Source organism: Chanos chanos, chromosome 6, assembly GCF_902362185.1.
Source record: "Chanos chanos chromosome 6, fChaCha1.1, whole genome shotgun sequence".
Lineage (NCBI taxonomy): Eukaryota > Metazoa > Chordata > Actinopteri > Gonorynchiformes > Chanidae > Chanos > Chanos chanos.
In genome coordinates this window covers 28857958-28920744 of record NC_044500.1, presented here as the reverse complement: position 1 = coordinate 28920744, position 62787 = coordinate 28857958, and the positions used below count along the sequence as shown (strand labels likewise).

At 40.0% G+C, this 62787-nt stretch overlaps 3 protein-coding genes across 4 annotated transcripts; 1 reads left to right on the top strand and 2 right to left on the bottom strand.

Moving 5' to 3' along the window:
* Nucleotides 1–7042: 7042 nt before the first annotated feature.
* On the bottom strand, nucleotides 7043–26852 carry gdf11 (growth differentiation factor 11). The gene is made up of 3 exons (XM_030776389.1): nucleotides 26435–26852; nucleotides 8609–8982; nucleotides 7043–7423 (listed from the first exon to the last, which is right to left on the bottom strand). Exons 1-3 carry the CDS (start codon nucleotides 26850–26852, stop codon nucleotides 7043–7045), a joined length of 1173 nt encoding a protein of 390 aa, XP_030632249.1.
* Nucleotides 26853–31934: 5082 nt separating this feature from the next.
* On the top strand, nucleotides 31935–40178 carry si:ch1073-456m8.1 (uncharacterized). 2 transcript variants are annotated; one of them, XM_030777821.1, is made up of 6 exons: nucleotides 31935–32122; nucleotides 33543–33623; nucleotides 34003–34038; nucleotides 34491–34652; nucleotides 35177–35260; nucleotides 37694–40178. In XM_030777821.1, the coding sequence occupies exons 1-6, from the start codon at nucleotides 32024–32026 to the stop codon at nucleotides 38384–38386; spliced, it is 1155 nt and encodes a 384-aa protein (XP_030633681.1). In that variant the 5' UTR covers nucleotides 31935–32023; the 3' UTR covers nucleotides 38387–40178. The 2 variants fall into 2 exon arrangements, with proteins under 2 accessions (XP_030633681.1, XP_030633680.1); XM_030777820.1 differs by having other exon boundaries at nucleotides 34000–34038.
* Nucleotides 40179–41955: 1777 nt separating this feature from the next.
* LOC115813809 (ras-related protein Rab-5B) lies at nucleotides 41956–46813 on the bottom strand. The gene is made up of 6 exons (XM_030776442.1): nucleotides 46731–46813; nucleotides 45615–45948; nucleotides 44941–45092; nucleotides 44202–44324; nucleotides 43823–43916; nucleotides 41956–42111 (listed from the first exon to the last, which is right to left on the bottom strand). The coding sequence occupies exons 2-6, from the start codon at nucleotides 45772–45774 to the stop codon at nucleotides 41984–41986; spliced, it is 657 nt and encodes a 218-aa protein (XP_030632302.1). The 5' UTR covers nucleotides 45775–45948; nucleotides 46731–46813; the 3' UTR covers nucleotides 41956–41983.
* Between the last annotated feature and the right edge of the window lie 15974 nt (nucleotides 46814–62787).

Genomic DNA, 62787 nt, shown 5'->3' with positions numbered 1-62787 from the left:
GTGCTCTGACAGAGTCCTGACCGATCCTTTATTGAGCCTTGTGGTGAGGTCAGATGTCAGCCGTCCTTGTCAGTAAAACCAGATGTGGTGCATCATTGGTGAAAACACTTAGAACTCTGTGACAGGTGTCACTCACATATTTCAGCCCTGACTGCAGGGCCCACTCAACAGCCACATCCTTGCGAACAGGTCTGATGTTAGGAGTACAAGTCTACTAACCACAACATTGCTGGTTCAAGCCAAATAAGGCGCGAAAAAAAAGTGAATTGGTGAGCAGAGGGCGGTAAGTTTGAGATTTCTGATCATTAGCTGTGACACTGGTTCCTGTTGAAGTCTTCAACCTCGGAATGCTCCAGTAGGCTCGCGACAGATGTAGGCACCTCTCTCTCCAACAACAAAACATTGTACTCGTACAATTACTGATACTTCCTGAAGTAATTTATTATTCAAATCTATGAAGTCCATGTAATGTATCAGTAGTACTTGCCAGTAGTATTAAGATACAGTGGATTGCATCTCTTAATATATTTTAAGTCTGAGTGTAAAACATTTAAAAAAGACTTAAACTTAGAATGGGAGAAACATGTAAAATATTCAGGACAAACCAGTTTGTGTTGGTGTGTTGTCCATGTCTCCATTAAAACGTTATAGGTTGGTTGGACAGTTCAAGTTGTGCTAAGGGAGCCAAATTCACCACGTCTCTGTGTATAACATGCTGTACCTGACCAACACATCTGGAGTGGTGTCCTGACTCTGCAGGTGAAACATCAACATTGGCTTTGCAGTTTCTCAAATTTTTTTATTGAATGTCAGTAAATGAAGGAGATCTGTCTTTTCACAGAGGAACTCTGTTCTGTTCAAAATCAGAGCAGGTCGTTAAGTTTTATTGGAGTTTGTATGTTTTTGCCTTTCCAGAAACTTCACAAAAGCCTTTAGATGGTTCTGTTTGTAAGAGTGCAGCCTGTTTTCAGTAATGAGTTAAAACTGAGTTGAAACTAAGATGATCCTGCTGTGTGCAGGTTTCATCTTAATGGTATTTTAAAGAGCAACTTTCCTGGGAGAAGAAGGACAAGGTTTAAGAGCAAAACAGCACATCTAGGCTAATGTTAAAAGCAAATGACCAACTATAAGATGGATTATCCCTTACAGTGAGCAAGAGGAACAAGTTAAAACAACATTGAGAATTATTGCTTTAATATATAATGAAATTGTTGGAGACATTAAGAGACACAATTCACATTCTCACTGCTGATATTTTGAGTTGTTTAACATTTTTATTTCATGGTTTCACAAGGAAGCTATATATTCTACTTAGATTTAGAATGATGAATTTCAGCTGGTGAAACTTTGTGGCCTGTTTAGTGAATTAATGTAACCTAACCAGATTTGGATCTAATTATGTTTTGGGACACCATGTGTATAAAAATTTGCCTTCATTGTTTAGGAGAGCAATGATGTATCTGTGTTGTCCTTTTTGGATGGGTGTGTATGCTTTGTATCTCTTTTGGGACATTTGGAAATGTGTTTTTGTAGAGAGAGTAGCATGGATAAAAACTGACAGTCAATTAGAATAGAGAGGTGTGTGTGTGTGTTACAGTGGGCATTATGCTGTCTTCAGAGTTTCATTTGTGTGTTGTAAAGTTTATGTCATCACTGGCGTCAGTGGTCTCTGTTCTGTTGGGTGGTCTCTGTTCTTTTGCATTGGTAAAGAGCGAGCTCGTTCTCTCTCTCTACTCATTTGTCCTCCATTGATTCCCTAAATTAGGTTGGTGAGAGGCCCTCCTATCAGGCGACATGTTAATTGGGTCATTTGGCAGCCCATACGTGATTAAAACAAGGGCTGCCCAACAGGAAACACTCACTGGACCTGGTTTCTCTCCTGTACCAATTAGCTTGCAGCATTAATCACTTTCCTGTGTTGGTATAACTTGATCTGAATTGCATATCTAGAGTCAGTTCTCAGAAGACTGCATGATAAGTCCTACATTATAAAGAAAAAATTGGGTTATTGGAATCTGAGATGTGCTCAGCACAAAAGTCACCATTAGTTTCAATGTCTGGTGCGTTTCCTGCAATTGTGTACAAAAGCCACTTCACTGAAAGCACAAGTAACCAAACAAGCTGTAAGTTGAGGCAGGGAGTGTTTTACAGTATATGACTTAACCTCCAGAGGAACATATAAATTTTAATAAACCATTAAGAGAGAGAGAGAGAGTAATTTTGTAGGCTAAATAAATGATTTATTGTAGAAAAGAAAAAATACAACAAACAAGAAAAGGAAAAAATGAGAATAATGAAACAGTTATTCATATGCACAACCATCAAACTACAAATTTGGAATGCAGTCAACTACACAACATAAGGAAGGAATGGACAGAAAAAACATGAAAATTCTTCGAAGCGGAGAACCTGTCTAAACAATGTAAAAATGTTAACATTCAGGTGTTTATTCACAATGATATTTTTCCCTCGTGGATATATTCATATATGACTTTATTTTCCAAAAATACTGGTATACACAGTTTTCTAATGATAAATTTTGATATGACATACACTAGCATTTAGCAATGGCCTTGAATATGATTATGTATGCTGCTGTTAATATCTCCTCCAGTAATTTGATCCAGTCATATTCAGCAAGCCCTCCTATATCTTTTATTTCTCTTCAAAACCTGAGTAGCGTGCCTTTGTTGTTATTTAAAAAAGTTTTGGATGGTTATAGATATATAATATATATTTTCATTTATTTATTTATATATTTACCTATGTGAATATTATGACTTTTCATACAATTTTATTTAGAAAACAACCACTACAAATGTAGCACAATGCATTTTTATCAGCACAAAGAATATTTTGCAACAGGGCAAATGCTTTGAGTGAAATGGTGGGCTGTTCCTAAAACCGCTGTTTGCTTCCCTTACTGCTTTAGTTTTACTTCTTTGTGCTCTGAAGCACAAAAGAATTTGAAAAAACTGGATGAAAGGAAACTGTAATGGCTAGTATTTTGAATAGCCCAAGTAAACATTACCTTCACCTGTGGAATTGGTATCATTCTTCTGTCTAATAATGAATCTCTCATGTCAATTAATTATGTGATTATGTTTCAGAATGTTTCAGAATACTTCTGTGAGGTAGATTTAACTTTGATATTGATTTGTTGTCCATTAAGTAATTAATCGGTCGATTTCTTCCATCTAATGGCCCACGTAGCCATCTGTGCTCTACACATGGGGTTAAACATGAACAAAAAGCTTACAGCTACATTAGTTACAGTACACAATATATCCTCCACTTTGGCTGACAAAACCTGGATTCCCTTCACACTCATAGTATAGCATAGCCACTTTTACTCATATGTAACCCAAAAAAAAAGGAACAAAACAACAATCTTCCAGTCAAGACCAATCACTCAACTTCACAGAGACAGAATGTAACACAGTCAATCTCAGTGGCTTCATATTGGAGGAAGCTGGTTGAAGAGAATAACACCTTTGGATTGTATTGTCCTGCATTCTTCTGTGTAATTCCATCCACATGTCTTCCAGGCAGGATGACATGTTTGCTCTCAGGTGCTGAATGTTTTTTGTTTTTTTTTGAGGAGAGGCTTGGCAACAGGCCTCCGCTTCAGAAGAAAAAGGGAGGTCAAAAAAAGTCTTATGGTATAGACCCAGCGGGCATGCAGTGTTGTCCTGCTGTCTTTTCTGAGTTGAGTTTGAGTTGTGACGTCACATCACCAAAATACGACCAGTTCAAAGTCATTTTACAACATTCAAAATGACATGGTGACGTCCCTGACGTAACAGATTTAAACTTGTATCAGGTGACATAAATAGGGTAATTGTGAGTAATAAAATTATAGTGTGCTACAACCAGCGACTGCTATGTTTGTTGCGATTGAGAATGTTTCTAGGAAGTTTTATGTATGTGTTTTGGCTTATCTGAGCTTGTTGGTGTTAATCAACTAACATTGTGAAAATGTCATCTGGCTAGACAGCTAACACTCCAGGGGGTTCTCTGTACTGTCTGTATGACCATTTCAGGTACATTTCTTCATTAAACATTGCCGACTAATGCATTATGTTAAACACAGCCCTGTGCTTTTCTTGGTTCTGATTAGCTAAGCTAGCATGAGCTCTATCACTGAGCAGGTGGCTAAAAGAGTAATGGTAGTTTGCCTTGTTTGGTTACTGCAAGTTTGTGCAGGCAAATCATTGGTTGCATTGTGGTTTGAAAGCTATCTAGACAGACAATAGGGGTTCCTCTAATGGTGATTTCTCCTTCTCTGAATGACGTACTGATGGTAATGCAGAATGAGGTTAATGAATACAGGGTTGGGGGATAAGGAAACGACAATGTGCACTGGTCATATTTTGGTCATTTATCATAAGTACAGGTGTATATTTGTAACTATGAATACCAAAAGGCTGCACAAAGGTCATAAAACAATGACTCTGTCAGGTCACCAAGATGTCCAAAAACAAAACAAAACAAAACAAAACAAAACAAAACAAAACAAAACAAAACAAAACAAAACAAAAAACCTTTAACATACAACCACAACGTGACCCCACGATGTCAGAAACTGACGCCCACCTGACATCTTTTGCCCGCTGGGGAGAGGGATGATGGACTTTTAAGTATCCACATGATGCATCACCATAAGCTTGGACAGTCTTTTTTTTTTCTTTTTCTTCGATCAATCATTAAAATCCACACACAAGCTCTTGTGCTCGATAAGGTTAAGTACAAACACAGACAACATGACTCCTCTCGCCAATGACTTCCCATAGTGCAAAATTTATTGTTGGTAAGGTAGAGTGCCCAGAAAGGATCTTTTGTACCCCTTTAAAAAAAATATTTACATATATTATTTATACACAATGTCAGAAGGCTCCTCTTTTATCCAACAGCATAGTGCTTTTGTTTCCAACAAAGGGATATCTTCTTTGCTTGGACATCTGGCAAGGACAGGACAGACTTCAAGCTTTCTAATCGACTATCTATTTTTTCTCAAGCACTTCCAATATTCTCCGTACCATACAGGGTTGGGATTGGGGCATAAAAACAGAAAAAAAAAGTAAAAAAAAAAAAAAAAGTTGAACAAAATATTTTTCTACAGTCCTTGAATGGTGATTAAATTTTTTTTTTCTTATCTGCAATGCTGTAGTGACCTACAGTGGAGCATGTGTTTCCGTTTGTTTATTTGTAAATGAGCATCAGTCATGTTTTATTCATCTTTCATCATTATTCAGCATCTTTTAGCCAAAATAAAAACAAGAAACTATTTAAGAGACAATTTAAGGCTCCTGTTTGTATCCATGGGGACAATCAAAAAAATATTCTTCAAATTTGATATTAAGTGATACTTGGTTGTGTGAGAGTTTTATTGCAAATACAGTGTGTCTTGACAGGGGAGAATACTGCATTTCCTCAGTAAGGCTTTGATTCTGTCTGAGATTTTTGTGACCAGTAAGATTCCTCATGAAATGTTAAAAATGTATGTTCCATGTTTTTTTCACAGGATGGAAAAGAGAGAGAAATAAGTTGGAAAGGTAATGCCCTTTTCCCAGTTCCCAACTGACCACATTAAAAGAAATAAAGATTTAGTGGCAGATAACCAGTGCATACAGTAGTAGTACAAATTGAATATCAAAAATTACAAACTTTTAATGTCGATGAGTCACATTCTATATGCTTAGGTTACCTGCTGTGTGTATTTATCTATTTGCACTTTTGTGTTCTTGTGTGTCTAACCTGCACCACATTCTATATTCAATACAACAGGTATAAAGGGGCATTTTGTATCTGTTCCATATGAGATTCAGCTTTGGGAGTTTGAGAGAACGAAGTGAACAACAATGTCCTTATACCATTACTTGGTATGCGCCTCATTATGGAAACTGATTAAGTGAAGGTCCACACCAGTATTACATGCCCTTGTTTTCAGTGCTCCCTTCAGATCTGTTGTCCTTGTGCTGTTTGCAGGGTAAAGCTGTGACTATCTGAGGGATCGCAGTGGGTATGTAAGTGGATGGCGAGGTTACACGAACTGTCGTAATTTGCTACCTTGAGATAACCCTTTTCCTGTTCCCTTTTAAAGGTACTGAGATACACTCTTTTCTTTCTCTCCTTTCTTCTTTTTTCTTTTTGTCTTTTACAAGATCATGAGTAAAAAGAAGATCAAAGTGGCTGTGAAAGGGTGCCTTGAGACTTGGGAATGTCACACTGAGGTGCTAGCTGCATCTGAAGAGGGGAGGAGTTGGCTTTTTTCTTCTCAACACTTTGTCTTAGCTTATAATTTTTTTAAATCTGTTAAGGATTTGGATGAGTGTAATTCATAAAAAGATCATCTTTGTAGACATAAATCTTGAGTAAATTCAGTAATGAAAACACCGGGGACATTTATCTGTTTTTGCAGCTCTTATGGGATGTGGTACAGTTAATACTGTGTATTGTAGGCTCTACATATGTGGAGTGAAACCCAAATCAGTGCTTGGCAAATTGTGTCTTATACTCTGTATCGAGTTTCAGAATGTCTCCCAACAGTTTAAGAAAGAAAAAACCAAACTGATAGATTTTCCAAAACAATTTCAAATGATAAAAAAAATGTCTACAGACATACAAACACTAAAAATGTCTCTTTTTCCACTAGTTTTATCTTACTGTGCTTTTGTCTCTCCAACATTTGCTCAAACACATGCCCTTTTGAAAAAACAGAAATGATAAATTCTCTGCCATGTGGCTTCAGTTTTTGTTGTTTTACAAGTAATTCTTCTTTTAACCGGTGAATTAAAGTTACATTAAAAAAAAGTGTATTTGTATACTGTGTACCACTAGCTTCCGAGAGTAAGAGGCAGAGAGACTGAGATAGACGATAAGATCCTTGGGGAGTGTTGGAGGTGGAAGAGACATACAGTGCACAGAACATAATTTGGGATGCAGGGGAGAGCTCAGCCAGCACAAACTAGTGGCACAAATGTATGAGTGTGGATGCATATGTATGTGTTTGGTGCCCCATCCCCACGCCTACATACTTTGTCTAAGAGCAGCCACAGCGGTCGACAACCATACCAGGTATCTTTCCGTGGATGATCTGTTGTTTATCATTAAAGTAGAGCATGTTGATGGGGGACATCTTGGTTGGGGTGCAGCATGGTCCGGCGGAGCCGCGGGGATTAGCATGCTGCACCAGGTGGGTGTGAGGGTACTTCTGCATGAACATGTACTCGCACTGGCCTGAGCAGTAGTTGGCCTTGTAGCGTTTGGGTGCTATGATCCAGTCCCAGCCAAAGGCTTCAAAGTCAACAGTGAGTGGGTAGCGGCAGCAGCGGGACTCGGTGGAGTGCTCGTCGCAGTCCAGGCCAAGGTTTCGTCGAGAGCGTTTGGTTGTCTCAAGAACCTTCACCTCCAGGAACGGCTGCTGGAGGTCAGGGGGAAAAGGGGAAGGGGAGGGAGGGCACAAACAGAGGGGTGAAACAGTGAGGACAAGCAAGAATAATCTTCCACTCAAAGATGATGTTGATGAACAACTGTCCAGTTCTTAATATTTTGTGTCAGTGGCTAAATGACATTGTCGATAACAATGCATAAGTTACACTGCGTCTTAAAACCTGTTAATTTTAGGTTAAGCTAAGACAGAAGCTCTTTGTTGCTGTGCTCAAGAAGACGAGGGAGAAGGAGAGTTTTGGTACTCAAACTGCCTGAATAAGCCATTTCTAGAACACTGAATGCAAGAGCTTTGTCTTCAAGTAGATAAAGATACCCTGAGAACATTACAGGTAACAAAGTCCATAGGACTTTCAGAGTTGCAAGGGTCATCCTCAGACTCTGAAAAGCTGACATTCTATAGGCAATACTTGACCTCTGACCTCACATTTTTGTCAGCGTAACCTTGACCCCTAAAATCCTCGTGAATGAGGGAGATTTTAATGCCGAGTGTCTTAACATTTTGTATTCAACGTAAAACTGACTTCTTTTTCCAGAGCAGCTGGATGTGAGAGCAAGTCTGCTAATGCTCTCCAGCACGGGAAACAAACTGGGAGGTTACTGAGGTCAAATCCTGTCAGCTTGGGCTCTGCTCTCTTTGTTTGGTGGAAAAAAGGAGATAAACCCCAGAGGACCAGGAGGGAGTTTGATTGTTTTTTTGCTGTTTTTAGGTTGTTTTTGTTCTTTGACTAAAAAGTCTCTGATCTTTTTTTCCATCAACTCTTTGAAAACAGAACTTTAATGTAGGGAGACCAGTGAGTTCTTTAGATTCCCAATACAACAGAAGCTAATTTTTGACAACACATCATAATCAACACTAGTGGTTCTAATCTCCAGTCCTGGGGGCCCACTGTCCTGCATGTCTTTGTTTTAACTGTCCTGAGGTCTGGACTGACACACCTGATTCCACTGATCAGTTAATTATCAAGCCCCTGATTAGCTCAATTAACTGTGAAAACAAAGATGTGCAGGCCCTCAGGACTAAAGCTGAGAACCACTGATTCACACCGTCATTTAAAAAAGCTGAAAAGTTGATTCATGACACCAATCACAATAGTGACAAGAGTGATGAACTACAATTTATCACTGATCCAGCTCTGGTAGGTCTAAGGGTCCTTACCAGCCCCTCCTCCCCAGGCCGCAGGGATGTCACTGCCAGGTCATTACCGCTCTCATCAAAGGCATTTATGTCGATGCCCCAGTTGGTGTGAGGCTGCTTGAACCAGTTCTGCAGCACATGTTTGAAGTCGATGCTCTGCCAGTGTCCCGAACGTGAGTTGAGCTCAATCTTGAGCGAGCGAATGCGGATGTGCCTACTGCCCTGTTCGGTGACAGGCTTCAGCCGCAGAATCTGCAGGTAAACTGTGGAGGTCTGCTGCAGTGGCCGCAGGTAAACCCACAGCTGGGCTTTCAGCACCTTTGTGAACATCAGCTTCGGGCTAAACTTAAAGAAGCAGCAGCTGGGTTTCCCATCCACCTGCACCAGGGGCTCCGCTGTTGGCAACACAAAGAGGATGCACATTTAATGCCATAGCAATGCCCTGAAATGCCTTGGTCTTGAATCTCTTTAAGAACTTGACACAACTAAAAAGGAGTGTGATCATAGCAAGCATGAGAATGTACAGAAACCTCTATTTTGTACAGATGACAGACATCAAAACGTTTACCACCTAAGGTAATCTTTACAACTGTCAAGTGAGTGAGTTGAATTTGCAAGCATTACACAGTGTTGTACATATCTGATTACACTGTTCAGCTCTAGTAGATACACAGGCTTATGCATATCTACAAAAAAGGGCAGATACTGAGTCCACAAATACACAGAAAAAACATCCAATCTGACCCCAGGGTTTCCATGGTAATCACTGTGCTGCTGAGCCACTGGATCACAGCAGCTACTGTTTTATTGAACTGAGATAGAGCTTATCAACTTGGGGAGAATCCTTAGTGGATATGAAAGCGAGCTCAATCCTAGCTCCAGATTCTTTTACCATCTTATTCATCATATGTACTCATGTTTACTGGTGTCACTCCACACACTAAGGCAAACCTTGACTTCTGTCCTTGTAATGGTTACTATGTCTAGCAGCTGAATGTTTTTAAGACCTATGCTAATTAACATAGTAATGGCAAATCCCTGTATCAAAAGATGATTACAACTCAGTACCAAATACAGTCCAGTGTCTTCAGCACCACGGACAGTGCCTCATCTGAGGCTCCACCTAAATGATTGAATATGCCTAAGAAGTTGGATTCAATGCCAGACCACACCCCAGTATGTCAAACAAATGGACAGAGTATGTATAGATATGCAATACAGACTTTGAAGGAGTTTAAAGAGAATAAGAAGCATTGTGATATGTGACAGCCTGAAAATATTTGGTTTTGTGCACCTGTCCCGAACTCCAGTTCTTTTGCCTGACTCATCAGTTTTGGTTGCTGTAAATTTCTCTCTTTGTAAATGAATTTTCATAAGGGTTGTTCACATCCAGCAATTGGTAGAACAGGCAATATGATACCTTAAGTTATTTTTATAAGTTCAAATATCATATTTCTTTGTGCTTTCAAAGGCCTTTCAACATCATTTTGTTATTCATTTCAATAACTCTTTTTAATATAATGTCCTATTAGGTTAAACTTAATGGGAAGATGCTTAAGTTCAATCACCTCCATCTGATACATTTGACAGAGGTGACTCAAAAGGTCAAATTAAGACTACCGAGGCAACTTGGGAAACCATACCTTTGCTATAACTTGCTGTAACTATCACAAGTTTAATGTATGTCTGTTACTGACACAAAAGGGCTTTGTTCACTTTGTTTGTCTTAAACAAATACCTTGTTCTTCTAAAAAGATTCTTATAAAAGATTCTTTCAAGTAAAATCATACAAAATTCAATATGGATTAAGATTTCAACTTTTTTTTTGGTGCTCAGGGGCTTTATAAAGACCATCCAAGACTTCCTATAGTGCTTCATAAAAGTAAAATCCATTGCCATCACCAGAGAAACACAAAGTACTCAAAAATTAATGTTGATCCTCATCTGTCATCTACTGGGTTCAAAACATACCACAATCCACTAATAGGAGAGTTATCAACCACTTCCATATCAAAGGGCTATTTTAAAGGGCAGACATTTCAAAAAGTCTTTACAGAGAGTAACTAACAAATGTAAGAGCCTGGGGTTTCATAAACAGCACTGGCACTTGAACTGGAAACAGGTACTCTGGCATGAAAATAGAGATCTTTGGCCATTTACTCCAGTGGAGGGTTTAGACAATGCATAAAGACCCTCATACTTCTGATAAAATATAGTGGTGGATCCTTGATGTTCTGGGGCTGTTTTGCCTTAACTAGTTCTTGGCCTTTTGCTAAGGCCAATAGCATAAATGAACCATACGAAGAACCGGGATATTTTAGAAAACAAAGAAATATTTTTTTGACCATATTTTGCCATGGACCTCTGCACCATGGATACCTCAGGATACTATTATCCTGTTCCTTACAACAAACTTTTCAACGGAGGAGGGCAGTCAATGAGCCCAGCTTGAAAACTATCAAGGGCCCGGGTAAATTTCTTCCAATATCTTCATTACTGTAAAACACTGCCAAAATAAGGGCTCAGTGTCAGTCTTTGTGCAAGGGGAAGTTGCACAAAGTACTGCCAACATGAATGGTGTCAGAGTTAGATATTAATGCCCCCAAAAGTTACAAAAATGCCCCAGAAATTTAAAATGCAGGGGCAAAAAATGGCTTTATAATGAACATCCATGTTTTTATTTGTAACATTTGAAGTATTTGGTTGTATTTTTATCTAGTCATTCGGATGAAAAGTGCCTCTGGGATTTTAGTGCCTCTGGGAACACTCTAGTTGCCTGTGGCTGGTAAATTAGTCAACAGTAACATGCAGCATTTTTAATTCTCTCTGGATAGTTCACCTAAGCTAAGGCAAGTGTTCATAGAGTGGGTGAAACAGAATGGTTTCTGATTAAAAACACACACTGAACTGTGCACTGGTAGACAGGACAGGGATAGCTCATTCTATGCATATTCTAGCATAGCGGCCAACTATTTAAAATATATTCCAGCAGAGCGGAATACCTTGTACCAACTCCTATTGTGTGAGGATATCTTGTCATTGCTCACTTACTTTTATATTTCATGATTTAAAAGAAAATAGCCATGACTGTACAGTGTGAGTAATAATTTCATAAACTGATAACACTAGAGTGTTTGTGTTAACTGGATGACATTATCACATGCTGTATGCACTGTCTTTGAATAAGTTTGTAAAAAAAATGCTCCTGAAAATCAAAAATCAGCACTTGACAATAAAGTTAATTTCTGACACAGGGTGGTAATAATTTTTTAGACTTAGTATTTTTGCCTGTAGGATGATCGACCTCTAATCACTTATTTTAATCATATATTATTTTAAACATGGTTTTGTCCTAGATCATTATTCAAATGTAAAAAGAAAATGATAAAGAGGAGTTTTTAGACTAAGCTCTTTTGAATCATATGTGTCAGAACATAGTTTGGCTTATATGTTTATATGTTTGGCTTATATATTTAGATATATTTGTGTCTTTCAATTTTTACCCATGATTCCATGTAAAACATGACAATATGTGAAAATGAGTTTTACATTAGACAAAAACAGCTCTGTCTGAATATCTTTTGATTGTGAAGCAAGCAGATATAGGTGTCAAAACACAGAACCCAGCACCCTCTTCTTCTCATTGTTCTCGGAGGAGGGGAGTGTGGCTCCCTCACTTTACATAAACTATGGGGACCTGTCAATCATTGTTAAATCTGTGGTTGCTTAGGCAACCTGCAAAGGCCTGCTGGGTCAAAAGGTCATTTTAGCACCTAGGTCTAGTTAAGAAATGGGGTCAGGGGTGAAAACTGTCAGCCTTTTACATCCCTGGTGGTGCTGAAGAGGGGGGTCAGTCCTAATAGCCAAATTGAGTTTGAAGGTCAAGGTCAGCCCTATGGCAATGGTAATATATGTTTTTCCCCTGTCCTTCTCCTGAAAGCATACAAGCACCATTTTGACAGGCTGAAGATGCACAACAACAGACTCCAAACTCCAGTTTGTTGTTGTCCTTTGAGTTCCCAGCAGCCACTTGTGAGCTGTTCACAAGCAGGCTTCGACTGACTGAGAGAAAACAGTACAGGCGTTTTTTGGGAGCCCAACATCTCTGAATGTTGTAATCAAATTAACTGGCAAGCACAAGAGGACATGAATTCAATGAGGTAACGAAAGAATATCCATTATTCGACTTCAGTGGAAAGTTGATCAGAAGCCAAGCGAGTAAGAGGCAAGGTCCCTGGGCTTGGATCTGCTGGGCCAGTCATTAGTGAGTGTAAATTATACAGTGTCTCACGCTGGAGAGACAATATAGCAATGTTCCTCTCTGCGGGTTGTTGAGGTCACACCAATTACAGTGGGTGTTGTTGTGTTTATGTGCCAGGACCAAATGCAGGGTGATCCTGCACTTCCCTAGGTTTTCTCACAATTACGAGGGTTGAATTGAGAACTGAACTAAGTGTGTGTGCATGTATGTGTGTGGGGGTGGGTGGGCCAAAAAAGGGTGTTGTGATGCATCTAGTGTGATAGCACAGTAGTTAGTGGGAGGCTGCGAGTCTACTTCCCATTTGCTTGCAACACTCTCACTTACAGGCACTGCTGCTGCCTGGTCTCCATAATGAACAGGGAAATATTTCTATGCTTAAGCTTTTCTTTGCCTGTATACAGCCTCTCCTTAACCAAGACTCATGACAATACCCTAAGCATTTCGATGTCCAGGTCCACACCACCTGGATTCACCCTGTGACGAAAAATAAAGCAAAGGGAGCACACCCTGAGAGAAAAGTAATCTGCTGACACTCCACGTTAGGTTGCCTGGAGTTCTCACAAACTGATGCTCTGTGGATAGTACTTGTTATCTTGGTTTTCTCCTCACCTCTGGAGTCAATCATAGTTTATAATTCCCAGTGCCAATGCAACATGCTTCTTCATGCAGGCCCTGACCTTGCAAACCTGATGGTGTCAGGAACAGGACAGAATGTACCTGAAATCTCTGATCTGACCAGTGCATGTCACCAGGCTACTATTGGTACTTACATTTGTAACTGAGTTCCAGCTGCTATCACCCCAAATGGACAAAGGCCTAGACAGGGTGGTTTAAACACGAATACCTACCTGCTGCCACATCTGTCAGGACATTCCACTGATGTGGTTAAAAAACAAATACTATCCATCCTTTTGGACAACATTCATCATATTCATATAATACATCTGGACTCCACAAGCAGAGATGGAAAACATTAAGGCTGAAAATTCAATCATGCCTGAGGAAACTTCAGAATGATTAGAGGAAGAAAAGACCTGGGCAATCCAGAACTCTGTAGACAGAAGAGATGTACGCAACTTCTTGCTTCAAATCAGATCAGCCAATACCAGACCTCTAATTAAGGACTAACAGCACATGGCTCAGAGATTAGCCGAAGACTTTGAGGTCCTCCCCCACCTAAACCAACACCTCCATCGTAGATGAACAACCACTGTTACTCACAGATGATGGCATCCTTGCAGAGATCCTGCGACAGGAAGGACATTAGGGAAAGCATTAGGTCACTCCATCATCCAGGTATGGGAAAACGATGACATCTCCTAGCATTGGCATGATGCAATAAGTCAATCAGTAGCAGGGGAAAATGGGTCATGACTGTGGCTGGTAAAGTCCCTGTCAAGGCAATGCTATGGAAGCTAATGCAGCGAGTAACTGAAGACCTGCCAGAATCTTTGTATGGCCAGAGCACAATTGGCACATTGATTTTCACGGCCTGTCAAGCATTTGTTAAAATCCTGCATCAGTCTTCTGATGGATGACCCACATAACACCAAGTGTCAAAGTCTGAACACCTCAAGGTATAAACAGCAGTTGTTGTAAAGACCTAAATCAAGATGGGACTCACTGTGAACATCACCAAAAATGAGGAAATATGTCCTTGCCAATTTCTTATTAAGGACAGTCCATTTTCAGTTACTTCATCATTTACACAACTTGTGTAGGATCCTCTTTTTTTTGAAGGGCTGAATATGGTATGAAAAACAGGATCAAGATTGCCTAAGCATTCTTGGTTAGCCTGAAGAAGAGCCTGTTCTCTAATAAAAACCTCAGCTTGCACACCATAACAACGGTATGCCGGGCCCTTAGCATTAATCACAATTTTTACAGCTGTGAGTCACGCACCTTGTAGTACAACTACTTGATACCTGGAGTCTTTCACATTGAATATCTCTAGTGCATTATTGGAATTAATTGGGGGAACATGTGCCTCATTCTGGAACTCCACAAAGGACAAATAGAACAAAAAAAAGTAGAGTCTGTGGTAATATTCTATCAGCTGCATTGAGCTGTTAGCTCTAAACTCTGCATGCTCAAATACACACACACAAGTGCTTCGCCAGGGGATACAAAAGGAAGGCATAAGGACCAAGTCAAAACATCCATAAGGAAAAACATAATTTATCAGGTGAAGCTAGAAATTACTGTGTCTCTATGAAGAGGAGAGGAGAGGAGATACCAGGAAGGGAACCTGGTCATGATTGTTTCACAAACTCAGACTTAAGATGCGACAATTACCCCACAATACAACATGTGGCTCCCTTTTTGGCTTGAGCTCTCACTGAAAAGCATGAATAAGATGGAAGTAGAAGTCATTCCACTGGACACGACTGAAGCAGTATTACACTGGAAAGAATATACAGTACAGTACTTAGCCACTTATTTTGTTTATCAATGCCCCCACAAATCACAGCTTTGAAATCAATAGTTGTTATGTAAGTTAATTATCCTGTTTATTACATTTAAACTTTTGTATGATTCTGGGGGGTCGTTTTGTTGTAATGGATGATTCATCTGGGTCCAAACAGTACTCTACAGTGGCTCATTAAAAACAGTTTTACATAATCAAAGTACATTGTAACAATATGAAACACATGCTCCAAAGAATAACTGCATGTGTTTAAATTAATTATCCATCCATCAGGGTAATGTAATACCAACCATCATGTGTCTACTCCATCATCACTTCAAACATCAGCTCTTAATTAGGTGCAAATGCAAAGAGGCCAATCTGAACATCTCTGCATATGGATTTTTAATGACTGCAGACACAAATTATATGGTCATGTTAACAAGCTAATGTCCAACTAAATAATATCCTGTATTTGAAAAAATATATTAAAAAAGACCTATATGTGAGTATGTGACTGTATATATCTATATCTATATCTATATCTATATCTATATCTATATCTATCTAGATGGATAGATAGACAGATAGACAGACAGACAGACAGACAGACAGACAGACAGACACATATTTAAATATTATAAAATGCTAATGTGTATGCTTTTCACAACCAACTGAAAGGGAGCCGTCCAAATGGTAACATTTCAATTTTGAGGGAAACTGATTTTGTGTTTTGTTTCGTTCTTTTTTTTTTTTTTAGTCTCATAACATCATTTATTCTCAAGCTAGTTAACAAGTTAACCAGCTAACATATTCATACTAATTGCAAATACTCAAAGCAGAGACTTGGCACAACTATATTAGGACTTCACTTAGAGGACTAGGGTTGTGTGGCAGAGACCATAGTATATTTACATGGCTGTGTGTTTAGATTACTAACACACACACACACAAACATACACACAGAGTGCAGGAGCAACCAGCAACCGAGGGGGTTAGTCTTTTAAGACCCCCATCCCATTAAATCCAACTATTTTCTATGTTCTCCCTCTCCGCCCAAGCAGCAGGGAATGCTTTCTTGTGCTGCAATTATGTTCAGTGCACTGTGTTTGGGGTTGTGAATATGCAATTCAGTGACAACATGGAGGTGGTGCTGGTGCCAGTGCCAGCACTGTGCAAAGGATACTGTGCAAAGTATGAAATCAATCGACTGGGGTTTAGGCATATTTAATCTTTCCCTTTCAGTAAAACAGGCAGGCATTAAACCATCGTCTGTGTCCACCCTCTGAAATGCTCCTTTGGCTTTGGTTAGCCTCAGTAGAAGTTTTCATACATTGCAATTGTCTGCACAAGATAATACCTTTCCCTCTTGTTTACAGCTGGGCTGGGGCAGAGCTTGTGATTTTCTAGGACTTCAAAATCTGGCATATTAGGAAACTCTTGAGCTTAGTTAGAACAGTATCCCCCACACTGCAGAATCAAGCCAAGCTTGTTTATCAAAGTCATGTTTCTATTGTTTTGACAGGACATACACAAGCTCTCTGAATATACAGTTGTTGTATAGGGCAGCACAATGTGCACTGTCAATTCACTTGTATGTGTGTTTGTGTGTGTAAATGACTGGTACATACACATGGAAGAGGAATGGATAGCATGGATAGCAGTGAGCCTGAAAAAAGCAAAAAAAAGAGAAAACTGTCATCTGCTGTTAATGTATAAAACGATAGTGCCTGATTGCAGGTACTCTGTCAAAAATGAGAAAGTGGGGTTCCATTTGCATATATATCTATATTTTCTTTTCTTAATGGGAAATGCAAATGTGGTATTTTGAGAAAAGTGTGCGTTGGGGAGCTCGAGTGCTGGATAAATGTGACTCTAGGGTATCCCTGCGCACCTTGGCAAATTAATCATTCTGACACGTTCACGACCCCTCTAATAAGACAGGGGCCACAGTGCACCCCCTTCTACCGTCCCGGCTCAGGCCGCCCCACTCACTCTTTGTTTGGCCCCCAGTCCCAGGAGAACGGAGCAGGAGAGTGGGGGAGGCCACGGGACGGAGGAAGGGTGGGGGTGCAAGCGCCGAGTGAGACCCCTCATTCAGAGCGCTCCCATGGGACACAGCCAGGCACAAGACTCCTATTAGGGCCCCAGCAGAGCAGCCCCCCAGGAGCAACAAAAGCAGGTCCCTTATGCTCCCCCCAATACTCACATGTTCCACACCAGTGAGCCCCTTAACCTGCCAGATAAAGAGTGGAGCCCTAAGACACACAGTCGCAGATGTAAACACAAACACATTCATACAAGCCTCATACCTTGAAATGCATAATCAAACAGACACGTTTTGCATGAATGCGTTCTTCTATATACATACAGTCATTTGCACAGCTGCATCAGACATTCACTCAAGCTCCACACTGTAACACAAACACAGCACACACACATGCGTTCACATCCACATGTATATTTAGAGACACTAGGGCCTCAGGTTGACTCCGGAGACATGCAGAAGGTGGCTTACAATAATATACTGAAGAAAGATACACAGAAATAAGTCAGGCACACTACAGATTCAGCTTTACATTAGACAGAGTGACAGTACTCCAGGGGCAGAAAACTGTAATGATGCCTGACACTGCTTTTTGGAGGGAAGCTCTATTTTTACTGAAAAAGGAAAACTGTTTCAACACATCATTTTACAGATTATATTACATTTTTTCCAACAATAAAGAATGTTTCACCACTTAACAAAATGCATTCATATCTGTATGAAAAACCCTGCAGTTACTTTTCATCAAAGCAATGTTTCTGAGACCTTAATCATAGCTACTACATCACCACAACTCTAGATCGGTAAAAACGTACGGTTGCACACCAGTGATCTCATGCCAAGGATCGGGGGTGTCACTCTTTAGGCTTCTGTCACTGTGTTATTTCTCTTGGTGTTGACATTGACATAGCTTTCAACACAATATCCAGCACTGAGTCCACACCCATTGTTGGATGGATTGAACAAGATCCCCAACAACTCTGTTGGTGTCTTTCCTCTCCCAGCAGATAGACTCGCATGAAAAAGACACATGATACAAAAAAACGATGAAACCCAGTAACCTTGCAGTAGAATTCACAAGGACAATTCCTCACAGTTGTGCATACAGTGTTGTGTGGTTCTTTCCACTGTCATCAATGTATTTTTTACAAATGAGGGGGAAATGTTTCAGGCTTGGTTCTTATTTCTTACAAAAAAAAAGTAGAACCTTTGCTCCTTTCTTATCAACCTGACTGCAGTACTGCACCATAGTTTCATTTAACTGAAAAAAAAATGCATCAAACATATGCATCAAAGCCATGGATAGCACACTTCATTTTTGTCCATTTGTTTCATGGACCATTGTGGTAGTCTGATTCTGAATGGCAATCTGCATCTAAATAAATAATTCATGAAATAAATTAATCTATATTCATGTTTGCTGTCATTAAGTATTTTTTCGGGCACTGAGAAAATGAGATGACTGACAATGAGTGAGGGGGCATCGTCTGACCTCTGTGGTCTATCCCTGTTCCCTTCACCCTCTCTATCTCTATCTCTATCTCCCCCACACACCCTCTGTCATTCCCATGAGTGACAGGGTATATTTTGCAGCCGTTGTTTCATGTTCCATTCTGAAAATTATAATGATCAGGATTAGGACTGAATTGGCCTTAGAGTGAAACATCCAGCATAATTACTTACAGTGGAAATAAAAAGTAATTTTCATCAAATGTGGCACTTGCTTAGTGGCACTTGCTTAGTCATTCCTATTTTCCTTTGTACATTAACAGCATCATGGAACTTGCTCCAAAGTGCTTTTGCAAACTGTCCATAATGAAATTCACATCCTGCGTTCGCTTGCTTCCGTGTGGCAAATGCTAAATGGAAATGGAAACATGTGCTATAGCCCCCCCCCCCCCCCCCCCCCGCCTCCCTTCAATGGGAAGCTATCTCAGAACACTTTAGATCCTTATTAAATTTTCATGTCCATATTCATTGACAGCAGTGTTCCACCCCTTTATTCTCCATCATCTTTCCGGCTTATCCGAACCCTTAATGGCAGTCTAAAATGATCCAGCTGCACTTCCCTTGATTAAGCCCCCCTAAGTTATGATGAATGGACGTCCTCAATAAATGCACTCTGTAGTCAGCAATGTGACTGGCTCGTAATAACATGCTCTGTGATTTTCATTTTATCGTTCTGCCCTCTTCATTCCTTCATTCTGACAAAACGCTTAATTAGTGCTGGGCACTGAGTAATTATTTCCTTTATTAGTGAGACATAACATCTGTCTCAGCTCTTTACCATGGGCCTATAAAAGCATACTGTGATAAAACACTCCATGAGCTTTCAGTCCCTTTAGGAGAGTCCTGGGACGCTTGTTGCTTCAGGCTGACTCATGAAATGTGGTGTGGCAAACAATACGCGCCCCCCCATCCCCCACCACCACACACACACACACACACACAGAGGTACACACAACCTTACAGGGTCTACCTGTGGCTAATCAACAATCACTCACGAGGATTTTGCCTTTCCAACCTTCCTAACAATACAATATACCCACTGTGTGCTACAAAGAAGCCTACACGTTTACCACACATTGCCACCCACTACATTACAAAGCAATACATCAAGTACACTGAATAACATTTTAAACAATTAGGTGAGGGACAGAGTAGTTGCACTGGCAGGACAGTAATCCCGATCTCAAGCTTTCAGTATGTACAATCAGCATGTAATCAAAGTTATTCCCCCCATTGTTGGCATTCCAAAAAGTATTTGTTTCAGATTTGGATTCAAAGCAGCAGTCAATGCTTTTTTCTCTTGTTCTAACATTATTCCTGTTCAGTACCATCTATTTGTAAACATTTTTTCGATATCCAGCATACGCTACCAATAACTGCCCTTATAACTGTCCCAAAATCAGCTATAAAGCACAGGCACTGAAGTACTGCATTTTCTAGCAATCTGGTTCTGCCCAGTGGTAATCACAGCCTTCCAGTAACGGTTACTATTTCTGAAAAAACCCACAACAGGAAAATCACTAAATCACCAAAACATGTGGCCAATAATTGTCTTCTTTAGCAGATTGCATGATTCAGAGAGAATAGGTGAAGAAGCTGAAGACTACCAGACAGTGTAGCTCTGAATCTGGTTCAAGTGAGTTTTTGTTCCTTCTTCCTCTGCAGGCTGAAGATTTTAGCGTATCATTCTAATGATTTGCCTCATAGAATTAGAAAACAGTGCCTATGTGGCTGCTATTACTTTGAATAAAATTATTTGTGATGCACTAGTACTGGAAACATTAGCAAACATGACAAGCAGTAAGCTGCAGAGAGTTTTCTCTTGTTTTTAATGTTACAATTAAACCTTAATAATCTAAAGCATTTTTGACAGAACAGGCTACAGCTGTATCTGCCTTCTGAACACACTGTTGTCACTTACAGTTTAATATGTGCTTTTGCTGCTTGCTATTATAAACTCAGTGCCCTTTTATTCTATTTCTCACAGCAAGCTGGAACACAGTGTCCAAACTCCCTTCAATAGCTGCTGGAAAACGGGCCAAATCCCTACTGGATGTATGCGCACACACACCACACACATATAAGTAGTCATCTAGCTGAATCCACTCACTGACTGTTGATCAAGGATCAAAGACAGGCAGTGTGCAAAAGACGTGTAGGAATGAATGTGTAAATCTTAACTTATGCGTGTAATTAACATACATGTTTTTGTTTATGGTTTATCCCTTGGAATTTGACATATTTACTGTATTGTGACCAGTGATTGGTATACAGAAGGATTAGGGTCTGAGTTGGATGACTGCTGGTCTGATGGAGGGATCTAGTGGAGAGAGGTATGAAGAGTGAGAGAGGGACCGTGGGAAGAAGGGAGAGAGGGAGGAGAGAGTGAGATTCCTGACAGGGCTGGTGAAATTTCGCCCGAGGTATTAATAGACTTTGGTCCCTTTGAAAGTTTATTAGCCATAAAATTGACAGCATGTTGTGCTATTTCTACAGCCCCGCAGTGTCTTCCGTTTTTGTTTTTTTTTTTTTAAAAAAACAAACTAGCAGTGGCCAAGCATCCACTCAGAATTGTTCACAGATTCAGCTCTCCTCCTCTAGGCTACTGTTCTCTTGGCCATGCTCTCACAGAGACAACAATGACTGAGAAAAGGACTTTGGACACAGGCGTAACCATCAAACATGGTTCACTATGGAATTAATATATATGTGTGTGTGTGTGTGTGTGTGTGTGTATATACTATACATATATAAATACTTCACACAGTCATCATCTTCCCGCTACTTCACCCCACTGGTCAGAGGAGCCGGACTACAGTCTTGTCTTTTTTAGAGCTCTCCCTCTTAAGGTTTATGGTTCCTGCACTTTCAGGAAATGACCCTTTTATAGGGTCAACACTATAAAAGACTTGTGGTTTTTTTTTTTTTTTTTTTAGGTGGGAGTGGTTGGTAGATGGGTGTGTGTTTGGGGGTGTGTGTGGAGGGGGAGTGCTGTTTAATCTACTACCGGTTCTTTTTTGCGTCCAAAGAAAGAGACCCGGAGAAGTTAATTGGGTCCTCGTCCAATATATCACATTGCTGTGAACTCTGTGACCCTTTTTGTCAATGGGGGATTTTTCTTTGCTGTGAGTGCGTTGGTTCCTAGTGTGTGCATGTGTGTATGTACATTGATACACACCGTTAGGAAGTGCAAGATTAGACATCCCTTTTGAAGGATGTTTTGAGCTAAATAGCTCCAGGAACCAAAGTCAGAGAATAAAAAGTGTTCTATGACTGCTTCAGATATGAGTTCTGTCATGTTCTGTCATGAGTTCTGTCTGAGATGCGGAGAGGCATGCCTCCATCACCAGGGCAATACGAAAGGCTCTTAGTATAGAGATGGACAGTCTTTAGATGAGAGGAAGACAACAATCCATGTTCAAAGCAATCCATGCTCTGCATGCTCATGTGTGACTTATCAAATGGTATCTAACTGATGCTCAAGCAGAGAGTATATCTCAATCATGAGTGACTGCAGGTGTGAACTTGAATGGTTAAATCTGGATAAGATGGACCAATTACTAAAATGATTCAGAGCAACAATGGGGGAGGAGAAGGACTGACAAATTACCAACAAATGTTTTCAAATGTGCAAGCCTGTGGTTGTTAGAGAAGGGCATTGATGAGAGAGGAAGGTCTGGTTTAAATACTGAGACAGGTGACAAATGAGGGCCTGGTGGGGTCAGATCCCTACTGTGGCCCCATTCACACACACACACACACACACACACACACACACACACACACACACAAAGAAATACCCAGAGCTCCACAAAACTAGCAAACATATCTACATATGTAGCATATCATGCACACAAAAACTATACCTTTTCATTCACGAGACACTGGAGCACAGTTTTGAATAGTGGCGCACATTCACTTGTACTTGACACAGGATAAAAGATGAACGTGTGCCTTTAAGTGACAGACTATACACCATGAAAAGAAGAGTGGAGGTACAGCATGAAGTATACGTACATTTCTACTTGAATTGAATATGAAAATGACACTTCTCAAAGCCTGTATTTATATGCTCCTAACGCTGTTGGACAGCACTGCACTGCAATGCTGTATAGCACTGAAACGACTCATTAATTAGTGAGCAGGGAACACGAACTCTCTCAACCCCCTCTGCAGCACATAGGTATAAAAAACTGATCCCGTTCACATGTTCTGCAGGAAGCCTCAGGCCCCATCAAAGACACGTGTGAGGTTATCTCTGCACAGTGTGGAGGGAATAGTGTTTGAAGTTCTCTCTCTCTCTCTCTCCCTGAGAAATGGAGAGGCGTTTTTTGCTCCTATGGGATCCATTATGATGCCACAGGCAAGAACGATGCGGTCCTTCTCTCTCAGCATGAAAACCAGAAAGGAGAGGAGGGAATGAGGGACAGAGAGAAAGCGGGGGAGGAGTGTGAGGAAGAGGAGAGGTAAAAGAACGAGAGAGAAGAAAAGGAAGGAGGCTGAAGATAGAGAGGAGCCAGGAAGATTAGAAGGAGAGTGAAGGAAAGAAAGGAAAGAGAGAGAGCAAAGTTAAACACTAAGAGAATAAGTAAGAGATGGAAAGGAGAAGATGGTGAGAGGAAACAAATAATTCAAGGTAAAGTAGTTAGAAAGGAGGAAATAGTGAAAAAAGTGGGGTAAAAATGGGGAGAAAGGTGTAGAGAAGAGAAAGTTGGTCGACACAGCAACATTCCAAAAGTCTGTAAGTGTAATAGTTGATGTATTAAAAAACTATTTACTGCTCACTTTTGTTTTAAATATAAAAGTCTAGTATGTTTGCTAACATACAGCTGTGGTCAAAAATAGCACCCAGACTAACTGCACATAATACACATCTGCCTGTTTGAAAGTGTTACCAACGCTGCCCAACAATCACCATTATACAACAAAAGCAAGATCAGGTGTGAGCATGAGTGTAAGCAGGTATAAGCCCTTCTCTTAAAACTTTTCCTGTTGTTGACCAGTGACCGCATGCTTTTGCTTGATCAGAAACACATATACAGCATATACAGAGCTATAGAGCTAAAATACATAATACATTTATGACCTCTTTATACATACTCTCTCCCCACGAAAAACATAGACATTTGTATTTACTTTACAGACGTCAGGCTAATTCATTTCACCTCTATGATAACTTGAATTAGTGGATTGTTGTAACACAGGCAGAAAATCATTCACACAGGCCAAGTGAATTCTGACATGTCTCCTTTCATGTACCAACCAGGAGCAACCCCTGGAACACAAGGTAATTGGAGGCCACAGCTGTGTGCTTTACAAAACACATGTCACTCAGTTACACAGTAAAAAAAAAAAAAAAAAAAAAAAGACAGAGAAACTCGAACATATATCTCCATGCAGAGAGAAAGGGGAGCAAGTTGGGGGTTGCGGGGGGGAGGCTTAGACAGCTGTAACTGCTCAGGCAGTGGTTGACCATTACATGAACACATTGACCTTGCACACATGAGGGAAAAAGATGGGAAATGTGTAGGTCCTCTATAGATAAAGAAAGGAACAGGATATCAGCTTCTATGCACTGTGCTGGTGACTGCACAGCAAGGAGGTTGAGGAGGGTACCTCTTCAAAAGCAGACCGATGCAGTATATTAAAACCACATCTGTGTTAGTCGGGGCTTACAAATAAATAAAAGTAACAGTTACTATGGTCAGCACCTATTGTCTTACTCATCAATAATAATGAAAATGAATAGTCTTTTGAGAAGTTTTTTTTTATGACATGTAGCTCACTAAACATAGCTATATACGCCTTTACAGCTGTGCTTTTAACTCATCGTACTCATGATACTGAAGAAATTGCTTCGTTCAAGTGAACACGCAGATATTTAGTGGGACTGGAGGGATAGCACGGTTATCTCTCGTTTATCTCTCATATTTCCTTAGGGTACCTCATCTGAATATTCACTACGGCACTAAAAAAGTAGCCTGAAGGAGAACTACATGTAAACTGTTATAATTAAATTTTGTGCGCCCTGTTCTCTGGGACTGTTCAGCAGGCTACATTAAACTAATATTAAGTGCAGAAAGAAGCCTCGTTGTGAAAATAATACGTAACGTCCTGCTTTTCACCCACAAATTTCATCGCTCCCAGTATCTCAAGCGGTGGTTATACCGGTAGAGTTCATTATGCTGCCGGGAACAAGCCCGACGTGGGCTGAGTGACAATCGACCAAGAGGTTAGTTAGGGGAACACAAACCTATCTTTGTTCGCTCTTGGTAAAAAAACGGATTATTTGCTCGGCTTTTCGTCCGCCTTGTGCGGAATACATTATGTGTGTAAATGTTGTTGAACCCCGGCGATTCTTAGCGGAAAGGTCACACACTCCCCTCGACCCCAACTGTTCCTTGGGCTTTGTGTCCTCGGTGAAAAAAACGCGAGCTGTGCCTATAAACTTCGCATTTAAAAGGCAAGTGCGGTCGTGAGGGACTGCTGCAAAGGGGAAACAATAGCAGCTTTTTGGACACACTTTTTCTCACTGCGCCTAACAGCAGGGGAGTCGGTTAGAGCCCGTTCATAAAGGACTGGTCCAACACAGCTGCTGGGGCTCTACTGACATTTCTAATTTTTACTGCCATTCTGTTTTTATTTATTTCTTATATTATTGTATATGATTTTGGAAATTTCAGTCAATTTTAGTTAAGGTGTGAATACTCAGAACAGTCTATGTTACTGAAATGTTGAGACTTATGGTCTATGATCTAAAATAACCGTATCTCCCAAGTGCATCTGCCTGCCATGTGTTAAGCTACATTATCATTATTGATTTATGCATCCCAAACGAACATTGACCGTACACTGAAAGCCCTGTCAAACGACCTCTGAAAATGTAAACTAGCGGGGTCTAAAACGACATGCTATTAACGATAACAAACTTTGCAGACTATCTCCATTTATCACATACGTTTAGGGTTATTCTAAAGATATCTTCAGATATCTGGGTTTGATTCACATGAAGTCAGCTATATAATCACATGGCCAACACCTCCTGCATGATGATTTTGACCATATAAAAGTATGCACAAAGCGCACAGTATAATACACAAACCGACTTTGTGGGGGGAAATTCACAATGTCGGCTCAAAATTCGACAAATTATCAGAAGAAACGCGACACCCCTTCTACAGCTGCAACAACGACTCCAGTAATAATAATAGTAATAATAATAATAATAATAATAATAATAATAATAGTGTTAAAACTGAGCTCATTTCACTTTGTTGCCCCCACCTTAAAGTATAGTATGGTTCTTCACTGATTTATTCATTTATCAATACAAATTATATTGCCTTATTTTGACAACCACGGACAACAACTGACATCACTGCAGCTAGCATTAGTTAAGACGTTTGTCAGTGAACTCATGATTCTTCATACTACCACGATAAGTGGCGGAAATTATAACACAATTGAAAATAACATTTTCAAAAGTCTTCGAAAGTCTATGAGGGACGCTTCCCTTCAACGCGATGCGCTAATAATAGCTCAGTAAGAGACCGCAATATCTCAAGCCAGCTGCCGGATTACAAACGACTCATATAAACTACCGCGCCAAAGTTTCAGACTTACGCTCCGATGCCATTGTGATGACAGATTCTGTTGTGGCGTGATACTCGTCTGTTTCCATAAACTCTTCTTGGGAAGAGGCGTCTCCTTGAAAGTCATGATGGTCCAGAAGCTGTTGCAACGGAGGTGCCTTGGGCAGCAGCTGGTTTACCACTTCTCGGCTAATATTAGGCGCCTGTTTTAGCCGCAGTTTGCTGAGAATCTGTGATTTAATAGTCTCCAGTCTTAGAACCTTACTCTGTTCTCGCCAAACGCACGCAGAGCATTCACGAGCACCAGCATCCTCCACTTCGATGAGCGATAACCCGGCGTCCGTGGGCATCTCATTGACCGGTGGCAAGAAAAGGTTCGGTTCGTCGCTTCCGGACAGTCCCAACGAAATAAGAACCATCAAGCACAGCAAAAAGTTGTACCTTGCCATGACGAAGACTGATCAGAAAAGAAGTTTTCTCACTTTTAAGTGGCTTCAATGTTTCGTCGCCTCTACCTTTCCAGTGTAGGCTGCTTATGATGCTCAACTGGTCAAGCGAAGCACAGACTTATTCAAACGGTCTTTAGCTGAGGCAAGAGTTCCATAATAAATTTGCCAGCACGTCGTTTTTATAATACCCTAGTATTACCTATTGCAATTCAGCATGTTCCTTCATCGGATTCTGTTGTGTTGTTTGTTCTATCTGACGACTATCCAGTTCTCGTTGGAGTGAAATTACTTAGATATGTCATTGACAAGTGCACAAATACGTCTAGAAAGCCCCCCTTATATTTCACCGCTGCCCAGTGTCGTAATCCGTCTCTATTGGCTAAGATGGCAACAAAAGGCTCTCAGGTCTGTCACTAAGTCAAGAGAGAGAGAGAGAGAGAGAGTGAGTTTAACTATTAGTTGAAGTAGTTCCATATTGCTCATGTCTTGTACCATCAATCCAAATATTTTTATGGTTGCGTTTTAAAAGCGGATTTCTAAAACGCAGTCTTTGAAATAACAGCAGATAGGAATTAGGTTACTCATTGGATACGGTCTAGTTTGAAATGTTTGAAACCCTTGTAGTGCTAATTTGATTTTTTCCCATATGTGGGAAATACTGTTGTCATCAAGCATATTTCCTCTTTATCTCATAAGAACATACAATGCTGATGCTTGATAACTACTGAGAGGTTAACCGGTCGGACTCTGAAAAAGAAAAGCTCTACCGCCCTGAAAACTAGCGCTGGTGACTTAGATACACAAATACCACAAGTCGCAGATAGGTTACTCAAATTGAGAGCATTGTGTGTTTTACGTGAAAACGAGGATGTGTGTAGCATATATGGCTTTTGACTTCTTGCTTCTCTTATATAAGTTAGTAGGAAAAAAAGTTAATAAAAAAGCACTGAGGTTAGTTTGCCGATTTCAGTATGAGCTGCAGTAGATCTTAGATATCGGGTAAGATATTCGTTAAACCACGCATTAAGACCAACAATGAGAATATCACGTTTGCGTTAACAGGCTATGTACAAACATCTTAATACACGAGAATGCGAAAATATTATTTGTGAACTGTCAAACTAAATTCGAAAATAAAATTTTATAATTAGTGACTCATCTTCAATAAAAACGTGGATTAGTAAATTTTACGACAGATAACGTGACAAGAAAACAGCACAGAACGTCACCAGAACTCCAAAAGAAAAAAACCAACCAAACAAACAAACACACACACAAACAAACACCCCCCCAAAAAACAAAACAAAACAAAACAAAAACGGTGCATTACTGCCATCTACCGATTGGATAAAAAACAAGGATGTGTTCGTTACCAGAAAAGTTTAAAAACGGCGAGCAGTTCAAGGCATATCAAGGTCTAAAAAGTGGACATTATTATCATTTTTTATGGCACAGATCGGACAGCAATAAAAATTCTCAACCTCTGCCTGTACTAAAAAATAATGCAAACCGCCGAAATTAAAATGTGATATTCGGTAAACTTTATCACATGGAATGTTTGTTTGAATCTCTAAGGAAAATACGGACAATGTGAATTTATCAATCACAGACCTATATATGCGTATCACGTTTGATTTATGCTGTGTAGGTATTAGTAGTAATGCGGCGATGTAAGAATCATGAACGTGTGTCAAAAAGCTATGGAAAAAACTGTTTCAGAGTAAAAAGGTAGAGCTCAGTTGACTGATGGTAACTATTCGATTTCGAACGAGTAATTTTTAAGTCACTTCCTCAAAATCTTCTTTTCTATTCTTCCACGCATTAACCCAGGAAAAAAACTGGAAAAATTGTTACCAATAAATTGCATCCAATAAATCATGAGCTACTCTTTTTCTAACAATCCATCCATTCATTCCCTCTCCAGCTTTTCGTGTGTCCACTCTTCCATTTACACTGTTCAAAAGCACTGTACACTGTGTGCTCCACATACTCTTCAAACTGTCAACTTTTTTTCACCATCTCTGACCATTCTTCACCATTTCCTCACCATCTCCCTCCAAATCCTTTAGATCCTTCCTTGCTTAATCATCTTTGAAAGTTCTAAACAGTGTTACTTCTAAGTGCTCTTCTCACTTGCAACTGCAATACCTCATCCTTTTTTTTCTCTTTTCTTCTGTCCTACCCAATCATCTGTCCATCCATCTATACACCCGTCCACGCACGCACACACTCACACAGACATATATATTGTATATATATTGTGTATATATATAGACAGTGGCACCAAAACAGCCCACCTATGACAATATACCAATAAGATTCTCTGCAGTTATACGTGACATCACGTTGTCTCTCTGACAGAGCACTTAGGTATACATGCGACTCATTACATGTCAAACTGACACCTGTTGTCCATCTGGCATATAATGAATTGCGGGTAGACTAGGTGAACGGCGACTGCTGGTCCAGACTGACGTGGGCTGTGTAGGGAGAACATATGGCCTTTGGCCTTTCCAACTGATGAGAAAACATGAGAAAATATTTTCTGTAAAATGATGTATTTTTCGGGGGAAAACCCCACTCGTTATAAGACGAGAACAAAAGCTGACAACCGGACTCCACGGTATGAAAATATGTTTTCATTGTGTCATTAATGTTCTCTGCTGAAATTAATATTATGTGCCTTGTATAAATGTACATGTGACAGTACAGGTGCTATATCCTCAGTTGCTCTTTTTTGTTAGTTAAATGAAGGAAATGGTTTACCTGGGTCATTTAATTCATTTCAACAAGTTAGACCCTTCTCCATTTAAGCCGCCAGTAACATTTAACCAACGATCTACTATCGGCCTACTACCGTACTGTCTGGTCTTCTGCCGCGAACGATTGGTAGTTTACCTCGCAGAATCACAGACAGTGGGTATCAGAGACAGACATGCTAGTTGTACGAAAAACAATATAGTCTGACTGAACAAAAACCAAAATGCCTTTAGCCCTACACTCATCTGCCTCTGCTCAGAAAATTAACTTACCATAGCCTACTATGATGATTTGTAGATAGTTAGCTACAATCGCTAGACAGACAGTTAGTGGACAGATCTTAAACTATGCACTGAATTCGAACTGAATTGTTTACTTATGAAAGTTTAAATAATTTTAGTAATTTACATCGACTTATTAGTGGGATACTTATTTTTTTCAATAACTGTCCTTCGATACTATCCATAACAATTTTACAGCACTTGCCTTTCTTTTCTCACGGAGCCCGGCAACATGGCCGACCCTCAGCAGACATCCGTTGGGAGTTTGAATTCCTGTGCGCGTGCGATTCATGTCTCGAGCTGAATGAGTATTTGAACTCAGTATAGGGTAGGCTATCCATAGAGAGAACTTTTCACGAAAAGGCGATACCTATACATAGTAGAACAGCTTTGAATAAGGAAATTGCTTACTATTGTTCATTTTTTGGTCACTTAATAGCCATTATTTTGGAGGCAAACCTTACTACAGTTTACAGTTCAGTTAGCTGAGATATGGGTTTAATCTGAATTGCCTTCTTTTATTACTGTCAGGGCTATTTTTCTTAGGTTTTTTGTGTACTGTAACATGACAGTCATGCCACATGGAAAGACTTGCTTTGGCAAGTAGCCTAACAGGTCTATTCTTGTCATTTTCAAAATTGCTTGATAACGCCGTGTACTGTAATTTTGAGCGTATTAGGTTGCTATGGGAAAAGAGGGGTTTGAATGAAAAATATGCTGAAATACAAGTGTTTGCTTGACCCAAAAAATGTCTAGAGTAGGTCTACCGAAACCCAAACGCCAAGGTCAGTATTACCCTATAATGAGCCCATATCAAAAGGGCTTAACTTCTTTTTTTATACATGCCAGCGGCGGTGAATGCAGGGCAGAATTGGCCCAGATAGGAATCGGACCGAATCCATAAATCAGCTGGGAATTGGATTTCCGTGCGACGTCCCTAATTGTCCGTAGTGTTACAAGGTAGACTAATATTCTCCTGAATCGGTTCGTCATTTTGAAATTAAATTTGAAGTCGTTCACAGCATGTTGCATAACCAGTCCTCATGGTGTAGTTATGAACCTGAATCGGATGTCCATTAAGAGGAAGTTAAAGTGGAAAATGAGGGAAATTATCTTATCGTTGCAAAAGAGAGAATTGTGAGGAAAACATTTGAAACATATGGCAGTTATGACCGGACACGCGATATTACAAGGAAAACTTGTACAACTCCAGACCAGCCACTGAAAATCGGTGAGTATACCTTATAGAGTAGGAACATCGAAAAACCCTCGACAAGGGAAATTCGCTACCCAGCTGCCAGCGACAATTGATCCCATGGGGTAACGTTCAGGCCAAAAGATATATTTTATGAAACAGCATTACATTTACAAGGTCTCTACTAAAACATGAAAGCGATTTGTTTCTATGTTTACTTTGAAAATATTTTTTTATAACTGGACGCAGGAACTCTAAGGGGGCGTTCGATAGATTAGTGTATTGGGAATAGCAAATATACCGTCCCAACTATTTGCAGTTAACGGTAACACCCACGCACTACACGCTGACCTATCCATTGTGTAAAACCAGAAACAGTTAGAAACCAAAACTGAGAATGATTTTTTCAAATGGAAAACCCCTAAGGAAAGCGCACCAGAACACCGAGTCAGCATTATTTCTGTTTTTTGTTTTGTTCTGTTTTGTTTTGTTTTTAAGGGGACAACCAAGTTTTTTCCCTCTATATTGATACCTTTGCTATCTGTGTGTGACGAAACAAAGCAAGAAAAAAAACAAAAACAAATAAACAAAACTAAAATAAATTCTAAATTTTAATTCTTTTGAATGGACACACGAACGCACTTGCACGCACTCACACTCCTTTCCCCCCTCTCTCTCTCTCTTTCTCTCTCTCTCTTTCTCTCTCTCTCTCACCCACACACACGCTTTAAAGCCTTCTCTCACGGGGCGGACCTTTATTTTGAATTTTGTTTTCCGAATAGCCATCGTTCTACTATGTTCACTACGGCTGTCTTCACATAATCAAACGCCCTTGTTAAACACAACACCTGAACAACGGGGCGAGAGATATCAGGCAATTTTAGCCCCTAAAACCTCGACAAAACGTATCAGAGCCTCTTGTGCGTGATATCAAAATGCATTCGGGAAGCTTGGAGCGGGCAGGGACACCAAGGAAGAGGACCCTTTCACGGGGAATGAGTGAAGAAGAGTCGCTTAGACACATAATAAAAGAGGTGAGAAAACATAACAAAAAAAGAAGTCACGTACTCTTATGTCTGGCAATGTCTGGCAAGGTTCTGTGTACATAATCATACAGCTTTGTGAAGATTCTTCGACTATTTGGTCTTTTTTGTTACATAATGTAGTGAAATGCAGACCCCATTGTTGGCTGATTTTGATGTCAAGTGAGAGTAATCTTCTTTCTGTGTAATTATAGCTGACAGGTTCTCTGTTCCAGCTCTCGAGTCGCAGTGTTGTTTCTTTGGTTTCTCTGGGAGCTCCTGGAGGCAAAACACTACGTTAAAAGTAGTCGTATAGCTGGTTGGAGGTTTGGTCATCGCTAAGCTTCGGTGATTTTGTCGTCGGGCTAAATCACAGTTAATCATCGTACGGATATTAAGTACAATATTAGTTCAAGCGATTCTGAATCACTTTGAACTTTTAATGAATGAAAAATGAACGGATGAACTCTCAAGCTCAGTTACTTCGCTGATGAAACGATGGCTTCCTCACCAAGTCTGGTCCCTAAAGAACCAGTATTGAAGCCATTGCATGAGTAGGCGTTCTCTGACTCAAGGGTTGCTACACTGCAACTAAAGCTTACGATTTCAGCGTCTTTTTAACAGTTTCACCAACCATCCGTTAACAAAACACCGAACACTCTGCTGTTTTTGTACTTAGGGGGAAAAAACATTTCAGTCTTAGTTGTTGAGATATTGGAATATTGTAATGGCAAACGGATTGTTAAATTTATGCACAACTAATTCGGAAATCCCGATCCAACTTTATTTGATATTTTAACAAACCAGATCATAGTAGGTTATGTTCAGATATTGCACTGAAGTTATATGCAGTTATTGGTTATAGTCAGCGATATCCTTAATGAGTGAAAATTTGAACAATCAGGAAATATTTTGTGTTCCCACAGACGTAACTGTTGTCAATGTAGCCTACATTTATGAATTGGTACATGTAAGCTACATTGGCAATATTTCTCAGCAGTAGCTTCTCCCTTATCGCGCTGGCCAGACATACTGGCCAGCCGTGAACTAAACAAGAATGAGGAAAAAGTAATGTGTGTTCTTTTAAGTAGTGATTTCACCTTTCACACTCATTCATAAAATATTTATAAATACAGCATACATAATTATTTCCTGACTCTGTCACTATAAAAATACCTTAGAATGGTAAAGTTATTTCGCTGGAAGCATAAATCAGGGGCGAATGAGAGATTCCCTGTTGCTTGTACTTGCCACGCTTAAAGAGCTCACAAAATTTCAAAACATGACTGGTTTACGCAAATTTACCGTCATTTATTTATGACTGAACAAGACCTAAAAACATTGTCCTCTGTGCTGTTGTGTTTTGGAATTGGTTCAGTCCTGTTTTTTCAGCATTGTGTTTACATGTATCATTCTCTTCTTGGTATGTTAGGCTGAAGAATCATCCAAACGTCTGACGCGCAGTGACAGCAGATATGGCTCTCTCAAGAGGGGGGAACGAGTTGAAATTCAGGTGAGAACAGGGTGGGATTTGGGAATGTAGAAGAATCACGAACATTTGTATACATAGACGTGCAGTTTCACACACAAATCAGTCACTAAAAACTTCAGGTGTAATAGACTGTGATGTGGTGACTTTAGAACAAAGGATAGCTGCCACAAATAACGAATAAAAGTGTATTTAAGTAAATGGATGGGATCTCTACAAAAACAAACAAAGAAGAACCAGTTCAACAAAGCTTGGTGTTTAAGTGTAATATGTCACATTCAAACCGACTGATTTGATTTTTTTTTAAATCACTTTGTTGACCACCAGCTAGCTGTCTTTTTTGTGATTTTTGGCTTGTACGGTGATGATTTTTAAAAGTAATTATTTTAATGATCGCCAGCAGAGTGAAGAGGACCCAGCAGTGGGACTTCCTGATATGGTATTTATTTGACTTCTCAATCAGCAAACAAGTAGTCATCATTATCTCAGAGTATCTCAAGTAGTCATTGTCTCTGTTAAAATGTTTGGTATGTTTGGTTGAGGAAGTAACCCATTAGTCATGATAGAGTCTTGGTGTCTTTGTATGGGTTACACAAATGCAGTTTATAAGCTATCTAGTTTACTGCACAGCAGAAGCTTTTTAATAAGCTTTGTCACTGTGAGAAACATGCCCATGATGGTTAACTGTTTGCTTAGTCTTGCCGATGAGTGACTACTTGTGGAAAACAGGGCTGGATGTTCACAGCACTGTTCTTTTTAAATCACACCCACTTTCAGCCTTCTCAGAGCAATCAAGACTGGGTGTTGGCATTAGTGATCTGTTAATCATAATCTCTCTCTCTCTCTCTCTCACTCTCACTCTCTTTCGCTCTGCCCCCCGTGCTCATACAGATGGACCTCCAGGCAAGTTATGAGGACACTCTACAGGAGGTGCGGGGGCTGGAGGTCCAGCGGGAAGTGTTGCTCTTTCAGGTGGACTGTTTGCAGGATGCTCTGGAGGGTGCTGAGGAGATGCTAGCAGAGGCCCAGAGGGAGGTTCATGACCTCAGCATGGTACAGCCCAGAATGAGTGACACATTCTCTTACATTGTTCTTATGTCACAACAGCTGTGAAAACACATATGTTACAGAATCCATAGGTGAAATGATAGCCCACAATATTGCAAATTTGTATTATTCTGTTCTAGTGCCTCACTGCTTAGTTCCATGCCTGTTTCCACGGTACCCATATAGCTTAGTCGTACTGTTCCATGGTCAGCACTGTAGCAATGTGATGTGTACACCACTAATATAAAAACAGAATGGCAGATTGAATGAACTCACTACAGCTTGACAAATCCTCCCACAGTCCATGAGATTCATTCAGTGGTTCTGTGTTTCCTGTCCATTCATGCCTTCCCACCCCACTGTGAAATACACAATATACAAAGACTGAACCAGTAATAGGCCTAGTTGTTCTTCACTGTGTTTACTACACTTGTCTATGAATCAGACCATTCACTGATGCATTCTGATGGACTGGACTGTCAGCCTGATGCCAACTCTCTCTCTCTCTCTCTCTCTCTCTCTCTCTGCAGACACTGGAGCAGGAGAGGGAGAGGAGGAAGAAGTTAGAGGTTGCGGTGGACTTGCTGAAGCAGGAGGTGGAGCAGTTAAAAGAGGTTAGGGAAGGAGGGAGGGCTACAGTTATGTAATCACATGGACAAACGGGTTTAGACTTTCTTATTCTGGCCATGCAGAGTCTAAAGGCTTGTTACTGCATGCCTGCCTGATTGTGTAACTCCTCTTTTAGGGAGCCTCTGTTATGCTTAGCTTTGCTTAACTTTGACAGGATGAGATGTGTTAGCTTGGAATTCTTTCTTTCTTTCTTTTTTTTTTTTTTTACTGAAACCAAATAACATGCTCTGTTACTCATTGCCAACTGTGCAAACAGTTCAGTTTGCTGCTGCTGTTTCTAAGGTTGAAATTCAAAATTCATCCAATTAACTGCTCAATATTTAAATATTGTACCAATCTATATATTAGGCTGTCATTTTTGAGACATGCAGCCAAAAAGATTTTGCCATCTTTACCATCTTTTTCTCTTTTCTTGTTAAATTCAGGTTAGGTTTCAATATGATCACGTTGTTTATACTTTCATGTGGTATCATAGGATCTGAATTTTTTTTCCCACTTAAGTGTGAGCTATGAGCATGGTGACAGTGCTGCACAAGTATTTCATCACACATACAGCTGTGATGTTAGCACATACATGTCAACTGGAAATGCTTAACAAAAAACTGCTGAAAGACTTAAAAGTCAGACTCAGACACAGTTGCTATGTTTTAGTTGCCATTAAAACATTTTGGGCATTTAGCAAACAAATGAGTATGGAAAACATTTGACACTGAATACTCCACCAAGAGTCAACATTTTCCCAGTATGACTCATCCTTGCATCCACACACAATCAGGTACCTAAAACCGCTCTTGAGACACAGGGTAAGTCATATTTCTTAACACACCGTTATAATAGTCTCCTCTGGCTGTAGAGGGACATTTTTGATCTTTTGTTGTTATTACTCCGTGTCTGAAATAGGTTGTAGTCCTGGGGACCTTGGGCGTTGTCTTTTTTTTTTTTTTTTAATGGCCTGTGTTATTTACTGCAGGAGGATACCCTGCCCGTCATTCTCAGGCAGTCAGGAAGACGCTGTGTGTTTCCTGTTCTGCAGCAGGAAACAGGCACTTGTCAGTTTGTTCTGGTTCCTGTTCAAGTCATGAGGCAATTTTAAATACTTAATGCAATGATTGGGTTTAGAGAAATGGCTCACAACAGATTGCATGAAGTGTAGAGTTTGAACCTTCTGCAGTGTTTCAGTCCTTGCATAGAGCATAACTCAAATCATATACCAAACCAGTTTGGAATCAGTGTTGCTTCATGTGTTATTTGCATAAAAAGGTAGAGCTGAAAAACCTGCTCGGTTACAGCTAGATAGAATCTTGACTTGGAAGAGGAATTTGATCACAGTGATTTGGGAGAAGGCAGTTGGTGGGTTGGTTGGTCACATGTTTGAGTCTCACATCATTTGGTGGATGATTTGATTATTCAGATGTTAATGTTTCACTGCAGCGCTGTCATGCTTCAAATTAATATTCAGTGGGGGAAAAAAACAGAGAAGGGAGCACCCGCTGGGTTGGTTCCAGGCTGGCTGACAGCCTGCTCTGTTGTGCAGTTAACAGTACTTGATGTATCCCCTCTGTGATGTTTGAGGTAAATTTGACCCATCTGTTTTGTTCAGTTTAATGTCAGTGCAAACAGTTTAAATGAATGTTTTAGGTACGATGCTTCATGGTATCTTCAACCAAAGTGATTTGGCAGTTTGAAAATGTAAATGAAACCTAAACAGTTTGATGGTGTTTGTAAAAACAGACATTACACTTGGGTCTGAAAGAGCAGTTCAGGTCAAATTGGTTGTGGTGAATGTGAAATATGGTTGTGTATGCTGGAAAATGGAAGGAGCTTGTTGATGTGTGCCAAAAATATGTGAGCATTTGCATTGACACACACACACACTCATTCCCTCACATCACGTCCCTGCCCTGTCTTTTATACAAGCACATATCCAGAACACACACACACACACACACACACACACACACACAAAATAAACCTATGTAGTGGAAGATGAGCCTGGCAAATCTGATCTGAACATCCTAGAAAGCTTTGGAAGAAACTGTATTTGTTCATGCTGTGTGCAGGTTAGACTATCATAGTCATGTTGATAAGATGTCTAATACAGTTGTGTAGTGGTTCCAAGTTTATGGTATCACAGAGAGAGGTTTTGGACCTTGGTAACACGTTACAAGGAGCAGGGATATTCACAAAGCCAAGAGCTTTTTCCCCAAAGCAGGATTTCTGAGTTTGCCAGATACCATGAGCCAAACATCAGTAGGAATGTTCCAAGGGTGTTCTCTTATCAGGCAGTTTTGACCTTTGGCTCAAGTTATCTTTCCAGCTGAAAAATCCTGCCTGTTGGAATGTCCCCTGTATCTTTTCCATTCTGTACAAACTAACTTAAGGTGTAACATGCACTTTCCTCTTGCTTGTCTTGACAGGAGAAGAACATGATACCAGCTGTCCCAGTGTATACCCTGGTTAAAAGCACCACGCAAGATGAGGGAGAGGTTGTGGAAGCCACAAATGAACCAGAAAACGAAGAGATCGAAAAAACATCCAATAAAGATGAAGGCCAATCACAGGGAGCCCATTTCTCTGTTATTCGATTGAACAGCGTCCCTGCCACTCAAACACAGTCTCCTGAGGCTGAAGCACCAGTGGAATCCTCCGCTAGAGGACTTCTGTCTTCTCTCTTCAAAGGGGGAAAGGGGGATCAGTCAACAGAACGAAAGGCAGGTCCCCTTTGGCTTCAGAAAGCCCCACAAGGTACATCCGTAGACCAGGACGAAGATGAGGAACATGGCACGTCAGACAGTGGAAGCCCAGGAACTAGTCTCCGCACATTTTTTAACAAAACCTTTGGATTGTCTGAACAACCCTCACAGGCCAATAAAGCAGCAGACAGCGCCGGCCCAACTGACCAGCCAGCCCAAGATGGAGATGACAATGATGAGAGCAGTACCTATGAAGATGCTCGATCGGATTTACAGGGACATGATGACGCTGCTACTCCGGATAACCCTCAAGATGGAGGTTTTCCAGAAGAAGAGGCCAGAGAAGAAGATGGAAGCCAAAAGAACTCCATTGAGCCAAAGAGCCCGAAATCTCCAGATTCTTGTATCCTGTCCTAAAAGAACAAAGGCTTTTCCAATCAGTCTCACCTGTTTGATTCAGCATGGCATTTTTCAAACGCTGGTGAGAAACCAGTTCGACCCCTGTTGTCACATCAGTGCACTAGCAGTCATTGTCTTTTTTTTTTCTCCAAAGGGAATCAATGACTGTTTTATCCTTCCTAAAACTGTGGTCCTATGTTCTTTTTTGATCAGAAATAATTCCCATTCCTCAGCCCTGTACCCACAATATTGGAAAATATCTTTTTTTTTTTGTTGTTGTTGTTGTTGCTGTAAACTTCCAACAGATTCTCCAACAGTCTAATCCTACAGAGTTGAGGGTTCCCTGTGTCCTCCACTCACAGAAGGCCTGAGTCAACTCTGAAAGATGTCTTAGCGTCAACAGACAACATGGATCTCCTCAAATCTGAAAGCACTTTTTACTTTTTTATTCCCACATACACTGTAATTAGCACTGCTGCTTACCTTTTTTTTTCTTTCATATACTGTCTTTTTTGGCTGTATAGAGCAACTGAACATTGCTGTGATATGTTTTCATACAGGGAATTATCATGTTTATGGTAGAGAGAACTTTTTCTGTTTGTTTGTTTATCATTGTGCCACTCAGACACATTAAGTCTGTTAGGGAACACACGGACACCTTATAATCCGAGTTGTCTATTACTGTTTTGCCTCTACTGTTATTAGTTATCTGCATGGAAGGGATAAGTGACGTCTTCAAGTAACCTTGAGAGCATTTTAATATCAGTGTGTTGTGTTTCTGTTTACTGTTTATCATGCCTTCATCAGGAGGTCTTGCTAGTACAAGTTTAAAAAGATGGAAAAAGAGTTTAAATATAGTGCCTTCTCTCAGTACACTTAATAATCACAACAGGGAATTGACTTAGCTGTGCCAATGTGTAGAAATTTGTTTTTTAATTGTCTTAGGCCTAACCCAGTGAATTAGCTATGGTTCATTTCCAGTTGATAAATCACAGATTTACATTCCGGTGGGTGTTTTAGGAGCTGGCATGACTAAGCATAGAGATAAACCACAGTGTCCTCCAGAGTCACTGTTTGCTTTGTGTTTGCACTAAAACTGCTGTACTGATTTGGGAGAGGCCTCACGCTGTTTCTTACCTGACATTGCTGGACAATGTCACCTCGGGTTTAATCTTTTGTCCCCTCGCATAAGCTACTGAGGACAGATACTAAAACGGATTTTATAGGTATATTTCTGTTGATTACAGGTTTTTACAACGTAACTTTTATTTTCCTTTCACAAACATTATACAGTTTAAGATTACTCAACTGTTTTCTTTAAAATGCTGTACCGGTAGTCCAGTATAAAATAGCCACCATGGTCTTAATTTTTTTAAGGGAATTTCTCCTGCACAGTAATACAGAACAGGCCAGTGAGGCCTGTCTGTGGATTTCTAAATACTGTAAATTAGTGTCCATTTACAGGTCAGTTGGTCTTTGATGCACTGTTGTCCAGTGCCATCTTATAAAATGGGCGCATCCATGTATGTAAGTTTCCATCCTATTGCTCATCTGTTTGACAAGTTAACTTGCAGCATGTTGAATGGTGTTCTTCAATAGTGCATATAAAGTTGTGGGTTTTTTTTTCTTTTGTGTGTTTACTTTTGCACTTCCTGTAAACAGCAGGATTTCTGTAAGCACAATAGCTAAATGATATATTGAACTATTTTCAAACATTCTCAAGCTGCATGATCTTAAAGCAATTCAGTCTTGTTACAGAATGACTCTTTTCACTGGCTAGTTTTAATATGAATATGTATTTTGAGATGAATTATCTGCATATTAAATATTTTATACACGGCAGTGCATTTGGATTTTGCTATATTATATATATTCCCCTGACACATTACAACACAAACCGCTCTTTACTATGACACACATCATAGTAGTATGAAAGGTAATTTATTCATAAACAGAAAAACAGTGTTTTTGTTTTTCTAAAATAAATCTATACTTACATTAAATACATCGCTTAAAAATGATTATCTTAATCTTCTAGCTTGATTGTTCACTCGCTTAAATACACGAAGATATTTTCAAATCTCTCCAATTATATGAATGTGGATTACTTTTTTTGCGTTTCACGAAAAATATCATTAGATACTGATGTTGTGTAAGGCCAAAAGAAAGATAACCAGCCCATATAAACAGCCCTGTATCAAACAAAAGGCCACAGCATCCATGATTAACACAAGCAGTGTCATCCATCAGTTTATTTTTCTCTTCAAAAAATGAAAAAAGTCTGGTATGATAAAATAACATGACAAATCAGATTATTAAAATGTCATTTTGATGCACAAGACGCCAAAACAATTTGATTAAATGTCTGGAAAAAGTGGCCTCTGTTTTGTGCAAACAAGCATTTGGACTTCACTTTCAAGTAAATCCCTTTATCTTTTTTTTTTTTTTTTAAACCATCTCTCTCCTGAACTCCATAAGTATACACTGAGCCACACTGTACAGTACAGTTCCTTCTATCTGATCTCTACACACCCTGTGCTCAACCATACTAAACCTTCATCAATTAAACTTGAGGGCCATAACTGTTCACAGAACAGCTCTAACACCTGCTATTTGCTCTCCTTTGCTGGAGATTGGAGCAAGGGTCTTTGGTTTCACTTCAAACATAAGTCAGTTTGATTCTTTGACCATCTGTCTGTGCTTTCAGAGTGGGAATTAATCTTTATCCCTCTCTGATTATCCTCCAAGTCTTGCTCTGAGGCCCGACTTCACCATCTCCAGGCTTAAATCTAACCTTTAAAGCACAAAAAGGGTAAAACTGGTCCTTCATTGGCATCACTCCCTCAGAAGTATACAACACAGTGACATTAGATCATTGAGACACCTGAGCAGAGGGTGTGTCATTCATAACATGGAACATATATCTTTGTAATTAGATTAAGATGCAAGTATGTACAATGTAGGTTACAACATGATTGGGAAGATTAATACCGATAAAAAAGTGGATAATATAGAAATCTTTACCATACACACATACTGCATCCACCATTCCTATTAAGTTACTCTGATTAAGTTGTGAAAGGAGTACAGAAATGACCTATCATAGAATACACATACAACTGTTTCTCAGCTGATCTCAAGATGATAGATGACACCAAAGAACCTAACTTAGCACCTGCTTTTGTTTGTTCAGACCTTATAGCGGTTTTCATACCAGTTCTTCAAAGTCTAATAATTTGTGTACACTGACAACAGTGGTAAGGTGTTACGTTTGTGTGGGGTTTTTTCCTGAATGGCTTACTTGACATGCTGTGTCTGATAAACTGTAGCCTGTTTATGATTAGACTGATTGATTAACAGTATACTGATGCATATCATTTAGAAGGAAGTCCATTTTCTTCTCTCTCTCTCTATCCATACTTACGTCTTAGCTTTTTATCTTTGTGGAGAACAGAGTATAATCTTTGTCTTTTAACCTTTTCTCTTCTAAATTCTCCATTCTATCTCTCTCTCTCTCTCTCTCTCTCTCTCTTTCTCTTTCTCTCTCTCTCTCTCTCTCTCTCTCTCTCTTTCTCTTTCTCTCTCTCTCTATTTCTCTCTCTCTCATCAGTTCCCTCAGTTCCCACAGCACTGGCTTTTGGTGGCAGGAGGAGGTTGGCTCAGGTCTACTCCTGATCTCCCTCCTCTCCCTGGAGCACTTGCTGGCCCTCCTGTCTGTGGCTCTGTCTTGGGCAGCTTCTTAGCTGAAAAACAAAATAAACATCCAACGTCCAACATTTAAAAACATATTGTGAACCAAAATGAATATCCATTTTAGAACAGTGATATTACTACCATTAAAAATAATGTAACACTGTCCCATAATTCCCACTGAATAAAGTTTATTTTAGGTTTACTTCAGAGAAAGGATTTACTAAATGTCACTTTTTGCTTCTTGCAGTGGGGTGGCTGTCAAGTTGTTTTTTGCTACTTCAAGGACATTCTCTGGTTGGAAGCCACTATTGCTGAACTGAAATGAGACTCAGAAGAGAGAACTGTTGCATAAGCAGCACATTTGTACAAATGTATTGTCTCCCTCTAGTGGCTAAACAGAAGCATTGCTAACTATGCAATTATAAGTGAACTTTGTCACACTTTGGCTTGCTCTAATCACATTTGTGGTCATAGAGGGCAACCATGTGAACATTCAGGCACTTACACAGCTGAAACACAAAGGCTTGTGTCAAACTTAAACACGCACTGAAAAAAGTGGATGTCTTGTCATTTGTTTTGCTATTAGACACTGTCTGGCCAAAAAAAAAGTCGCACACTCTTGTATTTCATTGGAACACCTTTAGCTTTGATTATGGTAGCATTCCCCTTGGCATTGTTTCGACAACCTTATGCAACGTTACAACATTTATTTCCATCCAGAGTTGCATTAATTTTTGGCCGAGATCTTGTTGACAACAGGAGAGTCTAACCACTCTGTAAAGTCTTCTCCAGCACATCCCAAAGACTTTCAATGGGGTTAAGATCAGGACTCTGTGGTGACAATGTGTGAAAATGATTCCACATGCTCCCTGAACCTCACTCTCACAATTTGAGCTCGATGAATCTTGGCATTGTCTTCCTGGAATATGCCCATGCCATGAGGGAAGAAAAAATCCACTGATGGGATAACCTGGTCATTCAGTACATTCAGGTACTCAGCTGACTTCATTTTATTGTCACACAACGTTGCTGAGCCTAGACCTGACCAATTGAAGTAACCCCAGATCAGAACACTGCCTCCAGAGGGTCCAAATCCAACTTTTTGTTTTTGGCCAGGCAGTGTATATCTATAAAGATAAAGTTGAATTAACTTTACACACTTCACTATAAGGGGGTATCGTGGCAAAGCTAATCTGAACTTTGAGCTACACATTAGTGTGATACTATCTCACATTTGTGTGTGAGATAGCAAAGGTCTTGGCCAACTAGTGAGGGGAACACCAAAATGTTTTGTAATTTCTGGATTTGTATTTTCTCAGGTTATTTTTTTCTCCTTTGGCAGCATTACATAAGATGTGTGTGATTTAGGCTCTTATGGTATCATGCAAAATGTCCCCATTGGTAAATAAATAAATATCTGAGAATAAAAATCTAGTCAGGACATTTTGCTGGTCCTAGTGTGGGAAAACCTTTTTTCTTTCTTTTTTTGAAAGGTGCCAAAATATTTCTTTGGTTATAGCTCTGGGGGTTAGGTTATTACTCTTTAGTTACACTAAAATGGAAATTTCCCATAGAAACAAACTCTGTGTGTGTGTGTGTGTGTGTGTGTGTGTGTTTGAGGCACTGTCTAGCCCAGCTAATTTCTCACTTTCTAGTTTTTATTTGGAATGTGTTTCCTGGGTAATTTAACTTCAGTCAGATTCAGATTCAGTCAAACAATTAATAAAAAAATGCTACACAGGTGAAGTTTCTGCAGCTCACCTATGGCCAAGAACAGGTCGTTGACGTTCATGGCCGTTTTGGCTGACGTCTCCATAAAGAGCAGGCTGTTGTCGTCGGCATACGCCTGTGCTTCCTGACAGAAACAGCACAGAAGGACAATGACTCACTGGAGCATGATCGTGACACAAGTTACCCAATACGGTCGATTCAACACAAATGAAGCACTTCCAGTCAGAACATTACAAAAAAAAATCACAGATTAAAATGAGGACAAACATGAACATGCTAATGGCATTTCAGATATGCAAATACTGATTAAGAAAAAGACTTATGTACAAACAGAATGACACACTAGCTGAAAGAATCTCTATAAGAGAGCTTAAGAGAGTTCTCCATGCAGGATTCTGTGTGTGCTAACCTCATACTCCACAGCTCTGTTGGCAGACAGATCAGCCTTGTTCCCGGCCAGGGCTATCACTATGTTGGGGCTGGCCTGTCTCTGTAACTCACTCACCCAAGTCTTGGCTCTGAAGAAGGTTTCCTGATCAAAGAAAGACCCCCCCCACACACAAAGACACACACACACACACAGAGCTAAGTAGCACTGAAGCCAGCTGACAAAGACATTTTGTGGATGTGTGCAATTGGGCCACACGGAAATGTACACAGTTAACATTATGGAGTGGACTGATGGTTGAAATGCTTCTGTCTAGACTGACACCAATTTTATATTTTAAAAACAATAACAATAAAACTTCAGCTATTTGTGGTCTTTTGGAGTTTTATTGTTTGCATCCAGACCTTCAAATGCGATTTAAACAGACTCTATGAGGGATTCTGGTACACTTGTGAAGCTACGAGGTGCAGATCAATGTGTACACTTCTCCTGGGCTAAAAGTTCCTCAAATCAAAAAGGGAAAAAGACAACTGAGTGAGTGGATCCAATGAAAAAGCAGAGTTATGCCTCATATGGTAAAGTTCTGTATTACTGGTGGTTCCATACCAGTCTATGTCGTCTGTGCACACAGACCTCGATTACATAACTAATGAAACATACACCAACTGCATTTTAAGTTCCTCTATTGTGCATGGGTCTGTGCATGTGTGTAGCTGCATTTGTGTGTGTGGATGTGTGTGTGTGTGTTTGTGAGACTTACCGTGTTAGTAATGTTATACACTACTATAGCTGCCTGAGCTCCTCTGTAGTACATGGGCGCCAGGCTGTGGTAACGCTCTTGTCCCGCTGTGTCCCAAATCTCAAACTTCACTGTGGTGTCCTCAAGACTGACTGTCTGTGTCAAAAACGCAGCTACAGACACCGTGGATGAAAGGATGAAAATAAAGAACAAAGAGGAGAGATGTAATAAAAGCATAAAGCACAGAGAAGAAGAAGAGTTGACTTAGGGCAGTGGACAAGAGAATGGCAATGGGAAGAGGGGACATCAGAAGCCTTCTTTCTCTACATAAATGAAACATTAAAAATGAATTAAACCCTGTAGCATTTGCCACAAGAGCATATAAGCACAATAGTTTGTCATTTTCAAAGATGGTTTTACTCATGATGTAAAAAGGGAAGTAGCACTTGTATAATACTAAGTTCCTAAAAGAGAAATGATTCACACCAGTTCTTCTCGAATTTTCGTGTGCATGATATTCTGAAAATATGATGTTTCATCGACCACAGTGAAAAATTACATCAGAGTTATGGATTTAGATGGTCAAGCATCAAAGAGAATATTCATGAATGTTGTACTTTGACAGCTGTGTCTAAAACAGTTTTATGTTTTATAATAACTGAACGTGAAGCTGTGTAGAGTCAGTGAGGTGTTACCTCCAATAGTGCTTTCCTGGAACTCCTGGAACTGTCCTTTGACAAACCGCAGCACCAAGCTGGACTTTCCCACTGCAGACTCCCCCAGTAAAACCAGTTTAAATTGGCACACCTTGCTATTTGGAGATTGGCCGTTCGGCCTCACTGGGCGCCCTGCCATGGAGGCTAGGAGGAGGGTGGATTGTATTTGGGGAGGTGTGGAAAAAAAGTAGGGAGAAGGGGGTTCAAGTGACAGCTGGGGACAGAAGGACGGGTAGGGAAGGGGAGGAGGGGGGGTTAGAGAGGTTCCCACTCAGGGGCAATGGGTCCCGTCTGCCAGATGAAGGCAGGAAATCTGCAAGACAATAAAGGAGGACAAAAACAGCAGATGTATGATAATGGCAGACTTACTATCATGACGTCGGTATTAATCAAGCTACAGCACTCCGGTTAGACTGTTACAACAGAGACTGGGTCTTCTTTTCAGCAGAGATGACCAGTAAAGAAGTATTAGTATTGTATCGCCTAGTTTAAAATGAAATACACTCAGCCCATTTCTCACCAGTACTGACTCAAATTAGGGGCGCATTCGGGAGCAAATGTTACCGAAATAAATCGTCTGACATATCTAATTAGACAGGAAGGCAGTTATAAAAGGTGCGTTAACGTAAGAAGACGAAGATCTGCTCAGCGTTCCACGTTGACATCGAAACGAAAGTTAATCGGACAGGATACAAAATTGTCACAATTTTCCATGTATAAGATTCATAAATCTCACCATCGATGACAGTAATTGGCGTCACTCATTTACTGGCGGACGAAAACTGTACAAATGAATGTTCCCCTGCGCTTAAAACTCTTATGTTTCTGGAAATAACTTTTAAAAATGCAAATCACTAAATGTTGACACTGCCATGACATTACATTACATTACAACCTCTTCCTCAGCAAAATATTTCACCCAAACAATGCGACCCCACCCCCTCGTACTGCGTCTCAAGAAAGGCTTCAAAACATTGGATACCTAGGACAGCGCCCCAAACAGGTCAAAATGCGCCCGTTAAAGATTTTTCATGTACCTACACAACAACGACAACTGCGAACTCACAATAGAATCAAAAGTAAGACACATTTTACCGATCGACAATGGCTTTTCCTTCCCAGTAGTTTTGTCCAGCCAGTAGAGAGGCCCCTTGCGTTATCTTAATTCCAGCTTCTTGGGGCTGCAATAGACGGACAGCTATTTTGGCCAATAAGATGGTGATGCTTCTTCTCCGTTAAATTGTTGGGCAAATCACATTTGTTTTGAGTGCATCCTGCCGTGTCGGAGTTCAATTGCAACATACTTAAAACTAAATCAGTTCATGACTTAATGTGGCCCGTTCTTGCGCATCGGTTGCAATGCGGAATTCATTCAATATCACGGCAAATATCGTGTCAGCTTGTGCTACTTTTTAAATCGCTATTGAAAAATAACCAGAATTAATTCATTTGGGGACATAAAATATTGTGTGGTGTTAGTCTCACGGACAGACAGGCAGACAAACAGACAGAAACTCTCCCCCCCCCCCCCCCTCTCTCTCTCTCACACACACACACACACACACACACACACACACACACACACGAGTAAAACATTATTATTATGTCAGGACAATGGAATGCAGTTGTAGCACAATGTCCTTATTTCCTAGGTCAATTATTTTAATCCTATAGTAAAGCCTTGGTCGTTGTGTGGAAGGAAGCACACGGACTGTTTCCTGTTTACGGAATTGTGTGTCTACCTTTCCAGTCTGTATGGATACTGAGATTTTCTCTGCTTGTGGAAAAGACAATAAAAGACATTTAACAGCTATCTGATAACATCTGTGAACTTGAGAACTTGAGCAATACAAATATAAACTGAGTACGCCAATGATGAAACCTGTTTTTCACATACACGACACAACGGGGTGCTATTTAACAACAGCCTGTGACTTGCCATTCTTACAAGAATCCCGTAAAGTAATCATTTGCCAATACACCATGGGGTTTTTAAAACTCCTAGGATCCGTAGGGCATAATTATACAAAGATAACTTCTCAACACGGTTTCCGGAAGGGCATAGTCCTGTGCTGTAACCACAGACATAATAAAAAACTTAACTCTCATGAAGTCTATTCCCACTTGGTCGCCTTTAGGCTACTTCATCGTTGCAGACAAGTTGCAGAGACTGTTCTGTAACCTTGGTAAGATCTTTTTTTAGACCTCTCCTTTAATAAATACATTTCCCCTAAAATTGTATAATGAGTACTTATCCTTCTATTCTATTCTATTCTATTCTATTCTATTCTGTTCTATCGATTTATCTCATTAAATTAAAAATCGATATCCTATACAGATTCACTCCACAGTTTGTTGATGTTAACCGTGGATGACAGTAGTTACTACAGACGAAAGGCAAAGACAAAGGTGTTCCCGATCACCAACGAAAGCCTGGTTGCAAAAAGTAGGTTGAGCTTGTATGAGTAATTGTCACTCGTTTACAAAGGTCGTTTAGTACTTTTAAGCGTATAAGCGGGACAACGCAAAGCTCGTTTTAGTTGCCGACACAGATGTTAAAAACGAAATGAGAGAGACCTAAAGCATCGTCTGCTCCAATGAGCTCAGCGAGGCGAGGGTAATTTAAAGCCATGACATCACATTTCCTGACGACCACTCTCCTATGCGGAAAGCCCTCGGAAAGAGTATTTTAGCCGTTCGAGGTGAAGAGGAATGCTGTTATTTGGAACAATAAGGAAAAACAGTAGTCCAGTTTATATTTTTTGGGTCGCCCACTCCCAGGTTTATGATTTTTCCCTTGACTTTCATTCCATCTCAATGCACCATTTTCTACACTAGGTGAGTGGATGTTGTTTTCACCCCTCTGTGTTTAGCTTTTTACTGAGCTTGTAGTCTGTGTTGAGATTGCCGGATAGACTTTTGAGACAGAGGAATTGATGGATCTTTGGAGTTTGGCGTTATATCATTAAAACGTTAACAGTAGCACAGATGTAACCTAAAAATATTATTCCGTGGTACGTGATCTCAGCTATAGCACAAATTTGAGCGCTCTCATTTGATTGTCCCGTTGACTTAGTCGCTAAAAGAGGTGAATCCCTTGTAGTTATTATTGTCCTGTCTGCACGAGAAGGTCTTCTGATAACGTCAAGAATTTCCTATCGAATTTCAGAAAAAATGCCTGGCTACTCAAGGCATCATGCTTTGTGGTAGGTCTTTTTTGGGGAATCTCATCATCAAAGGGCCCGGCCTCTACTCGTTTATTCATCACCACAATCTTATCTGACCAGTAGCTAGGCGTCCACAACGCTTTATGTATGCCCACAATGCTTAGCCTGTAATAATTTTTAATTCGTTAATAAGCGTGTAGTTGTAACCAGCATTTTAACGGAAAAGGCAAAATTTCAACAATCCAGGTCTTGGTTGGGGTGTGTACCAACAAGAGAACATCTGCATGAAGAGACAGATGCTGTACTTGTTCTGTAGTGAAACATTATTTAGCCAACCTGCCGTCCGTGGATTTTTTTTCTTTCTCTCTTTTTTTTTTTTTGAGAAAGCAAGCTGAAGGTTGAAATGCTTGTCCTGTCATCAGTGTCCTAATATGCGTCTCTGAATACGTGTGCTAATACAGATACTCTGACAGTGATGAAAACGAGTTTGGTTGGATGGATTGTTGAGCGAATTATATTTGACTTATAAGATGCATTCAGGCAAGAGCACACCTGTGACCATTCACAAACATGTCCATGATTTGAAGTCGTTTCTTTAGGCCTTTTTATTTTGGGAGAACCGACTGTATGGCCAGAAGAGGACACCATTCGATCAAATCTTCTTTTGGACCGGTTCAACACTACATGGGTTCGGAACTCTAGGTAGACTATAAGGTGCTATAGGGTACTGTTGTTCGCCAAAAAAAAAACGTATTTGGAAGTCTTGTTTAAACCCCGACATTGAGTTAAACATGCCCCAACAACACATGCTGGACGGAAATGCACCGTCTAGTGTAAACTGCCTTGGGGCGTCTACAGGTATTCCGACTTTGAAACCAGAAATTTTGCATGGGGTATGACAGTAAATACTCATGGGTTTGTTGAAAGACTCTAGGTTCAGTCGGTGGTTCTTAATGCATTCGCTGTAGAAAATAAGAGGCATGTGACAAGTAATTTAGACACGTGGGTTTGAGTTCATCCGATGCAAAATCGAGTGAAAATAATGAATCACATGGCTTCTTTCTGGTAAGAACAATTCCTAGAGGTATTCTGACACAAAATACAGTGTAATTTGATAAAACCAGTTAAAACATCATCTGTTTTTTCTTGACCTCAGATCAACAAATCACATCTTATCTGCTAATTTGCTGCGCACACAAGAGAAGGAGACACACGGTGGAAAGTTTGCTGTGTTGTAGTATTGACACAGGGCCTGGGACTGCGGCCAAGTTATTCCAAGAGTTCCTGCTTGAGGTGACAATAGTGATAACACTAAACCTTTATGATCTCACAGTGTTTAATTACTGAATTTTTACATGTATTCATGTAGCTGACACTCTTATCTGCAGCAACTTACAATTTCTTCTGTGTTAGAGGTCACACACCACAGGAGCGACCTTGGGGTTAACTGGCTTGTTTGGGGGTGGGGGGCACATTGGCAAGGATCCACCAAGCTTGAGATGTGAAGTCACAACCCCTCTGGCTATTGGGCCATTTCCCTTACTACCAATCTACTACTGCCCTGTTCTTCTGCAAACCACAGGGTTACTAGCAGACCTATTAGAACAGAATACCTAAGGTTGAAGTCACTAAGCAACAGCCAATGGCGTCACCTTATCTCATGTGATAAAAAGTTAGCTGAGAAGGGCGGACTGTGTATCAGGAAGCAATTTAATCAGGGCTCTTTTGATTATTATCTGTCTTTGATGATGTGAGTTCAGTCCTCAGAGAACAGGCTGGGCCCCATCTTGGCTTTAATCTGAAAACACTGGATTGGTCAGTGTACAAACCTATAGCCTGACTCATAGTCATGGTGTGTTGAGTTAGTTAAACATGATCAAATTTTTTTTACACAGTTCAGAGTAAGGGCTTTGGAGTGCTGAAAGATGATAGTGTTGATTATTCTCACCGAAGCAGATTCAGGGTCAGCCAGTAGTTATGTTGAGCCCTTGATTAAAATTTTCAGTTATCCATTTTTTTCAAGGGGTTTTACATACTCATGACAAATATGCTTTATGATTCATGCCAACTACTTCTGTCTTATTATAGCTCTTCTGATCTGATGATTTATAGCATATTATAGCAACTGTTAGAACAACCGCATCCTACATGACTGCTGTCTTTGATAATTTTTTGTGTTTAGGAATAGACTACGATGCTGGAGTCCACAACCAAATGTATCTTTTCTTTTAGCTCTTTAGATGTAACCTATATGTAGTCTATTGTCTTTTTTTTTTCTTTTCTCTTTTTTTTTGCAAAAACAAATTTCTTGCCCAGTTACACATGCTATGTCTGAAGCTACAGTCATGGTGAATGCATATAGTAGGAAACCTGACACAACTGTAAACCCTTTCTGAAGAACAACACACATATTTTCATTCTTACAAACTCATTTTGTAATAATGTTTTTTTCCCCCTTTGGTGAAGTGCCACACATACTACACATCAGCCTCATATACAGTCATGGTGGAGAGAACCCCTCTGTCCATACAACAGGTTCACGACTCACGTTGCCAAAATCAAGAGTTTAAATGATCAGAATCAAACTCTACACGTATAAATCCTAAAACGATTAACTTTGCAATTTGCTCTCAGAACTCAGGGGTATGTGTGAGAAGGGCCACAGAACAGCTCATCACTGTTGGAGAAGAACAAAGCTACACCAATCAGAGAAAGAAAGAGGCAGGTATCAGTCAAAGCTACACCAGTCAGAGAGGGAAAGAGGCAGGTATCAGCCAAAGCTACACCAATCAGACAAAGAAAGAGGCAGGTATCAATCAAAGGTTTAGAGATGAGTCAGAGTTTCAGGAAGTTTCAGCAATGAGAACGTACTGTTGCACTGTGTACCGTATAACTGAAGTATATGCCACTTAAGTAGTGTATGTACCACTGTAAACAGTTTGCAAATACAATAATCATGTGCAGATATATGTGTTTTGCTTCATATTCTTTAGCAAGGAATTCTGGCCTCACCTGCCGTAATATGCTTTATATCTGGCTAATTGACAGGGCACCATAAACTCTGCCTGGTTATGTTAAATATGTAGATGATAAAGGCCAGATGGAGCACAAGTTGTTGTAGTGTTCTGTTGTTGAACCGTGAAATGTAAAATGACAGTAGCTTGTTTGCCAACATACAGAAATGTTTCACTGTGTCTTAAGGTAGATCAGAATGAAACACGAAAAAACAAAATGGTCATGTTCCGTTTTTAAGAAACGTATTGTCATGAAATCACGGATTTCTGTGTGTTTTCCTTTTTTTTCCTTCTTGTTTTGAAATGGTTGGGGTTTTCTTAGTTTTTTTTTTTTTTATTAGTTTTTGTACGTTCACTCAAATGTTTTACACACATGTGAGATTTTCCATAAATATGAAACACGTGAGATTGTGACATAACACATGAATTTTTATTCTGTTTGTATCTGCTATTTTCAAGGCAGCGTGAACGTCCAGTGTTATTGCTTGAGTGTATAATTTTGACTCATTTATTTGATTTTTGGGGCCATGTTTATGGCTTTTCAGCCAATGTTTGATTTTTGCCATGAATATGTGAAGTTTTTCAGCATGATCTAATACATTTCTCAGTACCGACAACATGATGATGGTATTCAGGCAGGCAAGATTAGCCAAGGAGCCATTAAATGATTCATTTGTTTATGAATTACTTCAAACTCTTAAAACAGCATTCGTTCCCATCAGCGGCCCCCTGAAGTTCTCTCAACTGTCACACTCCTCTCATAATTACGTTTATATCCAAAGTCCTCCAAATTTGACGCAGTTTGACTTCCTCAGAGGGCCTGCGATATGTTTTAAGTCTTCTTTTAAAGACAGATGGTGAACGGTTTACTGTAACACACATCCTCTTCAGTGATATGAAAATAGAAACTGGCATAGAAATGTGTTTAGTGTTAGGAGCATATATCCCACCCAAATAAATGTGTAATAGATTGACAGCAGTCGGTAGACACAAGGGTAAGATTTCAGTGGAGCTTCAGTGGTGGATGTTGTGTTGTGTACTAAGATACTGAATGGTAGATTCCTCTTTAAAAATCCGTATTCTCACATTGCGTGTGTAGAATCACGTATTTGTCAGGTGCAGGTCAAATGCTGTTTAAGTGCGAAGGTCATAGCAGAAAGCTATTTTTCGACAGTGACGTGACTTTCTCGCTGTTGTGGAATGTGGATGGTGAGATTCCTGATCTGATGTGGAATGGTGATTGGAAGGTGGAGGGAGAGAGAGAGAGGGAGAGAGAGAGAGATAGAGAGGAATCCTGTTCTGTTCTAGAAGATGAGATTACTGTCTCATCCAAACAAACCATTTCCTGGAGTTCTGGGACCCCAAGGCTTAAAACTCACAATCTATCCAGCTTCATCTGACCAACATAAACATTCAACCTAAATGTATACTTCAGAATGTCTGTGCTCCATTTTCTGTGTTTTCTCTCGCTCTCTCTCTCTCTCTTTCTCTCTCTCTCTCTCTCTCTCTCTTAGTTTACCCAGGGGTCTTTTGTGTCGTTATGTAAGGTTGCATATGAACAAGGGGGAAAGAAGGCTATTTATAGAAGGTGTTTGTTGCATGTAACATGACGTATGTTTGATGCAACCTTAAACAAACATAAAACATTCTCTGTCTTTCTCCCCCTTTTCAAAAATAAATTGGTTGTTATTACAGGCTTCATATTTTCCTCTTGCCTCTGACAGCATCAGGCTTTCCTGCCAAGACACACATTCTCTCTTCTTCCTCTCTCACTTTCTCCTCTCTTTCTCTTTTCTCTTTCTCTTAGAGACCCCCCCCCCCCCCCCCCCCCCCACACACACACACACACACACACACACACACACACACACAGACACACACACACACACACTGCAGATAATGCATGCATGCAGGTATACGTGTACGCATACACTTACACTCACACACACATACATAAATGAAAATCATGTTGTAAAGACTGTGCAAAGATGCCCTCATAACTCTTTTATTCTCTCACTCACATTCAGTCCATCCTTTGCAGAGAGGATCTTCGGTGCACATGTCCCCTCAGGGTCTATTTGTGAAAGTGCACTAGCCTTTACATTACTGTTATGTCCATCAAATAGCATAGAAGAGATGGGGAACTATTTTAGCCATTGCCTCTGGACTCATTGTTATGTCTGAAACGTTGTTTTGATGGAAACAGCAGCTGACCTTGACATTCTCTTATCAACTAACTTGGTATCCCATGACAGTTATTCATTTTTGTTTTTTTGTTGTTTTTTTTTTCCTATTTGATTCGACGTAGATAGTTCTCCCACAGATTTTCCTCCGTGTCTGATACCCTGCCAAGAACAGTGACAGATTGGTTGGCGAAATGGAGCTGTAGTACTGCTCTGGATTCACTGCTTTTGTCAGATTAAGCTGTCTTTTCTGGACCCAAACGCTGAACGTTTTGGTTCCCTTTGCGGTGTTGATATACAGAGACTCCATAAGGAGTATCATTTCTGATTCAGTTCAGCTCAGCATTGTTCCGCTCCAGCCCGTCTCGCGCCTGTTTGGCTTGTCCTCTGAGATCCATGGCTTTGAACCGTCGTGTCTCGTTCTTGGAGAAGTTAACATGACGGCGAACAGTAAATTTAATAATGGAGGTGCCGTATTTGAAGGAAAATTGTGCTCTTTTCTTTGTTTTACAGCCTGAAAAAAAAGGGGGGAGGACTGGAATGGAAATGAAAACTGAAATGGAAACTGCTTTATCCCTCCAAATTATGTAAAGCTGTGTATCGAAGCCATACAATGTCTTGGGACAGTGTAAAAATTCAAACCCACGTGTGAAATGTATGTGCATAGTAATGGAATGATCAAAGGCGCTTGGCGGGAAAACAGGGACTGGTGGGCATTTCTCAACAGTCTGGTCTCATGGTTGAGCCACACAGAGGGAATCCACAATTTTGATTTTTCACATTCAATCTTTCTGCCAGTCTGTAACTCTGCCTTAGCTGTTACGGTCAAATCACTATTTTGCTTCTTTCACTCAGAAAGTGGCGTAGATTGAGAGGATTCAATGAGTATAGATTTCCATCTTGATCTTGAAAATTGATTTATTTTTAGATATCTGCAATAGCTTTATATCATTATTTCACAGACTGGAGAAAATATTACTTTCCAACATTGCTATTTACAATCATATATTGACACCAAGTCTGCTGCAAGTCGCATTTTTTGAGTTCCTAATCACAACACAACATTTTCAAAAATATTCAAACATTTTGTACATTACACAGCGAGGAGCTGTGTAGCATTTTAAACATTGTGACTTTTTTTCCAGTCTCTTTACGTGGATTGAGGCAAAAAAAGAGAGAGAGAGTTCTCTTCTCAGATTAATCCACCCGTTATGTTTTATGATCCTGTACAAACACCTCTGGGACCAGTCTAGATCCTGTCCAATCCTGATAAATCTGGTTAAGTCCACTTAACTAGAATAGTCATTATATCATTAAGTTCGTGAATATGGGTCAAAAAGCAAGTTTTTTTTGTCTGGTTTTGTTAGTTAAGGCTTCCCGCGATTAAAAGTTCATTAATTACTAAAGTGCCATGGTTTCACCATTGGCAGTCAGTGAGCGTTCAGGGGTGTGATGGAATGTGGCTTGTCTGAATGTATGCTGTTTTTTTTTCTCTTTTTGTGTGTGCGTGTGTGTGTGTGTGTGGCTCGTCTGGGGCTGAATGAAAACGGGTCATCCCTCAATACAAGCTCATGTTAATCACAGTCAGAGCTTCCTCATAAGAGGCTTATCATTCTATGGTTCCACCCCTGCCCAGTGTCTAATACCCACCATGCTTTGCAAAAGGGGTCACTGGGCTTCTCAAACAACAGGCCTGCAGTAATCCTGCCCATAAGCACTCACATACTATAGGTTATTACTTACAGATGTGTGTGTGTGAGACGACAAGACGGTCTTTTTTTTCTGTTTCTTTTTTTGCTTTCAGAATTCCCTCCTTTCTTCTCATTCATCTCTCCCATCTTGGTCTGTCTCATTTCATATTTCTTTTTCTGCCTCTTGCTGTCTGTCAGTCATATGAATGTGGTAGTTTTCTTTCTTTCTTTCTTTCTGTCTTTCTTTCTTTCTGTCTTTCTTTGTTTTTCACCTTTGCTTATAATCACTTTCAACCCTCTCTTGTTCTTCATCTGCACCTTTTTTTCTTCTCCCTACCTTACTTTCTCTCATTTTTTGTTTTATGTCTCTCTCTCTTTCTACATTTCCAGGTCAACAGTGTACTAGCTCCGAAATGTTTGTATAGGTGCAGAGTGCCCAGGGGCATCAGGGTGGGGTAGAACTAAGTCATTTACAACTCTCTCTCTCTCTCTCTCCCTGTTTTTTCCTTCTCCCTCCTTTTGTATCTCTCTCTCTCTCTGTCTCTTTGTTTTTCCTGTCTTTGCATCAAGGGATATACACACTCCTCTCATCTCTCTGTTTGGTGTCGTGTTGACACATTATTGTCTGTACCGGATGTTTGAGACAGATAACAGAGAGTGGGGGAACTGTGCCCCCAGTGTGGTGTGCTTTATATATATCTATATGTTGGGATTTTTCTGTAGAACTGAGGATATGGGGTATTTTTGTATGGTTGCTTCCTCTACCTCATGTTAGGATATCAATTTTTTTGTGTACACACGCACATACAAACAAACACACACACACACACACACACACAGACAAAATGGATGACACTTGCTTCTTTTGGTCATGTACTACATTTTGTTTGTCTGTATCTTTTATGTTTTTGCTTGTCAGTGAGAGACAGCCAGGATATCTTTCAGGATATCTTTAATAGCATGTGTGTGTTTTCAGAGAGAGTGTATTTAGGTTATCTTGTAAGTGTGGATTTGTGTGGTGTGTATTTGTGTGTAGATTATGGATGGGCATGCATTCATGTGAATGTGTGTGTGTGTGTGTGTCTGTGTGTGTGTGTGTGAGGGTACGCGTGTGTGTTCATGCCCCAGATTAAAGGGTGCTGGAGCAGTGTCAACATTGAGCTGCTGCGTCTGCCAGGCAGATGTGCACAGCTGTCCGTCCCCCCTCTCTCACTCTCTTCCTGTCTTTTCTCTCCCTGACTCACTGTTCTCCCTCTCTCTCTCACTCACTCTCTCCCTCTCTCCCTTCTTTCTCGCTTTTTTGCACACCTACTACTTCCTCACTCTCTCTTGGTCTTAATGCATTTTTTGCTCTCCTTTCATCCTGGCCTGGTCTCTCTTTTCATAATGTCTTATTCAGCTGCTTTGTTGCTTTTGCATAAGTATTATTCCAACTCTATCCAGACCTCAGTCTGTCGAATCAGCACATAATGGCAATTAACTCAGACCTCAGGGTCTATACGACATAAAACAGCCCATACACTTCATATGATGTATCACATTCAGTGTACCGTTACATGAATTCATCCATTTACATTTCATGCACATGATATATGAAATATGAGCCTCACAAACCCTCTCTGTGTGCACTAATGCAAATGTATCTGCAGTATAACTACGCGTTAATTAGATATGATTTATGATAAGAGAGCATATGGCGCTGGAGTGTGCCTAGGGACACATGCATGAGCTTACAGGAATCACATTGATTTATTAAAATGCCAAATGGTTGAGTCTGGTAAGGAGAGTGACAACTTGACATGGGTCCCTGGTGCTGGTGTGTGGTAATGTAGGTCAGAAAAGATGCCTGAGATACCTCCTCACACGTTAGCAGCTGCGGGGAGTGTGAGGTGAAAGTCACGCCATGAATGGCAACTGGTTAGACAGGAGTTGGGGTGTGTGAGCTATGCTTACATGTGATTTAGCCCTGGGAAATGGAGTGGATGACTTCAGAAAGAAAATGGCCTGTTCTTTTAGGAAAAAAAATCATTAAAGGATTTGCTTACTGTTTCTGGAAAGTGCTTAGGTCCTCCCTTACAACTAAGGTATGTGGCACGCTACAGCTCTCACATACCGCTAACTTATTAGTTATTTCACATAGTAAATACAGGTAAGAATTCACTCTGCCCTGTGCCTGACCCCTGAAGTTTCCAAATGTTTTTACTCAAAATGACATGTAACTATGCTGAATTCTGAGCTCGCAACGGTTTCTGAATTACTTAAATTAGATTAACTGTACATGATGCTTGGTTTCTATGTAGACACAGTTAGTTATAGGCCTATACAAAGCTGACTTCAAGGTCACTTACAGAATGAAATATTCACCTCAGTAAAGCAAATGTGCTATAGGTAGCTACTTGACTTGTTGGCTAAGCTTGCAAGATGTTTTCCATCTTAGTGTCAGTTGTGTCTTGTTAGGCTTACATTTTGCTGCTGTTTCCAACGAGGTTTTTACCTTTTGGGAGAATTGTGGGGGTTTGTTTTGGGAGGAATGTGAGGTTTTAAGGTGTATTGTCAAGATGACACAGAGAAAAGACATGGAATGACTCAATACAGGGTGATACTCAAAGTGAATTACCTTTGAAAAGGATTGTGTATTTCAAATTGTAGTCAATATGATGCTAAATAGGTCAAGATGTTAGAAACACATCCCCCAAACAAGTGTTGATATTATTATTGATTTTTTTTTCTTTTTTTTTTTACTCACCATGATGAGCAGAAAAGCAGAAGAGGATGCGAAGGTCAAAGGTCATGAGCTACTGCTATATTTCTCCAAACTCTGCTGGACTCAGTGGCTCCAGAAGTTGCCCCCATGGGGCCCTAGTTTTTAACTGCTTCTTGTAACTTTTGTCTCTCGTCACGGTTCAGAGTTCGTGACCCCTGTGTCCTGTATCCATCCCATTGTTTTTGGATTACACGCTTGAAAAGGTCGCTCCTTTATGTTGATGATTTAGGTCTATTAGGCTAGTTGTTGAATATGGCCCAGTTATTGGTCTCTTCTGGTTTTTTCATCGGACAAATATGTCTGTGTGTGTCCTTTGGTCGTTGGGCTACTATGAATTCTCTTAAAAAGCAAAATGTAAAATGACTGACTCGACTGACTTTTTTTTTTTTAGGCAGAACGTGGTCAAGAGGATTTGAATTGCCGGGATATTTATAAATCTGTTTTTTGCATAAGAAACAAGGTCACTGTGTTTGTCTTACACCGAATGGCCCTGGAGTGATGCCTATGCATGCAAATCCAGAGTTCTGGGATAAATAGGTCTGGCAAAAATCCCTATGGCTGGAATTACCTTGTCCGGAATTATTTTCAATAGAGATTTGGGATAGCGATAAGCCATCCTCTTGTTTACATTACTGGTTTGACATGAAAGTGTTTATGAAAAGGAAGAAAGTCAAAAAACCAGAACAAGAAAACAAAGTGTGTGGGGTATGTATGTGGGTATCCTGATTACATCAAACCACAGAGTTAAAAAATAGAATGCGATTTTAACACTGAAGTCAAATCCATTGAACTTAAAGAAAGAAAACTTTGTTTTCTTTTCTGATATGTGCCGCCACTCATAAAACATATAACTACGGTCATAGATGTAAAACCTACCAGTTAGAAAAAAGGAACCCTCATGAGTGGTAACCTCTCTCTGTTCTCCTCAGGATTCCTAACTCTACGTTGTGTTCGCCATCTTACCTGCATTTCCTGTTCCACTCTCTGATGTGACGCCATGCGAAACTGTCTGTGAAGAGTCCTAAAGAGGCCGTTATTCATGTTTTGAAAGTTTGGGATAAAGCATGGGACTGGCTTTCAGCATCAGCAATCAAAATCTGCTTCCTGAGACCCTTGAGCACCCAGTCCTCAGGTGCCCAAGACCAACGTAGCTGACTGTTCACACACTGAGGTAGGTCTGGTCTTCACTAGTTTTTGTGTCAGTGTTTTAGTTTAGCATTAGCCTCTGGTTTCTGAGTTCAGTGCTTCAGTGAGTTTAAAGGGAATTTTTATTTTGTTTTGTTTGAACATTCCATTTGTGGTGATCCTCTTAATCTGAGGTTTGTAAAGTGTCTTCCTTTTAAATGTTTAAATCTGTGGAGACTACATCTGGATTAAAGCTCTTTCTGTGGTCAAAATCTGAAAAATCTTTGGGGATTTCTGAATAGTTGTCACTTTCTCGTTCTGGTTCATTCTTTTGTCTTAAAACTCAGTTTTCCTAGATCACTTTGAAACAAAAACCTTACATTTCATTTAGTTAATCTGCTATGAGTTTTAAGACATTTTTGGTCTTTTGCATTGTTCAATATCATTGAAATGACATTTTCTTCAAACAATTATCTAGAAAAAAAATTCTGTTGTCTAAGGTTATGCTGAACTTAAAAATGTCTTACTTTTTTAAATATTTCAATATGGGCTGTACCACATTAATAATTTCCACTGCACATATCTGTTCTACACTCTTTTCATTTTATATCACCCAGTATTCTTTATGTATGTGGTGCCAGTGGCTGGATCAGTCATGGCTAGCGGTTGCCAGTATGATAAAAAATACTTTGTAGTGAAACACTGTTTAGCATATCAAAGGAGAACACTGTTATAATTTCAATTAGTCACTTTACAACGGCTTGCAAATGAATACGGCCAAAAAAAAAGAGAGAAAAAAAGAACCCATCTCATGAAATGAGCGACACATAAGTCTGTGGTATGAGCTTTACCACAGCCAACCGAGCACTTTCTCTCAATCTGGGTTTCTGTTAGTGAGCGTGGCGGAGAGTTTAGTATGACAATGCTAACAGCTTATCTGGATTAGACCCCCTCAAACTGGTGTAAAGACAGGAGATTAAATTGCCACTGAGCCGCTCACGGCTCAATTGGGGCAATTGGAACGTAACGCTGAAACGTCCTTCTGTGCCGGGCTTTTTAGATTCAGAGGTAATGTAAAGAATAGATGGAAAGTTCCATTACACAGAACTCTCTCATTTCTGGTAAAAAGAGGAGTTTGTGAGAGATCTGAAAAGAGAGAGCTAATGGCGTAGTTTAATTTAGCGGGTCAGGGTTTTGGGGGGGAGGGGCTGAGGAACATATGTGGTGATGGGGGTGGGGGATTATTGTGTAACAGAGTGAAAATTAGCAGTAACAGTGTAGAAATGCAGGGTTGTTGTTGATGGTGTGAGATTTTAATCTCCAGACAGGGAAATACATTTTTGAGCGGCGTGAAGCTGAGGACAGTGAAGTACCATCTGTTGATTTAATACGTGTCGATTTTGGATTCTCCTTGATGAATTATTCACATTGGCATCAAAAGTAAAAGTATGCAGTTTTATCTGACTTGCTCTCTCTCTCTCTCTCTCTCTCTCTCTCTGTTTCTCTCTCTTTCTCTCTCGCTCTCTCTTCCTCTCTGCCCCCCAGTGTCTCATTTTGTATTATTTCTCAAGGCAACTCTTCAACGCTTCCCTGGTTAATTAAAGGGTATCATTCATACCAAATAGCTCTGACTGTTATAATTGCATGATCTGTTCACATGTTAGCGCCAAATTACCCACGAGCTAGTTAAACTGGCAGTTTGTGAAATGCTTTTCATCAGGGGGCAATTGTTAGCTGCCTGAGTTGCCATAATGTATGACTTTAGCCCATAACAGTTTGCTCAGTTTACATAATACTCAGTCTATTTCAATACAGGGTGCCAAACCAAACATGTAGGTAATTTCATGACATCAGCTTTGAGCAGAACAGTTTTTAGAGGAACTGAATTTGATGGAAAACTTTTCGAATTCCAACCTCAAAATGTATATCCATATTCCCCACTGTCATTTTGTAATAGAATATTAGAGAAAAGTTACTATGTGGTTATTTTTATTTAAACGTATGTTTTAACCAATGCTAACGGGTCATGTCTGGGTTTTGGTCTGACCTGAAAGCTTGACACAAGTTTTAAATAAATCCCCACATGTGAATGAAGGAGGAAGAAACCCCACAAACCCAACATTTTACAGGTAAAAAAAAAAAAAAACTTTCCTTTTTATCCTCTCATTGTAATTCTTCCTCTGATATTCAAATCTCTAGACTCAATTTTTGTCAATTCCATCGTAGAGTTTTACCAAAACATATTCTCTTCGGTCAAAAAGTCGACTGTGTAAAATGAGCCATCATCAAAAAAAGAAAAAAAGAAACCCTCCTCCTCTCCTCCCTGTCTTTTGGGAGCTCTCCATCTTAAGACCAGGTGCACAAACACTGCACACACACATGCAGGCACACATGCCCAGCTAACAACTGCAAAAAGTCCAGGAGGTCAAACATTCCAATTGGGGCATTGCTAGGATTTCTGGCTCTTCATGACTAACTGCTTTCTTTGCATTGCTTTCACATATGGTGCTATTTAAAAACCAGGATAAAGACTTTCACAACGTTTCACACTACTGTTTAAACCTCATATCACTTAAAAAATCAAATCCAAATTGTCAGTATTCTCCTCCTTCTTTGTGGTCTCCGAGGTCTAATGTTGCACAATGGAATGTATGATATGATTTAGTTTTTGAAAAACCGCTGATTTATGGCTAATTAACCACCAGTCTTGGCCTGAATACATTTTCCCTTATAGTCATGATGGAAAGTATGTTATTTTTTGCTTGGTTCTCTCTCCATTTTTGCATGAAATTGAGAAGAAACAATGTCGGAATGCGCTGAGTGAGATAGCACTTTGCTAAAACGAGAATTTTGCGAAGCACTTTTGTGATTGCGCCCACTGTCAGACTGGATCCTCGGGACTCTTCTTAAAAGACGCTAATTAACACTAGACGTGTGGACAGCAGTGGGACCGAACTGAGGGGAGTTACTTTAAATGACTCTTCTTTAATCCTTATACTGCTAGCCTCAGGAGCCCGGAGGGTTTTCTTTGCTTTTTTTCTTTCTTTCTTTCTTTCTTTCTTTCTTTCTTTCTTTCTTTCTTTTTTTGAACCGACATGATTTTATGTGTTACTCAGTTGTGTGATGGTTGAGATGGTGACTTGGAGGCTGATTGTAGAGAAGGACTTAAAAGATAACAGTGTTTCCCTGGAGAGTCTCCCTGGAGAGT

What these genes read in the sequence shown, in the direction of transcription:
- LOC115813809 (XM_030776442.1), bottom strand. Translation starts at nt 45,774, where the DNA reads ATGGCAGGGCGCCCAGTGAGGCCGAACGGCCAATCTCCAAATAGCAAG. An exon ending in TGTATAACATTACTAACACG is followed by an intron (nt 44,325 to 44,940) that starts GTAAGTCTCACA and finishes TTCTTTGATCAG; the next exon opens with GAAACCTTCTTCAGAGCCAA. An exon ending in ACAGAGCTGTGGAGTATGAG is followed by an intron (nt 43,917 to 44,201) that starts GTTAGCACACAC and finishes TGTTTCTGTCAG; the next exon opens with GAAGCACAGGCGTATGCCGA.
- gdf11 (XM_030776389.1), bottom strand. Translation starts at nt 26,852, where the DNA reads ATGGCAAGGTACAACTTTTTGCTGTGCTTGATGGTTCTTATTTCGTTG. An exon ending in CATCACAATGGCATCGGAGC is followed by an intron (nt 8,983 to 26,434) that starts GTAAGTCTGAAA and finishes TGTTGCCAACAG; the next exon opens with CGGAGCCCCTGGTGCAGGTG. An exon ending in GGCCTGGGGAGGAGGGGCTG is followed by an intron (nt 7,424 to 8,608) that starts GTAAGGACCCTT and finishes CCTGACCTCCAG; the next exon opens with CAGCCGTTCCTGGAGGTGAA.
- si:ch1073-456m8.1 (XM_030777820.1), top strand. Translation starts at nt 32,024, where the DNA reads ATGCATTCGGGAAGCTTGGAGCGGGCAGGGACACCAAGGAAGAGGACC. An exon ending in GGGAACGAGTTGAAATTCAG is followed by an intron (nt 33,624 to 33,999) that starts GTGAGAACAGGG and finishes AATGATCGCCAG; the next exon opens with CAGAGTGAAGAGGACCCAGC. An exon ending in AGGTTCATGACCTCAGCATG is followed by an intron (nt 34,653 to 35,176) that starts GTACAGCCCAGA and finishes CTCTCTCTGCAG; the next exon opens with ACACTGGAGCAGGAGAGGGA.